At 38.4% G+C, this 72,089-nt stretch overlaps 2 protein-coding genes across 2 annotated transcripts; both read right to left on the bottom strand.

Annotated features, from left to right (window-relative positions):
- Nucleotides 1-28,027: 28,027 nt before the first annotated feature.
- On the bottom strand, nt 28,028-71,799 carry MBTPS2 (membrane bound transcription factor peptidase, site 2). The gene is made up of 11 exons (XM_028522414.2): nt 71,558-71,799; nt 62,323-62,471; nt 60,228-60,450; nt 52,289-52,392; nt 50,514-50,641; nt 42,927-43,045; nt 41,849-42,029; nt 34,956-35,050; nt 34,405-34,600; nt 32,407-32,482; nt 28,028-30,955 (listed from the first exon to the last, which is right to left on the bottom strand). The coding sequence occupies exons 1-11, from the start codon at nt 71,630-71,632 to the stop codon at nt 30,733-30,735; spliced, it is 1,569 nt and encodes a 522-aa protein (XP_028378215.1). The 5' UTR covers nt 71,633-71,799; the 3' UTR covers nt 28,028-30,732.
- Nucleotides 45,005-49,501, bottom strand: YY2 (YY2 transcription factor). The gene has a single exon (XM_036016993.1). It carries the CDS (start codon nt 48,766-48,768, stop codon nt 47,062-47,064), a length of 1,707 nt encoding a protein of 568 aa, XP_035872886.1. The 5' UTR covers nt 48,769-49,501; the 3' UTR covers nt 45,005-47,061.
- Nucleotides 71,800-72,089: the final 290 nt, after the last annotated feature.

The raw sequence follows: 72,089 nt of genomic DNA, 5'->3' as shown, positions 1-72,089 counted from the left end.
ATATAATCTCACTTATAAGAGGAATCTAATGAATAAAATAAACTAACAAGCAAAACAGAACCAGAGACATGGAAAGTTGGAACAGACTGACGGCTGCCAGAGGGGAGGGGGCAGGGGAATGGTGAAAAGAAGGGGAAGGGACTAGACAAAGGACATGTATAAATGACCCTTAGACATGGACAATGGTGTGGGGTTTGACTGTGGGAATAGGGGGTGGGCTGGGTGAAAGAGGGCAAAGAGGGAAAAATTGGGACAACTGTAATAAAATAAATAATACTAAAGTAACCTCCCTTTTCCAAGTCATTGTTTGTTTTTAAGCCCAAGCTCCCTGGGGAAATTTGGTTGCGTTTATAGATGCCAACTCCGTAGACTCCATCAATGGTTTTCTTTGAACTCATTTGACATATTTCAGATTAATGATTCTTCATGTTTAAAATAAAGAGACTGAATTAATCCAGGGATTCTCAAACTGGGGTTGAGGAGATCAGTGAACTTGAGAACATTTCCTCTTCTTTTCCACTGATCTCTAGCAGAAGTGTTTCCTTCAACTGCAAATATAAGTATCAAACCACGGTCGTGTTAGCAGGACCTGTGCCTTAACACTAATAGAAATCACAAATATTTTCACATCACATGACAGTTGTAGATATCTTGAAATGTCATTTACACTCATTGCCACTTAAAAATTATGGTAGTTATTAAACTGCTGCTAGATCTTGTTACTTAATAGATTAAATAAAGAAGTACATATATCACACATTTATAATATTTGATACCTCGATGACCATATTTTTAATGTGATTTGTTTTCTTTGCATTCCTATATATGATGTTTTATGCATTCAAAAACATTATTTTGAAAAGCCAAAATGAAATGTCTCCTGGGCCCTTAAAAAAACACATTTCAAAAAATTTAATCAGTCCTGGCTGGTGTAACTCAGTGGATTGAGTGCGGGCTGCGAACCAAAGTGTCGCAGGTTCAATTCCCAGTCAGGGCACATGCCTGGGTTGCAGGCCATGGCCCCCAGCAACTGCACATTGATGTTTCTCTCTCTCTTTCTCCCTCCCTTCCCTCTCTAAAAATAAAATAAATAAAATCTTAAAAAAAATTTAATCAGACTTCCAGCCAAGATGGAGGCATAGGTAGACACACTGTGCCTACTTGCACAATCAAAAGAAGGACAACAACAAATTTAAAAACAGAACTGACAGAAAATCAAATTGTATGGAAGTCTGACAACCAAGGAGTTAAAGAAGACACATTCATCCAGACCACTGGAGGGGTGGAGATGGGCAGCTGGGCAGAGAGGACTTGTGGCAAGGTGGCGACTGGTGGACCCAGCGAGGTGATGGATGGTGGAGTGGGCAGTCCCACATTCGTGTGCAGATAAACCATGAGGAACAACTGGGGAACGAAACACACCATGCAACCCAGGGCTCCAGCTCGGGGAAATAAAGTCTCAAACCTCTGATTGAAAACTCCTGTGGGGATTGAGGCAGCAGCGTGAGAAACTCCCAGCCTCACAGGAGAGTTCGGTGGAGAGACCCACAGGGTCCTAGAATGTACACAAGCCAACCCACCCAGGAATCAGCTCCAGAAGGGCCCAATTTGCTTGTGGGTAGCAGGGGAAGTGACTGAAAACCAGCAGAGAGCAGAGCAAGTGGCATTGTTCCTTCTCGACCCCCTCCCCCACATACAGCATCACAGCACAGCAATGTGGTTGCCCTGCCCTGGTGAACACCTAAGGCCCCGCTCCTTACTACGTAACAGGTTCGCCAAGACAAAAAAAAAATGGCCCAAATGAAAGAACAGATCAAAGCCCCAGAAAAAATACAACTAAACAATGAAGAGATAGACAACCTATCGGATACACAGTTCAAAACACTGGTAATCAGGATACTCACAGAATTGATTGAATATGGCCATAAATTAGATGAATAAATGAAGGCTATGCTAAGTGAAATAAAGGAAAATGTACAGGGAACCAACAGTGACAGGAAGGAAACCAGGACTCAAATCAATGGTGTGGACCAGAAGGAAGAAAGAAATATTCAATCAGAACGGAATGAAAAAAACAAGAATTCAAAAAAAAATGAGGAGAGACTGAGGAACCACCAGAAGATCTTTAAATGTCCCAACATCCAAATCCTAGGGGTACCAGAAGGAGAATAGGAAGAGCGAGAAATTGAAAACTTATTTGAACAAGTAATGAAGAAGAACTTCCCCAGCCTGGCAAAAAAAATAGACTTCCAGGAAGTCCAGGAAGCTCAGAGTCCCAAAGAAATTGGACCCAAGGAGGAACACACCAAGGTACATCATAATTACATTAGCCAAGATGAAAGATAAGGAGAGAATCTTAAAAGCAGCATGAGAAAAGGAGAGTTACTTACAAAGGAGTGCCCATAAGACTGTCAGCTGATTTCTCCAAAGAAATCTTGCAGGCAAGAAGGGGCTGGAAAGAAGTATTCCAAGCCTTGAAGGCAAGGACCTATATCCAAGATGACTCTATCCAGCAAAGCTCTCATTTAGAATGGAAGGGCAGATGAAGTGCTTCCCAGAGAAGGTCAAGTTCAAGGAGTTCATCATCACCAAGCCCTTATTATATGAAATGTTAAAGGGACTTATCTAAGAAAAAGAAGATAAAAAATATGAACAGTAAAATGATAACAAACTCATAATAATTAACCACACCTAAAACAAAAACGAAAACAAACTAAGCAAACAACTAGAAAAGGGACAGAATCACAGAAATGGAGATCACATGGAGGGTTAGCAACAGGGGAGTGGGAGGAGGAGAGAGGGGGAAAAGGTACAGAGAATAAGTAGCATAGATGGCAGGTAGAAAATAGACAGGGGAGGTTAAGAATAGTATAAGAAATGTAGAAGCCAAAGAACTTATATGTATGACCCATGGACAGGAACTAAAGAGGGGGGGAGGAATGTGGGTAGGAGGGGGTGTGCAGGGTGGAGGGGAATAAAGAGGGGAAATGGGACAACCGTAATAACATGATAAGTAAAATACATTTTAAAAAAGAAAATGTAATCATAAAAGAACATTTCAAGCCCTTGGACTGAACAGTCTTGGGTTTTCAAAGCCAATGATGGTATGTACACAAGATTTCTTTCCAGCCCTCTGGGAAAATAGCTCACAATTTAGATAATTATCTCTGTCACAAGGTCACACTGACATTTTGATCATTCCTCATTGGCTTCAAAGTGCTGACACCTAGTCCACAAGCTGAAATGACCAAAAAGTTAAGCTCCACCTTTCAAACAAACCTTTCTCTGAAAACTATTCTTTAAAACTTTCACAGAAAAATGTAGGACAAAGGTCCAGAAACTGAACTAGAAAACCCATGTCTTACTCCAGTTTTGCTTTCTAATCCTGGGGAAATCATTTAACTTCTCTGAACCTCATCTATAAATACATTTAGATGCTTATTAAAATCTCTGAGTTCCCTTTCCAGTTGTAAAATTCTGTGTTTCTCAAATTTTCTGCTCTTCTGCTGGGTGTGTTCTTTGGGATTCAGTTCTTAGTATATTCATTCATTCATTCATCAGATGTTGAGGTGGGAATAACTAAGCAACTATGCTAGAAGGTTCCGAGAAAATTTTCCAATAAGTCATATTGGAAAGGTTTGGAAGGCTGAGTAGAAGTTCATTAATTGAGGAGAGGACAAGGACATTCCAGGCAGAGAGGACACTGCCAAGGCTCAGTGTGCTCAGGGCTTGATACGGGCTCAAAAGGGGCCAGATCTACTGAGCCTGGGCTCTGTGGCTTATAGGAAATGGGAGGAAGTGTATAAACAGGTGAAGTGAGGTAGTCAAGTTTGTGTTTTGGAAAAAACAGCCCTGGGAAAAACTGAAATCAGAGAGATCTGTCAGAAAGTAAGATGTTGCGACATTTGAGATGACAGATAATGGAGACACGAATCAAGGCATGGGCAATGGAAATAGAAAAAATGAATGGAAACAATGGCAGGAGACAATCTTTATAAGAAATTGGGTGTGGTGGTGAAGGAGGAATCAGTGGGGACCCTAGTTTCCAGTGAGGACAATTGGATGAAGACTGATAATGAAGGGTGTACAGTTATTAATTAGAACAGGAAATACAAGAAAAGTTTTGTCCTGGTTGGTGTGGCTCAATGGCTTGAGCGCAGGCCTGCAAACCAAAGGTTGCCAGTTCGATACCCAGTCAGGGCACATGCCTGGGTTGTGGGCTTGGTCCCCAGTAAGGGGGCGCGTGAGAGGCAACCACACGGTGATGTTTCTCTCCCTGTCTTTCTCCCTCCCTTCTCCTCTGTCTATAAAAGTAAATAAAATCTTTTTTTTTTTAAAGAAAAGTTTCTCTGGTGAAGAAAACTAAGTTTTGAAGTGTTGAGTTTGAGGAGCCTGTTTGGCCTCCAGAGAGAAATCCTGGCCAGCCCTTGGAAATATGGGCATGTGACTGTGCAGAAAGATATGCCTGGAGATACAGAACTATAAACATCACGCGAGGTGACTGAAGCCATTTCATCAGCTTCCCTATCACCACCAATGACACCACCACCCATCCGCCTGCCCCCCCTGCATTGCCTCAGCTTACCAAGCCCCTCAGATCCTGACTCTTGACTTTGCTATTAAGGCTCACGACAGCTGCTTCCTCCTCACTCCCACCTTTCCAACCAACTTTTATGTTACTCCATAACACATCTGTGCATTAGTTAGGGCACAGGCAAAATTGTTGTTGCAAAGGAAGCCCAGAGTACAATAACTTATATAAGATAGGAGTTTCTTTCTTTCTTATGTAACAGCCTAGGGCCTACAGGGCAGCTCTGTTCCATGAGGACATATAGGAACCTTGGCTGATGGGCATCTCTGCCATCCTCAGCATCCCTATTAGAGTCCAAGGAATTGTTCCAATTATTGCCATTTCCCAGTGGTGCGGGGACCATCAGGGCAAGTAGCTTCATCTTTAGCGAGATAAATACACATCAATTCCATTCACATCCCATTGGTCCAAACTTGATCATATGACCACACCTACCTTCAAGGGAGGGTTACCCAGTATCTGGATTCTCTTTAAGTGTGGAGTCTCTTTGTTGTCTCCCTAGTGGTTTTTGCTCATAGTTGTCTGTCTCTTATTAAGGCTTGGTTATCTTTTATTGTATGCTGGACATTATATATGAACAATTATTTGTAGAAATAATTCAATGCCCAGGTTGATGTAATCTTCCTCCAGAGATGTTCTTTTGCTTTTTCCAGAATCACTTTAGTCCAAGTTCAAGATGTGAAACTTTCTAAAGGAGCCATTTCCAGTTCACTTTTACTCCTAATGTATGTGTGCACATGGAAAGAGGAACAGTTTACCAGGTCTCCACCCTTGTCGGGACCTGATCTCACTCTTGTCTCCATAATTCCATGACGTTGCTACAAAGACAGCCCACCCTGCCCGTTGTCTCTTCGGGATCCACTAGTGACTCTGAGGCAAAAACAGTCCAGAGTGCCAGACTCATCCCCTCTGGATTTCCACTCTCTGCTGGATCTCCCCCCAGTAATTTATCTGTATTTTGTTAGCTTTTGATGCTTTTTAAAAAGATGTTTAATACATTACATTCAGCAGGAAGGTTGCTCTGAGTTAGCTAGTGTGCAAATACTAAAATTGGAAGTGTTACTTCTTTGTAGTTCCCAGAACAATGTTTCAAAACATGAGGTTCATGGGCCACATGCATCAAAAATCACGTCATGCTTATTCAAACTTGAGATTCCAGGGTTGCCATCTCAGACTTCATTCAGAACTCAAGATACTAAAACCCAGAAATATGCACTTTTGATAGTTTCTCAGTCGATGATTATGAAGAATCAAGTTTGAGAAAATTTCCCCAAAGCCTAGCCCAGAACTCTTAAGAATAGGTATTAAAGGAATTTTGTTTTTACCTTGTGGAACATGTCATTCTTTTTTTTTTTTACTTGCTGTTCAAGTACAGTTTTCTGTACTTGTAGTTTCCTCCATCCCAGCCCTCCCCACCTCCCTCCCATCTCCATCCCCCTTGTTATTGTCCATGTGTCCTTTATACTAGTTCCTGCAAACCCTTCCCCTTTTCCCTGAAATTCCCTCCCCTCTCCCCTCTGGTCACTGTCAGCCTGTTCTCTATTTCAGTGTCTTTGGTTATATTTTGCTTGTTTGTTCATTTTGTTGATTAGGTTCCTGTTAAAGGTGAGATCATATGGTATTTGTCTTTCACTGCCTGGCTTATTTCGCTTAGCACAATGCTTTCCAGTTCCATCCATGCTGGTATTAAAGGAATTTTGATTCTTTTTTAAAGGTCAGGTAGGGCAGGAGAAAGCAGAACATACGCTTCAGTCAGAATTTTGTCACTGTTTAAATCTCTATCTCCTCTCCATTTGATAAAATATCCCCCTTAAGACAAGATGTTCTTAACAAAAAAATCTCAGGAAGCAAGCCCCTATCTAAAACCAAAGTCTAGTCCTGTTAACATCCACCTGTATCAGGAGCAGCGTTCATTTAGATCAGTCATGGATGGCAGGTGCTTCATGTGCCTGTCAGTCACTAGGGAAAGATTTGATATAGAAATTAGGTTGCCTAAAGATATGTTGACCCCAAATCCATTGGTAAATCTATGAACTACTGTAAAAAAAAAGAGAATCCGTGAAGCTGTATCCTTTATGAAATGTTGGCAAGTATAAATAGTAAGGTTCCCCCCCAATATCATTATTTGGCCAAATACAGATGTCAACAGTATGTTAGTCTTCAACATTATTTTGAAATTTTATTGGTCTAAGAAATTTGTAGATCCCAGAATCACTGACGTAACAACTACTAAAGCCCTGACTGGTGTGGCTCAGTGGATTGGGGATCATCCCGAAAACCGAATGATCACTGGTTCAATTCCCGGTCAGAGCACACGCCTGGGCTGCAGACCAGATCCCTAGATGGAAGTGTGTGAGGGGCAGCTGATTGATGTTTCTCTTGCACATCAATCTTTTCTGCCCGCTCTTTCTCCCTCCCTTCCCCTCTCTCTAAAAATAAATAAATAAAATCTTAAAAACAAACAAACAAACAAACAAACAAACTACTCAAGCCATTCTAGATTCCAGTATTCAAGAAATTCAGCCTGAGTGCTAAAGTCTGCAAATAGCCGGCTAATCTGCATTACACACTGTCAGGAGCATGACTAATTATCTGTTTGGATTAGCCAACGGAATCTATGTTCCCATGTTTCTGTGACACAGTTACTTAAATTTCTTAGCTCTGGCCATGCTTTTGAGTGACAACGCTTTCCCAGATGTTTTTCTTTATTTTCTTACAGGAAAAAAGAAAAAAAAAATCATAGCCAAGCTGTCTGTGAGCAACACCTTTACATTTCTCATTCTGCACCAGTGTGCAGTGTCTTAGATTTCTTCAACCTTTAAAGGAAAAGATTTGTGTGAGTTCTGGTGTTTCCCACAGCTGAATAACCTTAATATGGAAACATGCTCACGTTACACAGCATAGACTTCAATAGAAAGGTTCAGAAAATTTGAGCTTTTTAATCAGATGATCTTACTTTCTACACAGAAAATGAAATTCCACGGGGACAGAGCTCATCAGAGCAGGCTTTGTTCCTTCATAATATTCGTTTTCTTTTATTTCTCTCTAACCAAGAAGATACTTCAAAAACCACCTGAATGGGGAGGATGGTATTACAAGGGAGCTGTTATGAGATTTTAAAAAATCAGATCTTTTTTGGAAACTACTATCAGTTGGAGAGTGGTTTACATGTAAACTGTGCCAAATACCTTAAACGTAAGCCAACTCTGAATATGCCTTATCCATGAAATAATGTTTGTCACTTCAGTAACCTAATAGGCTAGTATACATTTCGTGGGCTATGGTAACCTATGTAACCTGCGACGATTGAAAAAAAATTATTGCATGCCTCTATGGTTTCATTTAACCAGATTCATTTGCTTTAGTAATGGAATCATTTTAGGCCTGATTAAATATATCTAGATTATGACTCTAAGGAACAGGTAATTTGTGAGTAACAAAATATCTCTAAGATCTGTATGTTTGCAACTACATCACAATTTTAGGTTTTTAAAGATACCTACTCTAAGGCAGAAACCTGGGCTTGCTTAAACCCCCTCTCTTTTAATTCCTAGGCTCTTGATAAATTTATTCATGGCTCTCATCGGTCTGGGTTTTATGTCTGTTAAGATGGGTAGGATACATGTGATGTTTGACTACGTTAAGAAAAATTAGCTAACACTTGAAAACAAGGCAAAAGGATGACAACTTGCCTTTTCAATGTTGCACTAAAGCTTTACTTAAAAGCCTTTATCTGACAGGCCCACCCCAAGGATTATTCAGTTCTCAAGGGCAACACACTGTTGTTTGATTAAGGCTCAGACATGTTGACTTGTAGATTTTTGTCCAGTGGAGATGCAAAAGAATTCTGTGCAAGGGATGTGATAACCCCAAAGGTTATGGGGTGTTTTTGGCTTGTTTTTCTTCTAATTTAGCAAACTCATTTCAGCATGTTTTTCCTTTTTGAACATAAATTTCTGACTTTTGAGTTCTCCTTTGTACCAGGTTTACCATCCTGCTGGTACCCTCACTAATGCATAAAACCTGTGACATGTATTCATTCTCTATTTGCATTAGGGTTGTGGTTTGAAAATTACACTGTATCTCTATGAAGAAAAGACAGGGATCTCACAAGATACCAAAGATAATGAATCTCATTACTTTAGTTCATCCAATTTCACTTCTCTGAGAAACACATTTTATAAGAATTAAACCAATGCATTTTGATTCTACCCTTTAAATCCTATTTCCTGGTAGCCTTCTCACAGAGTCATCAAGCTTATTGTCCCAGGAAAGAAAGGACAGGCAGGTGCTAACCAGCACAGAAGGGCCATTCATCAGTCAAAGTTGATTTTCTTGACCTTTTTAGTAAGCCAGTGTACATAAAACCCAGGCATTTTTTTTTGGAGAAAGGGATTTCTAAATAATAAAGCTTTCTTTTTAATACATAGGCCCTGTGTGCAGAATAGAAGGAGGCCCCCCAGGCTGTAAAGAAGAGAGAGGAAAATGCTCCCCCCACTTCTGTACTCAGCTGTAGGGAAAATAATGGGGGAATGGAGTCCGGGAGGGAGGGCTCAAGAGACAATTGTCCTGATCTCCTCCTTCCAGGTCAAAGTACTAGGGCAGGAAATATGTTAACTATGTGCTGGGAAAGCAGAGGAAAGTAGGGGGCAGGTCTGGATCCTGCTGTTTTTGGGGAGGATTAACATCCGCCCTTTGTTACTATGAGGTCACAAAACCACATCTCTCCCTCAAACATCCAGGTGCCATCTGGGGGAGCAGCAGAGGGAGAAGCAGGACTCTTACCTGTTGAGCACTTAACTGAGTCATACAAGTAGAAACTGTTTTAACTACAAAGATATTTTAAATTATGGGATTAAATTGAGGTTAATAAGTTGGACTGGATTTTGTCTCCTCCCCCAACTTCTACCTAGAAGATGGGAGCTTATAAGGCAGATCAGAGCAGACTTAGAGAAATATGCAAGCTACAATTTTAGTCTAGCTGAGTGTATCATGAGTAAATTTGAAAAGGTGCCACCAATGGATGTATCGCATGCTCCTCTGTCCTCTTTTTGCCATACACAATCAACAAATGCATTGTAACTTTTTGATTTCACAGAGACCATTGTCCTATTTCCTGTGATTTCTGGTCTCCACCTGACACATCTGTGTGCTTTCTGCAATACTCGTATCTCACAAGATCAAGCTGGCTACATATTCCAGTAGCAGGTACCAGAGTACAACTACTTGGATGTCTCCTCGGAGTTCTTTCAATCTTTTCTCACTGTATTTTAGATACCATTCACCAAATATAACCTTTTCTATCTACTTCCTGGTGCCCTTTGCATTGGATTAGGACCATGTGACTATTTGTGGAGCATTTTGCTGCCAATGTGTGGCTTTCCAGAGCTCTTTTTCCCTCTGATGTGGCAACTGGCAAAGCTTGAATTGGTGGCTTCTGAGTCACTATGAGGAGCAGAACTCCCAGATGACTTGCGATGGACATGTAGCATGAATGGGAAATGCACCGTGTTCTTTGGGATTGTTTGTTACAATAGAACTTTGCCTCTCCTATCTGACAGAGGTGCTTTAATGACGGGAAATGACTCACCCAAGATATTTCTTCTAAAGATGACACTTCATGGTGCTTTCTTCAAATGGCTCATCTCTTTATATGTGGATGGATTTTTTTCATAGCAAAAAAAGTAAAGACAATTAGGTGCTAACCTAAAAATAAAAGCATCAAGGTAAGAGGCAACAATTGTTCATATGAGATCCAAAATCGTAACTATTCTGGAAGCACTGATACAGACAAAACCCCAAATATGTTCCAGTTAGGAAGAAAAAGTGAGGGACACTTATGAGAAAGAGAAGGGGATTAGAAGGAAGAGATATCTATGGGTGTTAATTTAAGAAAGGAATTTCTATAAGTGCAGATAAATTAATAAGGAGGAAAATAATTTTTCTTCTTCCTACCTTCTAAGTTCTTCTGACTGGAATAATGATCCATTTACATTATATTTATATTGTTTTTTATTTTTAAATTTATTTTTATTTTTTAAAGATTTTATTTATTTATTTATTTATTTATTTATTTATTTATTTATAGAGGGGAAGAGAGGGCGGAAGAGAGGGAGAGAAATATCAATGTGTGGTTGCCTCTCATGCACCCCCTACTGGGGACCTGATTCACAACCCAGGCGTGTGCCCTGACTGGGAATTGAACTGACGACACTTTGGTTCACAGCCCATGCTCACTCCACTGAGCTATACAAGCCAGGGCTTATATTATATTTATATTGTTAAAATTTCACACACAATATTCAATACAATGCAGGAACATAAAGCACGTTCTCCATGTATGTGGCATGCTAGCTGGATGTCTTTTGGCACAGTTGTTACACATTGGCATGGATGGTGCACCGGTTGGTATCTGCAAAAAGGCCAACCAGATGGGCCTCACTTGCTCCTGCAAAGCACCAATAGCTGCATTCGGGAAGCACAGATCTGTTTTGAAGTCCTGAGCAATTGCTTGCACCAGATACTAGAAGGGAAGTTTGTGAATCAAGAGTTCAGTGGACTTCTGATAATGGCTAGTTTCACTGGGTGACACAGCACCAGGCCCGTAAAGATGAGGATTCACCACTCCAGCAGAGGGTGCGCTCTTGTCAGAGGCTTTTGTAGCCAGTTGGTTTCTTTGCAGTTTGCCACTGGTCAATTTAGGGGCAGTTGGCTTTCTAGGAGCCCTGGTATAGAGACCTCCTTATTTATCCCCTTCTCCTTCAGCAGGAGCTTGGAGAGCTAGAGGCTGCACTGGTTGGCATTAGCTAGCGAAGGTGCTGGTGGCTATGAACACCTTGAGTCTTTCATTTCTTAAAAATAAGCAACCTAAAATAATCAATATTGTTTTTTTAAAAAGGCATATTTTGGGGTTGCAGTCTCTGCTTCCCCTCACTAACATAGTGATACTAATTCTAAATGATGTCTTTAATCTTCCATGCTATTGCTATGATGTCTGCTTTCCTTTTATCTTTGCAAACAGTTGTTGGGATACAATGCTGCTTTATGCCCAGTCAAAAGGTTATTTTGCCCTAATGTTTTAACATTGCAAAGGCTCAAGGAGTAAGCTGTGCAAAGCAGTTCCTCTGGGATGGCAGTTCTGACTCCATTTTAAAAGGGGTCTGTTCCCCTGGCTGGCGTAGCTCAGTGGATTGAGAACGGGCTGGGAACCAAAGTGTCCCAGGTTTGATTCCCAGCCAGGGTACATGCCTGGGTTGCAGGCCATAACCCCCAGCAACTGCACATTGATGTTTCTTTCTCTCTCTCTCTCTCCCGTCCCTCTCTAAAAATAAGTAAATAAAATCTTTTAAAAAATAAAATAAATAAATAAAAGGTCTCTATTTATATTATTTTACACATAGGAGAAAATACAGAAAACGAAATGTAAAAAGAAAATAAGATCCATCATCCTATTCTCCAGTTATTGCTATCATTTTGATGTATTTCCTTTGTTTCTTTTTTTTTTTAATTAAGCAACAATGTGTGGTTGCCTCTAGTGCCCTCCCAACTGAGGACCCGGCCTGCAGCCCAGGCATGTGCCCTGACTGAAAATTGAACCACCAACCCTTTGGTTTGCAGGCCAGCACTCAATCCACTGAGCCACACTAGCCAAGGCCCCTTTGTTTCTTTTTAAACACGGGCAATTCATACTTACTATAGGGATATGAAAAAATACACTTAAGAAAAATGAAAAAAAAAAAACCCACCCTATAATCCTACCATTCAAGGATACATAGCTACTTTTGGGGAGAATACCCTTTCAGGCTTATATTTAGGCATGTAAACATTCTTCCCTCTTCCTATTCTTTTAAGGAATTTTTAATGTATGCACTCTTTTTAGCATGCATTTCATTTAATATACATATTGTGAACATGTTGTCAAGTCAATAAACATGTTTCTACATCATTTTATTGGCCATTCATTTTTCTATTATATAGATGTAGCATAATTAATTTCACTAATCCCCTGTATTTGAGTTGTTGGACATTTGACTTGTTCTCACTTTTTTCCTAAAAATCATTAAGGCTGTTTCTACTTTTTTGTATGGTGATTAATTTCCTTTTAGTCAATATTTCTCAAGAGTTATCTTTTAGAAGTGGGATTTCTGGGTAAACACCTTTGATTATGCCAATTTATAGCATTTTGCTCAATTTCTTTTCTTGTGCTGTTATAATCATGCAGTGAACAAAATTTCATAGTTTTATTTTATTTATTTTTTTAAAGATTTTATTTATTTACTTTTAGAGAGAGGGGAAGGGAGGGAGAAAGAGAGGGAGAGAAACATCAGTGTGTGGTTGCCTCCTGTGTACTCCGCACTGGGGACCTGGCCTGCAACCCAGGCATGTGCCCCAGCTGGGAATCGAACTGGTAACCCTTTGGTTCGCAGGCCAGCATTCAATCCATTGAGCCACTTGAGCCAGGCTCCTGTAATGCATAGTTTTATTTTTTAACAAAAAATATTTTCCCATGTTGTCATGCATACCGTAAATATAATTTTTAATATCTTTAAGTGGACATAAAGCTGATTCAAGTTAGTCAGTTTAATCTATCCATTTCATTATTTTGTTTGGTGGGCAGTAAGGTAGTTTCCAGTTAGTCTATGGAGTAATACATTTTTAGGAACACCTCTGTGTAGAAATCCTAGTATATATTTAAGATGACTACTTTAGGGTAAAGTCCCAGAAAAAGAAATTACTGCTTCAAAGACCATGACATTTTTTAGGTTAGTTGATAAATACTGCTAAACTACTTTCCAAACTAGTTATATCAGTCTCCATTATGATGTGTCATGTCTTATCATGACAAATTATAGGCTATATTAGAACAGCCTCAGGGACTGCAGAATAATCTTCCTTAGAGATCTTTAAATTTCCTTCTGTGTTCCAAGTCAGACTTTCAAAGACATAAGAAAGGTTTGCCAACTCTAAATTAAAAAGAAGATACTTAAATTACAAATAACGGAAAAGTTAACATAGACATGATGTTCTTTGCCTTCTATCGTAGATTTGAATGGTGACTTTCTTTCCAAGTGAAATGTTTTGACATTATCTCCATAAGCAAGGTAAATGTCTATTCTACAAACAGGAAAATATTGAGGCACAAAAAAGTTTCTGAAGTGACTTTCTTATAGCCATATAATTTATACTAAACTCACATCTATAGCCCAAAATAGTTCTTGGGAAGAACTATTTGCAATGTTAGTAAAGCTCAGATTTACCAGTGGGGTAGGAACAAATTTTCCTCTACCCTTTTAGTTTCTTCCAGCTGGTCTAAAAATCAAATAGACATGAAACAGATTAGCAAGGGAAAATTACCAAATTTAATTATATATGTACATAGAGGGAACCCCACATACATGAGAGATTCAGAGACAGAAAGGGAAAATGAGGTATATATGACATTTTGTGCTAAGGATGAGGTACAGTGTGTGCATGCTTCAAAGGGGAGGAAGGTTATTATCAGGATGATAAGACTAGATGTTCAGTAATTAAGTTTGCTTTACTCTACAGATAGGTTATAAAAAGTTATTTTTGATGGCAATGCTTATTATGCGTAAGGCCCCAATTTAAAATCTTTTTAAAAAAATATTTTGTTTGTTTTTAGAAAGAGGGGAAGGGAGGGGAAGAGAGAGGGAGAGAAACATCAGTCCGTTGCCTCACAGGGGACCAAACCTGCAACTCAGGCATGTGCCCTGATTGGGAATCGAACCGCTGACCTTTTGCTTTGTGAACCAACTGACCCATTGCTTCGTGGGACGGTGCTCAACCAACTGAGCTACTGGTCAAGGCCCAATTTAAATTCTTTAAGGGAGAGATAAAAGTTTGTCTTGAGCCCACAGGGTCTCAATTCCCTTCAGATCCAACTAATTCACATGTCACAGTGGTACACGTTGGAGAGCTATGTTGTGAACCCCTTCACCTCCAGACAGACTAGATAAATGACATTTTTTTTTTATAAATTAACATTCTTTTTTTTTAATATTTTATTTATTTATTTTTAGAGAGGGAAGGGAGGGAGATAGAGAGAGAGAGAGAAACATCAATGTGTGGTTGCTGGGGGCTATGGCCTGCAACCCAGGAATGTACCCTTGCTGGGAATCGAACCTGGGACACTTTGGTTCCCAGCCCGCGCTCAATCCACTGAGCTACGCCAGCCAGGGCTAAATGACATTTTTTAAAAAGAGGGAGTTCCAGGAAAGAAGGCTCCATTTAAGTTCTATCTTTGCATGAAAGAAAATATTATAACATCAAAAGAAGGAATTTCTAATGCAAAACAATACACACAACCTAGACTTCAGCCTAATATTTTGCAGTTTAGAAGAATCAGTGTTTTCCCTGAGAAACTGTTCAGATGACTTTAAAATGATAATAATGCATTATTTCCTTCTTATGAATTTTAATGAACAAAGAACCAGTTTGTGTTATATTTTAAATATTAAGATGCTTGGTGTAGACCAGTTTAACTCTGGCACTATTAACGTTTTTTATGGGATCATTCTTTGTTTTGGGGGGCTGTCCTGTGCACTGTGGGATGATTAGTAGCATTCTTGGCCTCTAGTTATTAAATGCCGGTGGCAACCCACCCTCTCCCCTGTTGTGACAGTCAAAAGTATCTCCAGACATCGCCAGATGTCCCCTGGGGACGTAATCATCCCAGTTGAGAACCACTGGTGTGGTACACATGATATGTTTAATTGTGTTTAATAAGCTCTGGTTATGGCCAAATGAGTAACAGATGGAAAATATGGAGCACTTGGACACTAACATCCTTTAACAGATACTGTCATATTAATTTCATTTTCAACAAAATTATAACATTTGGAGAAAAGTGCCTTATCTCAGCAAATAAATTGGAAAGTAAAATGGACAATTGCTAAGTGTAGTGTTCCAAATCTCTAAATCAAACGTGAGTTCCACATAAATTACAGTAAATCTAAATTTTTAATGAAGATAGTGTTTTTAGCAAAATGGATTTGTTCATTATGTAGTTTCCTATGGATAACTTCATTTTATTGCCAAATGGACTCTTCTGTTTTATTAAGTAAAACACAAGGCCAGATATCTGGGTTTTCAAAGGAATTACAGGAAGCAATTTCAAAGCTACATTGCTTATGAGTTCTACTTTCAATCTGGAAGATTCATGTGGCATTTCAAGTAGGACAATTTAAAACCCTCATTAAAATCAGAATGTCACATTTGAATAAGAATCCTTAAGGAAAACCTTAACTAATAGAGATGGGCATTCTTATCGTTGCCCTTAACATTTAAGCCAATTGTTTTTGGATTGCATTCTAATAATTGTATCAATAAATTTAGCCAATCTCCCCCCGCCCCACCAAAATCCATCTTCACTGTTGTAGCATGTCTTTCTATGTATATGGCAAATAACTCTTCCAAACCCTGCAATACCTGAGACACTGCTAGGGCAACCCTAGGGGCTCTGTCCTGGGAGCTTCTGCTTAATCCAATGTTATAAGGGTTTTCCCATATGCTTATGCTCAGTAACATGCCCGCCCAATATCGGAGGGAAATTTAGTAAGTATTTGGCATAAAATAGTTTTCTTTTGGGCTATATTTTAAAATCTCCTTAGGTCAGTTAAGAGGCTTTCAGCTGTGAAAAACAATATCCAACTGAAAACAGGGAGTTATATGGTCTTACCTAACAAAGAAGTTGAGAGGCAGGCAGTCCTGCCACGCTAACCAGTGTTATCGGTGAGCAGTGCTCTTTCCATCCTTCTGTGTTGCCAGCCTCAGCACATTCACTTTTGTCTCCTGCTGAATGGCTGCAATAAGGCCTGCACAGCTCCCACAGTCTATGAAATGACAGGAAGGAAGAGATGGGAGAGAAAGTTCTTGAATAGGTTGCTTTCACCAGGGTGGAAAATCTTTCTAGAAGAAACCTCTAGAAGGAGTGCTGCTGAAAGGCTCATTGACCAGGCCTGGGCACATAGCCAGCCTTACCTGCAAAGGAGAGTGGGAGAGAGAGTGTCTGGCATTTTCAGCCTCTCTTATGGGGAGCAGACCCTGCCAGAAAGGAAGAGAGAGGAATGGCTTTTGCGTAAGCAACCAAAAGTGTATGCCAAGTCATATTTTAGGAGAATGCTTCTCAGTCTAAAAACCTGTGATATTACCAACTTTCTAAGAGCATTCTAAATAGCTGCCTCTTCTCTATTTCCTGGTTTGATTTGAAAATTTAAAATGGGCTCAAGAAACCCAGCTCTATAAGAGAAATATTTTATACTACATAAAACAACCACAAGTAGGTTACGGTTATAAGTAGGTTGCTAAAATAAAAGCCAGCTTGATTTCCCTTTAGTAAGGGTAATCTTTTGAAATTCAGTGTGTTGCTCTATCTCCACAGGGCTTGCAATGATCAAAAAGATGTCCCAATGGTATTTTTGCAGACAAAGTGAGAGAAATCATTTAGTATGTGCAACAACTTTTCTTTTCAGGTTGCATCCAGTTATTTCATACCATCACTTTCCAAAGTGTGTTAGTGTAACTGAGCAAACCAGGGCTCGGCACCTTGACACATGACTCAACAATTAATGTTGAAGGAAACAGGTTTCTATTAACAGGGTTCCAACCTTGGGGTAGCGGGCAGGGAGCACTCCTGCTCAGAGTCCTCCTCTCCCACGAGACCCAGCACTTTCCTTGCTCCCGAAAAGTCTATAAGCCAAAACCATGCCAAGAAGTTTCCCATCTCATCTGTTCTTAAGCTGGCTGCGTAAACAGGTCTCCATGCCCTCTGGAAGGTGGTCTTGTGGGACACAGAGGTGCCATCCTCTCGCAGCAGCCCTCTCCTTCAGGGTCTGGGGTGCGCTGTTCTCAGCCTCCATGCAGTGGTTCAGGGAAACACGTGCCGAGTTACATTGGGTCATGGTGCAGTCCAGGGAGGCACGCGTCCCACAAGAGTGACTTCTCTGTATGCCCTTCAGAGAAGCAAGAGTCTGCAGATCAGCATCCCCAGTCCCAGTTCAGCTCTGAGCATGTCCCACAAATCTGTGCTTGGTGAGGCCAGGCCCCCGCACAGCTCCATCAGCTCTCACCTTACACCCTTTCAGACAGCATGGCTTCTTCTCCAAACTGCACAGCATCTCCTTACATACTAGACCCCATGGTGGACTGTGCCCTGTCCTACACCCTTCATCCCTAGTGGATACTTCTCGTGGTGGACTCTCTCCTCTCTTTCAGCCTGTCCTCATTTTAAAAGCTTGTCCCAGAACTTCCTATGTGACCTCTTATCTGGCCCCTCCAATGATGTGCTACTTTTGCCAGTTTCCCCATCTTTTACCTTCTTTAACTGCCATCGTTAGGACAAAAGTTCCCCATAATACAGGGGCATCCGACTCCCCTAGCTATGTCACAAGTCACTATATGCTCTTGAAGTCTTATACACCTTCTGCCCTGGGTGGCAGCTTTCTCCCTTCAAAAAAGGGCACAGCTATTGTTGCCATTGTTATGCAAAGTATCTTAAATGCTGTATCATCCAATTCCCCCAGCCCCCAACTAAAGGTCTGGGGATTTTCTCCTATTTTCAGGGGACCCCCCCACTCTGCATGCACTCCGTTACATTAGCAGTCCTGGCTTAAACACTTAGGTGAATTCCTCGAGTGGCATCTAGAAGAGATGCCCTTGTCTGATTGAAGTAGACTTAGGCCAGTTGAAGCATAGCCTTTCTTCTTGGGAGAGGTGACCTCTGCTTTTCAGGCACTTGTTGAATGTCCTGCTTCAGAAATGCGACCCATGGCATGTAGTGCAGCAGATCTTGCCAGATAAAGAGAGGACGACCTTTGAGTTTCCTGGGGCTGCCCCTGACCTGGCCACATTCCCTGCTGGCCTCAAAAGCCAGGTTTGCACTTGAAGCTCCCCTGCTTCATAGAGGTGGAAGGCCTGGGCATGCTAGTGAGAGTAAGTGAAAGGCTTCACCTTCTGAAGTCAAAATGGGCAGCAGAGCTAAAATCTGGACCCCAAATATTTCTTGTTCCATTTGTCCTCTTTTTATCCTTTAATGTCTACATGAATTCTGTAATAATCAAATAGAGCATGACAAGGCACATGGCCTTCTAGCGCACTCAGGCACCAAAGATTGATGGCCAACTATCTGAAAGGTTCATTACCATAATGTGATGAGTCACTTTTAATTTTCTCAGGGGAGGAAAAGAATTTCTAAACTCTCACTAAAAGACCTTTTTCTCTTACACAAAAATACTGCATACACTTTTTTTACAGTGAGTGGGGAGCCAACTCTACATGCCTAAAACTTTGCAACCTGCAGACACTTATGTCTGGCTCCCATTACAATAGTACAAAAAAAATAATGATGCTCACCCATCCCCTGGTCTCTAATAGCTGAGGAGTGAAATTGGAATGTACAAACATAAGGAGGAATCATTTTCTACTTTCGAGTGGCCCGCACCCATCCACAAAAGAGCTCATTGAGTACTGTTAGGAACTAGACACTTTTGAGAGTGGCCACACCAAGAGTAAGCACAGGGTGTGGCCCTCAAAAAGCTTCTAAACCAGGAAAGGAAACAGAGCACATGAGGTCAGAGGTGAATGTCATGGGCACAGAAGTTTTTAAAACTTGAGTAGGGCACAGGCTATAAGGATAAACCTTGAAAACACTGTGCTAAGACAGTACAAAAGGACAAAAACTGTGTGCTTGCACTTACATGAGGTCGCTAGAGTAGTAAAACTCACAGACAGAAAGTAGAATGATGGCTGCCAGAAGCTGGGGGTGTGGAGGAAAGGGGAGTTAGTGTTTAATGGGCATTAAGTTTTCAGTTTTGCAAGATGGAGTTCTGGAAATGGATGGTAGTGAAGGTAGCGCAATGTGAATGTGCTCAGCACCACTAAACCGTACATTTAAATTGGCTGAAATGGTAAATTTTCTTTTGTGTAGTTTGCTACAATTAAAAAAAAAAAACTTGGGGAAAAACAGCAAATTATGGTGTAACATAAAGAACATAAGACTTGGGCTAAAAGAACCTGAGTTCTTATCCTTGCATTTCTCTTGACTGTGATCTGAGCCAAGTCGTTTCATTTCATTAGCAATTTTCAGACCATAAGATGCACCCAGGTTTTAGAGGAAAATAGGAAAAAAATTTTTTGAAGCAAAAAAATGTGGTAAAATATTTAATAACATAAATAACATAAGCCGCCCCCCATAACGAGCCAGGTAAGCTATTGGGACTGTAAGACACAATGCCCCCCAATTTGGGGTGTGGGGTGGTGCGCCTTATAGTCTGAAAAATATGGTAAATGTCCTAACCTATAAGGCAGAGAAAATGATTAATTTTAAGGTTGAGAGAATTTAGAGGTAATGTATAAAAAAGCCAATTAGCTAAATGTATGGTGCAATACAGAACAAGCTGTTACCGTGGGAGTGACGAGAAGTGTTCATTGTAAAATAAACATGCAAACACCACATTAAGGAGTAACATTTATTGAGAGTGCCTACTGTGTGCTTATCTCAGCGTATGTAGCAAAGGTTTCAAGGTATTATCTCTGCAAAGACGAAATTGAGACAGAGAGATATAATTTGCTTAAACCCAAAACGCAGCTGTCTTTCAAATCCCTCATTCTTTTCACTCATAGGAAGCTGTCAAATAAAAAGTGTTGAAACTGAAAATAGAAAATAAAACAGTAGAGATGATTAATAAATGCAGAACCTGGTTCTTTTAAAGAATCATTTATTTTACAATTATTTTAAACAGAGGTTTCAAGAAGAGTATAAAGAAGTCCATCCAGATTCAACAACTGTTAAATTTGCCATATTTGCTTTATTTTCTCCCTCCCTCCGTCCTTCTCTCTCCCACCCCCTGTCTAAACCATCTAAGTTTCAAAGATCATGTGCCTTTGTCAGAGAGAAAACAATTTTTCCTTTGCCCTCTTGGGTTAATGATTTGGGACCTGCAAATTAAACTAGCAAAATACAGATCAGCAAGAGAAAAAGCAAATTACATACTGAGCACAGTTCAGAAAGATATGTGACTAGAGGAGTACTTTAGAATTTGGGGCTTATCTACCATCTAAATCAGGGATAGGGAGACAAACAGGGTACTTCTAGAAGAACAAATGACTTCTTAGAAGACTGGAAAGAAAGGGAACTTATGGAAAACAGGTTAACTTTTTGGAAAGTGGGTCCTTCAAATAGGCAGGTGGGAGATAGGTTTTCTTAATTTTCTGAAGCTTCCTTCTTCTTTTGTACTTTTTACCTAAATGCTGGTGTTCCTCATAACTCCTTCCTAGGACATTTTCTCTTTCCTTTTCATTCTTCTACATTCTCCCTGGACTAGCTATCCACTCCCATGGGCTCAATTACATAGTTGGGGTGCATCAGCTCATACAATACACAATATTCCCAACTAATTTCTCCTAAGTTCCAGACCTATACATCCAATGGCCCACTTGAAGTCCCCCCAGGCATTCAAAGTCAAGAGTTCCAAATTGAACTGCTCTCCCATTTTCTGATATCCCATTAACGGCACTGCCATCATTTAATTAACTGTTCAAGCAGAAACCTGAAATCTTCTTGATTCCTTCGTGAATCTAAATGACATGTAACCATCAAGAACAGTGGATTCTACTTTTGAGTTTTTCCTCTACTCTTTCCATCTCTACTGCTACTATCCTATTCGATATCACCAACACCTCTTGCCAAGAGAACTGAAACTGTCCTAACCAAGTTCATTGCCTCCAGACTTGCTTCTCTCTAATGCACACTCTACCCTCAGTCAAGATGATCTATACAAAATGCAAATCTGATTGTAGCCCTCTTTTGCTGGAAAGTTTCAATGACTTCATATTTGTGATTTGGCTAAAGTCCACACTCCCTTTAACATATTCCTAAGACTCGGCTTCTGCTAACCTTAATCTTTTGCCATCCTGGGCCTGCAACACTTAGTAGTATACAGTATATATTTATTGTTTTAAAAATAAATGCTTTAAAAAAATACAAAAAACTACCTTAACTTCTGTGTCCTCAGAGCCCAGAATATAGTAGGCATACGCCAAATATTTCTTAAATCAAAGAATGCAGTAGAGGAGTGGATAAAAGTTGTGGTACGTTTACACAATGAAATACTTACACAGCAGTAAAAAAAAAGGAATTCTTCCCTTTTGTGACAGCATGGATGGTCGTGGAGACTATTACAACTAAATAAAATAAGCCAGGCAGTGAGACGAATACCATCTGAGCTCACTTATATGTGGAATTTGATGAACAGAATAAACTAGCAAGCAAAATAGAATCAGAGGTATAAAAGCATGGAACAGACAGTTGTAAGAGGGAAGGTGAGAGGGGGGAGTAGATGTACAGGTGAAAGGATTAGAAAAGGAACCTCACTGCATGACCAATGTACATAACCTGTGATTGACAGTGGGAGTGGGGGGTGGGCTGGGTGGAGGGTGGCAAAGGGGGAAAAATTGGGGCAATTGTAATGGCATAAAAAACAAAATATTAAGAAAAGAATGAAATATATGTATCAGTTCCAGTGACTGTAGAATGGGAATGTGCAAGAAAATAGAACTTTTTAAATCTAATCAGCATCTCTTAGAGCAGCATATTTACGAAAGTCATACTCTAGAATTTGCCAAGTTTTAAAACCAACTACAATGATCTCAGAAAAAAAAAAAAAAAGCATTTTAGATGGGGGGGAAAAAGCACACTCAACCAACTTCTTTGGAACGGCTCATTTATTATGAATAGAAAAAGCTGTTAAAATTTTACAAGAAATAAAATACAAATTCATAGTATCCTCATTACCTCTTATTTTCCATCTTAAATTATGAGTAAAAATTAATGCACATATTTAAACAAGCAATCACGGAATGTAATGTTCCATACTTAATCATTATTTAACTAAAAGAGATGAAGATACTTACTTTACTTTAAAATCAGGATATCTATTCCAAAGACACCTTTTTCTAACCTTTAAAGACTAATATTAAACAATCCACAGAGAGAAGAATTAAAACTTGAAAATCTAAGAAGCAAAAAAATACTTTAATTAAGAAGTTGCTGAAAATAGTACCTATAGATAATGATATATATTAAGGATAAAATCCACATTGCTAATCTGTCTTGTTTAGGAATGAGAAAATATTATTTTGATAAAAATAGAAACACCTAAAAGAAAAAAAATAATTTAAGCACTCTATTCAATTTAAACACAAGATATATTGTCAATTCATTGTATTACTGAATTGAAAAAGTAAATAGTTGCCTCACATAAATGAGGATAATTTATCAAATGAGAGAAAGTTCATTTAATATCTATTCTCTCCAAAGGATGTAAATTTATGCCTTTTCCTGGCTGGTATGAAATACCACGACTGGGTTAATCATTTGGGGATAACAAAACACAAGGTTATATCCCTACTGTGCACTAACATCAAAATACATTGCATGTAGATTAAAGATTTGAATGTTTGAAAAAATGAAATCATAAACGTATCATAAAACTGTGAATATTTATAAAATCTTGAGAAGACTTTTAAAACATATCACCAGCTCTGATTGGCATGGCTCAGTGTGTTGGGCGTTGTCCCGCAAACCAGAAGGTCACCAGTTTGATGCCCAGTCAGGGCACATGCCTAGGTTGCAGGCCAGGTCCTCAGTTGGGGATACACGAGAGGCAACTGGTTGATATCTCTCCCTCTCTTTCTCCTCCCTTCCCTCTAAAAAAATAAATAAAATCTTTAAAAAATATATCACCAAAGGCAAAGTTTGACAGACCATGACCATGATATATAAAGACATAAAGGATTATTATTTATTTATTTATAAAGATTTTATACATATATATATATATTTAGAGAGAGAAGGGAAGGGAAGGAGATAGAGAAGGAGAGAAACATTAACATGTGGTTGCTTTTCATGTGCTCTCTACTGGGGACCTGGCCAGTAACCCAGGCATGTGCTCTGACTGGGAATCAAACCAGCAACCCTTTGGTTCATAGCCTGAGCTACACCAGCCAGAGCAAGATTATATTTAAATAAAGTTTTAATATATTCACATATAACAAACCAAATGGTAGTACTGAGCATATGGTAAAAAGCAGTAAGAAGACAATAATCACTGCTATGAAAAATGGCCAAAGGATGGGATAAACAAAAAGAAAACAATTGCCAATACATTTAAAAATGTCCAACCTTTTTTCTAATCAAAGAATGCAAATTAAATGAGATGCCATTTTTGCATGCTCAGTTAGCAGAAAAAATGGGTACAATGAGGTAATATATATACAATAAAACTTTACCATTTCAATATAGCAATTTTTCCTTTAGGATTATCAAGTGTTTCTAGAATTATCCAAAAATGTCAGATAAATAAAAAGATTTAGCTATACAAATATCCCTTATAGCTTTGTTTATAGTATTGCAAAATTTGAAATAGGGGTTGTTCAAATTTGGCAAATTTAACAGTGCAATACCATAGTCATTGGAATGTTAATAACATTGAAAAAGCCTGTAATAATTGTCAAGTTTAGAAAGCAGGTACCGGTTTATCTACAATTTGTTTTAACATGTTTTCTATAATAAAAGTATATATGTTTTCCAGTAAGAATTGTTTTCCTATAAAAGCCAAAACATCACATTATCTATAGCCTTCTGTTTCAGTTCTATATTTCCCAAGCAAACTCCTGATTACCAACCTCTTTTTCCTAGGTATTTCTGTAACAGAAAAGGAATGCCCTGAACTGGAGAAGTTAACATTCCATAAATTGCAAAGTGCTACCTCCCACTGTAGATTTCTGGTGATACACAAAGCCTAGAAAGAAAATCAGAAACTATTAGAGATGGGAACAAAATGGTTGAAAGGGAAGAAAATAACACTAGGAATAAAATGTGAAAGCCAGGGAGCTCTAAAAGAAGCTATGGTATGGACAAATATGTTTGGAAACCCTTTGTAAAATTGTGAGTCCTGGATGATGAAGAGTAGTATGAAGATGATTATTACTACAGTGGAGTATGGGCAAAGGATGCTGATAAAAAAATCTACAAAAGAACACATTAAAAAAGGTTTAGTTTCTTTTCTAACTAAAAAAATGCAAATTAAAATAAACACGTTAAAAACCTTATTTTAAGGTACGGGAAGCCAAGAAAGCATACCAAAAGGAGGCAAGATCCAACACCAGTTGGACCTGACTGACATGTCAGGGCAAATATTTGTCATAATTCTGCATTATGAAAATAAGTAACTTAAGTACATAATAACTGGAGCATTCCAGGTACCATGTGAACTTGATTACACAGAAAAATAAATCTGAAAATAAGTGACTTCAGTACATAACTAGAGCATTCCAGGCATCATATGAAGAACATGCTTACTCTACACACAAAAAATAAACCCGAATTTCCTGCCTCTTACCATATACAGGGTGGGCAAAAAGTAGGTTTATAGTTGCAAGTGTGCGTGCCAGTTTATTCTAGCATTATTAATTATTGTATTATTTTACATACAAACAAATATAAACCTACTTTTGCCCCACCTGTAGTCTACAATTAAAAATTTAATTGTGAAGGTACAATTCTAAAGCAAATAGAAAAAAGCATAGACTATTATGATTCTGGGACAGGATAGGACTTTTTTTTACTAAGACTCACAAAACACAAAGAATCAAGAAATAAATAGATCGGACTACATCAAACTAAATATCCTTGTTCAACGAAGGACCTCAATAAATACAATTTGTAGATGGGAGATGGACTTGGAAAAATGACATGCAACATTTTAAATGGACAAGAGATAGACATTTAGAATATGGGCTGTTCTGTCAACAATTAGTAAATATTTTAGGTTTTAGGCGGGCCGCATGTTCTCTGTTGCAACTGCGCGCTCTGCTGTTGTAGAATGAAAGCAGCCACAGATAACATAGATCAGGGTTAGGGTGACTTTTTTCACTCGATGTCTTTGATGATTATAGGTCAGGGGTGTCAAACTCATTTTCACTGTGGGCCACGTCAGCCTTGAGGTTGCCTTCACAGGGACAAATGTAATTTTAGGACTATATAAATGTAACTACCCCTTAGCAGTTAAATGAGAGCTTGGCGCTGCTGCCGGGCAGATAAAACAAGGTGGAGGGCCGGATTAGGCCTGTGGGCCTTGTGTTTGCCACCTGTGACATAGATGAATGGATGTGACTGTGTTCCAATAAAATCTTATTTACAAAAATAGGTGGTGAGCAGGCTTTGGCCTGCAGACTGTAGTATGTCAACCCCTAGTGTAGAATATACAAGAAAATTCCTACCAATCAATAAGAACAATTTAGAACACTCAATGGAAAACCAGGGCAAAGATATCAATGAGCAATTGGCAGAATAAAAAATCCAAATGGCTAAATAAGTATATGGATGTGCAATTTGATTAATATTCAGAGAAATGCAAATTAAAAAGAAATTCTATTTTTCACCAAATGGATCTGTCAGGACATGAAAGTCAGATAATTTAGGTAGAGGTAAGGGTGTGGGAAAACATGGCACCCTCGTGCCTTGCCAGTAAGTGTCAGTTATAGACAGCCATTCTGGAGAGCAATCTGGAAGTGCTAAGTGAAATGAAGTACGTCATTCCGTACTCCAAATACAGGAGAGCTCTTTGATAAAGGGCAGCAGGCAACCTTATAGCAAAACAGAATACTTTTTAAATTGTAATTAGAGATAAGCTACATTAGCTTAATTTTTCTCATTTCAATAATAAACAAAAACACCATCATAGACTGTCACTAGTCTATGAACCAAATGCTATACACTACTTTCTACCAATGTGTTTTAGACATGAAGAGGATCTTAATACTCTTAGCGTCTAATGCTTTTACAATTTAGAGTTTGGTATCTTTAAGAGAACTGGCTTTAAAAAGCCTGATGAATGGCATACAAAATTCACATGAAATAAAGTGAGACTTCAATTTTATGGGATGTACAGCCAATTACAGGGCTCTACTCTTAGATCCTCCTGGGTTATCCCTCCTCTACAGTGTCAGAAACCCTTTAGTAGGTAAACCTGAGAAACAGTTGATAAGCAGGGACAATTATTGACTATCCATCAATCTTTAGCTAAATAAAACTAAGATATAAGAGTGTTTTTCTGTCTCTTTAATGGGAAATTAAATCACACAAACAATATAATCTGCTTGGCAATCAGAACTGCAACTTCCTTCAGGCATTTTTTTTCTGCCTCCACACTGAATAGAATCTGTTGCAGCATTAGGTTCTGAAATAAAGGCATTCTTTTTAGAATTCATTTGTTGTGGTCTGATAAAATATACAATGGATTATTCAAATTAGTGTGGCCTAAACACAGTAACAGTAGTTTGCAAATGTATGGACTAAAAAGGCTTATTGTCTCAAAGACAGTATATCACATATTTTACCTTAAAGGTAAATTTGTTATTCCACTCTATTCCAATCCTTAAAACCACTTTAGAGTTGAAATAGCCGTGACATCACGGAAACATTTTTCTTCCCCATCTCTTATCACATGTTCATTTAAAGCTTTGATTATATGAAAACATAGGTATATTACTGCTTGATGAGTCATTAAAGGAAAAATGGTTTACAGTGAATTGCACTTTAAACAGGTGAACATTGTGGTATTTAATTATATCTTAATAAAGCTGCTAATAAAAAAAGGTGATTTAGATAGTCAGTCACCTAGTCTTGTGGCTCTTAACTGCAGTGCAATGGGATCAGTGGCAAGGCGCAGGAGTGCAATGAGGCTAGCCAACCAGGAACTGGGCTACATTTCCAGCTTATTTTATCTGGCCCTTAGTAACCTAGAAAGAATGTGTGCAGGTGTGCACATTTGCTCATGGGAGACAGGTATACTCTATGAACAAGGGAGGAAGCACTAGGGCAAAAGGTCAAGAAGATTCAAATGTTACTGTTGAAACACTTTTCTTTCACCAATTCCTATAAACAGACTTACTTAAAGATTTCTGTCCCTGGCTGGTTTGCTCAGTTGATTGAGTGCCAGCCTTCAAACCAAAGGGTCATCAGTTCGATTCCCAGTCCAGACGCATGCCTGAGTTGCAGGTCAGGTCCCCAGTGGGGAGTTCTAGAGGCAACTACACATTGATGTTTCTCCCCGCCCTCTCTAAAAATAAATAAATAAAATCTTAAAGACTTCTGTCAGACACTAATAAAAGGAAATGATAGCCCCTTCCCTTCATCCACAAACATGCCATTTCGAAAACAGGAGTAAGAACACAGGATTTCTACTTAAGATTTCTTTCCATAGCCTGCAACAACTTTGACATATGGACTGCCTGAGTGGAAACTGAAGGCTGTTTTTAGAATCAAGAATTTAAAAACAACTAAAATCATGTTATGTAAAGGGAACAATTTCATAGAAAATACAATTATTTTTTAAAAAGACAACACATAGATGATGATAAAACATAGAATGCTGGTACTCATTTATTTATTTTTATTGCTATACATAATATGCCAGCAACTCTGGTATTTTCAAGTTAAACCTTAAGAATGAATTACAGAACAGTCGAAAGATTTAGAGAAAAAAATCTCTGTGCACCATTAGTACATGGACATTCAATAAATACCATAGGACAAACTGATGACTGGGAGCCACATATCCATGACGCACATGTTTACAATTTACTGTTAGAACAGACAATGACCTACAAGACTGATTATCAAAAGGTCGAGTTCAACTGTATGTCTTTCAAAACTGAGATGCTGAAGAGAATATATACATTCTTTACAGACTGTAGGTGATTTTTAAAAATCCTCAAAAATGTAAACAATGCAGAGCAGGAACACTGAAAATAAAATTTTGTTGAACAAAGTGACAATACAGAAAGAACGCCTTCTTCAAATTCTCAAGGTAATCCATTTTTTTTCATTTTTCTAATCGTTCAACAGAAACCAAAATGGGTTATTTTCATAAAGATGATAATATACCAGGGACACACAGACCTTCTGAGTTATTTTTTATGTTAACATATATAGTAAATATTTAATAGTTTTTTATAGCTTACTTAAATAGATACATGCTTTCCTAATCCATAAATAACACTAATCATCATCCATTCAACCGCATTTATTAAGTATTTATGATGTCTCATGCACTGTGTCAGGGATGCAAAGATGAGGATGACATGGTCCTTGCTCTAGAAGTGCCCACAATCAAGCTGAAGAGATAACACGTAACATTTCCTTCTTTTCTTACATGATGAGGACATTTATACACAAATGGGGCTGATCTGTTCAATACCCTAATAGAAATGGTTCCCAAAATCTTGAACCTATGGAGCTACAAAAAAAAAAGTGTTTGGGTTTTTTTTTCCACCCAGAAAAGAAAATTAATGGGAAGGATTTTCTCTGCTAAATTTTTCTCAGTTTTTAAAAAACTGACCTGCACATATACAACATTTTCATTAATAAACTACTCAGTTCATGTCATTGAATTCATTACGCAAGTATTTCATGGTATTCCCCAAGTTCTACCTGAACAGGCCTGAACACTATCCTGCTAACACACTTTGATCCTGAATGACTGTCTGCCTACAAATAGAACAAATGCCCTTTTCCTGGGATAAACCAATTATGTGTATGGTTTTAGTAGTGGTAATAAATGACCGCCTCGAGTCATTAATTAATTAAAATCATACTCAATACATAATTTGTTTAAGAAGTCAGGCAAATGTGTAATACAATCTAAAAAGTTTGTTAATTACAAATGATTAAAAAGTTTTAGTGCCTAAATAGCAACTCACTGATCTGCAAAAGGTGAACCCCATGGAAGACTTCACTTAGTGAAGAAGTTGGCTACATGACTGTTGGTGTTCTTGTGTATGAGAAGCACACGTTTGTCATCAAAGCATGCCTATACACTTCTAAGACTACAGTGGCCTGCTGACTTTCCAGATCTCCTAGGGCTGCATCTCCCTGGGAATTATATATTGAGTTTTTCAGGCACGAGAGTTGGTTCCCAGGCTCTGGCCAATTCACGTTTGCGTTCATGTATAGCCATTCTCATTGTACTACCAAGTCTTCTGTGGACCCACTGAGGTAGCTTAGGAGAAAGGTGGAAAGCCAGGACTAGATGTTTTATTACCCAACGCAGAGAAACATGGGCAGCTGCTGGTGAGGACTGAGCACAGCTGAGCTTAAGGTAGTTGCTTCTTGAAGACAGGAACCCAGGAGCTAGGGCCCAGATAGCCCCAGCAGCATGAGAAAATATCTACCCTGGAAGGGTTCCAAACTTCAAAGCTCTGTAGACAATGGTCACCAGGATCACAGAGGTCCTGTGATGTGTCTTGTGATCCATTGGAAGACCTAGCTCAGTTCTGAGGTTAACCCCTAACTGCCTCAGCCCACAGGCTGCAAGTAGGAGACACTTCCTGCAGCTCATTATAAATGTCAAGGCTAAGTGCTACTTCAAGGGAATGGGAAACACATTCTCAAAGAGGTAACTCTTGTGGGGCATAAAAATGTCTCAAGATATTGTGGGCTCTATTTCCTACTTTGTTCCCTTATTTGGTATCATTTGACAAAGATTTTCCCTTTCCTGTAAGAGATTCTTTGATAGAGTTTTGTTAATTTAATTATAATTGAACCTCAATTATCAAGAGTACAAAACAATACACCATTAAGTTTAAGAATGCTTTTCAAACAAGACAAAGGGCAAGAGATATAGGCCAAGAAAATGCTCACCCTACCACTTGGCCAAAGTCTGGTCTCCTTCAAATCTGGATTAATGATGCTTTTTCAAGAAGTTCCCCCAATTAATTCCACCTAATTCAATTCTCCTTTAAATTATTGCGACATGATTTGTAGTCACACAAAATGGTTTAATAAGAATCTGCACTTGTTTAGAAATTGTTCCACGAGCTTCTGCAGTTGTAAGTTCATGAGCATTGTAAGTTCAGTCTTTAAAACTAAAATGTAGTCAAGAACTATACCTTGCATTTCTTCTGTTTATTCCCATCAGAGTTGGGATACTCTGGATATAGGAGGAGCTTACAAGTTGTTGGCTAAAATGTAATTTTAAGGGAATATTCTATATTTCATACCAAATAATGGTTTTCAATATTGCATGTTGTAACTCGGAGATTCTGTCAGATGAGCACAAATATTACCGTGCTGTAACCATCCAGAGTCCCAGGGTCACGTTGGCAGCCAAAAGTACACTGCCACCCAGCAAGATGAAAAATCCTATCAGGTCTTTCACATCATTGTCTCCAATCACTGAGGTCAGGGTAGCATCAAGGAAAGAGTTTAAAATCCACTGTCCGTCCAAAGCAAAGCAGGGCACTGCATTAACAATAGCCAGAGCTCCTGAGAGAGAAATTAGGTACCTGGTTAAAATCAATTAAGGAGCCAACAGCGAGGTCTGAGTGGAAACCACATTTCCAGGAGTCAGATGATATCTATGCCCACCAGTATAGGCCATTCCTCCTTAGATATCTACTATTTAAAACAAATGACATATTATTTCAAAGTTCAAAACCCCTGACTAGAAAAAAAAAGGCCAACCATTTGTAAACTAAGGTAATCTATAATGGACTCTTAGAGAGACTGTCTTTTTAATTCTTTTTTTTTTTACATTTCATTTATTTATTTTTAGAGAGAGGGGAACGGAAGGAGAAAGAGAGGGAGAGAAACATCAATATGTGGTTGCCTCTAGCACGCCCCCAACCAGGGACCTGGCCCGCAACCCAGGCATGTGCCCTGACTGGGAATCAAACCGGTGACCCTTTGGTTCACAGGCTGTCACTCAATCCACTGAGCGACACCAGCCAGGGCAGTCTTTTTAAGTCTTTAATGATACAACAAGGAAAGGAATGTGGAAGGAATAAAAAATAAAAGAGCCCTGATCAGTATGGCTCAGTTGGTTGAGTGGCATCCCACAAAGTGACAGGTCATCAGTTCGATTCCTATTCAGAGCACATGCCCAGTTGGGGCATGTGTGAGAGGCAACCGATTCATGGTTCTCTCCTTCCTTTCCCCTCTATCTAAAAATAAATAAATAAAATCTTTTAAAAAAGAAATAAAAGAGAATTACTTTTTGATCCTTATATAAGGCATTTTGGCCCCATGACCTCTTTTTTACCATCATTTATAAAGTTACAGTGTAAACATAACTTTACTATCATCTGTAAGGTTATAATGCAAATCTCTGAGACGTAGCTACAATCTACAAGATACAATACTGATTGTACATATTTTTTGGTAACTGCTCATTTGTTTTCCATTTCTTTCTTTTTTTGCAAATCACTGCGGAAATTAAAAAGATTTAAAAGTGGCAAAAAGAAACTCTCCAAACTGTTCAGTTTATTCAAATTCTACATAATTATCAGTTTTTAAAAAAATTTCATCTTGTATATGCAAACATATAATATACTAAAGGAACACGAGAGATTTTGTCCTCTGAATTGTTATTTTAGTAGTAGAAACCAGTCTGCTCTCCCGTATGCATTCTTCCATTTGCTCGGCGCTTAAGGCTCAGAAGAGGCAGAATTCATCACCTCACTAGAAACTGGAGTTTTTATCCTTTATAATTCAATTCTTAATTCGTATTCTGTGTTCCTTCCCTTCCATACCCTTAACCTTTCTCCCTCCCTGATGAATCTCTTTCCTCTGACTTCCTCCCTCCTAGGTACAATCTGATCTTTTTCAACTTTAAAGTGCATCTTTTGGTTGTTAGTAATTAATTGATACTTGCAAGGTATATATATGCTCTATTCAAGGTAAGACCGATCAAATTCCAAATAAAACTTTTAAAACAGTTTCACACCAGAAAGGATACTTGACAAATGTCTCCACAACCACAGGTAGATCTATGCTTAGAAAGTTAAAACGTGGAATGAAACTGGTGATGCTCACTAAAAAAGAAAAGGAATAGTGTATATTATTCATAAACAATAATAGCATTATGAATTTTACCATACAGTCAAAAATTGGGCTAGCCTATTAAATTGGTTGAGAAAGTCCTTCCCAAACATATGCGGCAGGTTATGCCCCGCATATAAAAACAATCAATTTTTCTAACAACATCTAATAAAAGCAGTGGAATACAGAAATTCATGTCCTAGGGTGTACTTATATTTCGAGGTAAGGATAAGATAAAAATCGACTATATGCCACATACTAATACCAAATACAGAGACTGACTTAATAAATATAGAATTTACATCAAGAGTCCTTAACCTTCCAAAGAGGTATAAACCTAAAAATCACATTCACTACAACTATTATGCCACTTAACCTTTCTGGTTTCATTTTTTTCTTCATTGCTAAAACAAGGATTAAGACTAGAGAATTTTTAAGGCCTCTTCCACTCTGTGGATTCCATAATCCTGTGTTGTTCAAAATATTCAAAAACATACTTGTAATTAAGTAGAACCCACAGTACACTCTTTTGAATTACCCTAAAAGGGGACCTTTTCTCATTTGTTCAGGATGTATTTAATATTTATATTCTAGAGTCACTTAGTATAAAACTCATCCAATAAGCATGACCCAGGCTGTAACTCAGGATATGACTATGAAGCAATGCGAGTCCTTCAAAGAGTAACATAAAACCAACTGACAATAAAGAAAATGTGCTTTGCCCATACAATGCAATATTATTCACCCATAAAAATGATGTACCAGAACAGGCTACAACACAAACGTTGAAAACATTATGCTAAGTGAAAGAAGCTGGTCACAAAATATTCCATTTATGTGAAATGTGACAAACAGGCAAATTTATAGAAACAGAGTAGACTAGTGGTTGTCAAAGGCTGGGGGTTGTCATGGAGAAATGAGGAATGATTGCTTAATAGGAATGGGGTTTCTTTTTGAGGTGAAAATATTCTAGAACTAGATTTTGCTGATGGCTGTACAACTCTGAAATATTAAAAACTATTGAACTGTATACTTTAAAAGCATGAATTATGTGGTAGCTGAATTATATTTCAGTACGTTATTTAAAGAAGAACATAAAAATCTTATACAAGCCCTGGCTGGTATGGCTCAGTGGACTGAGAGCCAGGGGGTCGCTGGTTTGATTCCCAGTCAGGGCACGTGCCTGGGTTGTGGGGCAGGTCCCCAGTGGGGAGTGCATGGGAGACAACTACACACTGATGTTTCTTTCTCCCTCTTTTCCCTCTCTGTAAAAATTAATAAATAAAATCTTTAAAAAAAATCTTACACAAAATGAGTTAAGACTGTATGATCTTCAGCCACATGGAAAAGCTGCATATTTAGCCCAATCATGTTGCTACTTGTTCAAATACTTATGCTGGCCCAGTTTTGAAATTACGTTTACATAAAATTCATGTGTCACACACAAATTACTTTATTGTCATATCCCTATGATTCCTAGCATTCTCTGGGGTATGCTGCTTTTGTCACGGATTTGGGAGCTTGGATAAATTTAATAAAATTGCACAGAATATCAGAGAGATCAGCTCTGTGATTTGGGCATAAATGGTGGAGAATGAAAAATATATTGTTCTTCAAAGGCAGACAGGGGATTCAACTCCATCTTGTTTTATAAATCCAGATTATTTTTCTACTGCCTAAATTTTATTTAATGCTTAAGAATAAATTAGGAACACCCAAAACTAATATACTATTGTACATCAACTGTAACTGAAAAGTCAAAAAAATTAAAAAAGTACAAATTAACAGGGCTTTGAAAACTGATCAAATTTATAATCAATAAAACTAATGCAAAACTAATTTGTACTGAGCTTCTACCTCTGAGAATTTATGACATCTTAATGATTTTCTGAGGGTCTACCACCAAAATACTCACCTGTGTAGTGCAGGTGCAGTGGATGTCCTACGTATAACATATCAATTTGAGGAGGGTGTTTCACTTTTATTAAGCGAGTGTGAGTTTCCAAAGAAGGTATTATGCAGAAACTTGAACTTGAGCTTTTTTTGCAATCTTTATTGGTTCTACAAACTTGGGTGGCTTCAACTGCTTTCCGGGCAGGTAGGCATGTATGCTATGAACAAATATTAATTAGTCAGTACTAAAAATGATTGATTAAAAACACCAAATTACAGTCCTTCCATATCATTCATGTCACCCAGCGTATTAGGAAAGAAGTTCATGTAAAATAAATGCCATTTATATGCATGTACTATAAATTTAGATTCAAGTATTCTACTTTGTCCAAATAAGATATTACCACTATAAAATTTTAAAGAATCTCAGATGAAAAGTGACAATGTGAAATGTAGAGATTTTAGTAAAATGATACAAAGCAAAAGGAAGAAGTTTTTATATATTCCATTTTAGCTCTTTCTGCTCATTTATAATTATATCAGACAAGCAAGACAGCTTTAAGGACAACTTACCAAACGCTTATTAAAATTATTTCTGTAGGAAAAGCACACATCTGTGAGGCTTTGATTGTTACAGCATTCTGTTGAACCATCTAGCCGTTTGTATGCTGAAGAGAAAGTTTATGAGAATCTGTTACATAGAAGTATATTGTAAGAAAATTTTGCTTTCCAGAGAAAAACAGTAAGTAAAATGCATACGAATTTAGAAACTGGATAACTCAGAGTTCAGCTTAATGGCTACTCACTGTAGTTTGATTTTGCATTACAAAAAGATATATGTTCAATTTGAAATCAAGAAGCAGCACTTACCCTAGGTTAGCCGTCTTCAGATAAACTTACCCACTCATAAAGCTGGAGCTCCAGGGTCTCAGTGGGTTTTGTAATAATTCCAGCTGGTCAAGCACAAGTATTTAATGAGCCACTATTAGCTGCCCTAATGCCACCGATCCAATATCACTACTGAACTCCTGTGCTGTGGTGTTAGCAAACAGAGTAGGCCAAAGGATACCCGAGAGACTCTCATTCCTAAGGAAATACTTATCATATCGAACACCTATCTCAACTCCAATCTTACCTTGGAGCTTTCCTCTCCAAACCAGGGCAGCCCAATTTGACCCCAGATATGTGTATACATTTGCCTGCATACCAATAACCCAGTTACCATTTTTTGGAAGACAACAGAAACAACTGTTTATTCTTAGTATTAATTTATTTTTTACAAGTTCGTTGGCAGACTGCTTCACTGATACCTGGGACAGAATAAGGAAGCTAAATCACTGATGCAGATGGCAAAAAAATGATTTCCATGTCTTTAGTTTGGAAGACTTCCTGCTTTTAGCACATCAAACTTGTAAAGCATAAATTGATATATGGAAAGGACTGGTTAAATTTAAAATCTTATATCCATACTACCATACTCAGATGTGCTGAGGAAGACAGGCTCAAGAACAAAGTTGCCACAGCATTACAAAAAAGAAGTACAAAAAAAAAAAAGTACATTTTTCAGTAAAAAAAAAAAAAAGGCTTCCCTATTACAAGAGTGTCTTCAGAAACACTAGCATGAAAATGTTAGTTGATATGCAATGTGATTTTATAAGCACTTTTTGTTTGTTTGTAAAGTTTTTTTTTTAAACTAGGTTATTCAAGGAAGACACCTTGTATTGGCTGCACTGGATGCTGCCTCACCACCACTGCTCTCCCTCCCTGGCCAACATGAAGTGGAAAACTAAACAGGTAAAGCAAACTAACCAATGCATCTATTTCTCCTGTGCAATAGTTGGCTGTATGGGTAGTTTTGTTTTCTTAGCGTAACTGAAGATACTTAAATTTTGGGGTGACAAATCATTTTTAAAATGCAAAAGCAAACTGGAATACCTAGTGTCAGTGACAAACCTGTGCCCACGGTCACTCATCAGCTGAATGATAAAGCGTAAGGTAAAAAGCTGTTTAGAATTTATTTTATTTCTTCCAAGATTTTATTTATTTTTAGAGAAGGGAAGGAGAAACATCAATGTGTGGTTGGTTGCCTCTTGCGCACCACCAGTTGGCGACTTGGCCCGCAATCCAGGCATGTGCCCTGACTGGGAATTGAACTGGCGACCTTTTGGTCCACAGGCCGGCACTCAATCCAATGAGCTGCACCAGCCAGGGCTGTTTAGAATTTTTTTCAAAAATCAATCCCAGCTAAACCCCTCAGTGTTCTCTTTGGTCAGTTGCCAATTCCCACCAATATTTACCTCCTCCTCATTTTTCTCCTTATCTGTTTCCACTTGAGTACAGACTCCAACTCCTCACCTGAACCATCTGCAAAAAGCCCTAATGAGTCTTGTTTACTCACCACCAAGCTGGCACATGCAAACCTGTCCTACATACTGAATGCTGGAAATTAACCAGCCAATGTAGAACTATAAGAACGTAACTCCTCTAATCTAACATTTCTGAAGACTCTGCACTGCTCCCAAATAAAGTCTAAATTTCATAGCCTAAAACTTAAAGACTTTCATTTTTTATCATCTTATCTCATACTATTCTGTTGCTGAACCAAATTACTAGCAGGTCTTTGAACATCTTCTAGTCATGGTGCCGAGGTTCATTTCTATCTTGGCCTCCTGAAATTAAATTCACTGTTAGGATCAACTCAAAGGGTGACTGCTATGAATTTTGCCCCCATTTTCTCAGTTAAGACTGATTGCCATTGCTCCCACCACTCCCAGTGTTTCTAGTCATTACTTTACATCTAACCTTGTGCTATAATAATGTAGCCATGGTCTGTTTCTTTGACTAGAAGCTCCTTGAAGGTTTCTCAGCATCTTATACAGGGTAGATAATTCGATATGCATTGAACACTTAAATGACATTCTGTATTACTTGCCTTTGTATTAGTAATTATTTTTTAAAAATTACATCATGCTCTGGCTGGTGTAGCTCAGTGGAATGAGAATGGGCTGGGAACCAAAGTGTCCCAGGTTCGATTCCCAGCCAGGGTACATGCCTGGGTTGCAGGCCATAACCCCCAGCAACCGCACACTGATGTCTCTCTCTCTCTCTCTATCTCCCTCCCTTCCCTCTCTAAAAATAAATAAATAAAAAAATTACATCATGCCCTGGCTGGTGTGCCTCAGTTCGTTGAGTGTTGTCCTGCAAACCAAAAGATCACCTGTTCCATTCCTAGTCAGGGTGCATACATAAGGCAACCAGTCAATGCTTCTCTCTCATGTTGGTATCTCCCTCTCTTTCTCTCCCCCTACTCCTCTCTAAACAAACAATCAAACAAACAAAATTATACCTGATGCTTGATCACTAATGTTTCTTGGAGGATTGTATACAATATAGAATGAAAGTCAAGAATTTGCGATTACTGTTAATACAGCATATGGTAACACAAATGCTTAAAAGGGTCAAGCAAATACCAACAAAATAAATGAAGTGGATAGTGTGTGGAAAAGCAGAAAGTGGTAGAGACTGTAATGAATTAAAAAACATATACCGTATTCTAAGGAGTTAGCATCCAGGCCACTCAACTTGGGGCCCAGATCTGACAGTTCATACATTTTATTTCAAGAGAAATCAGAAAGCTAGACTTTCATTTGAACCCTCTTGAATTTTAAATATTAGCAGCCACTTAAAAATTTTAAAAATACAGTGCAAGCCAAACCAAGTACATCTGCCAAGACTGGATTTGGCCTCTAGGCTTCCACAGATTTTCTACCTCCGGGTAATGGCTTCTTCCTATGGTGACTTTTTCCAACCCAAACATAAAGCCATGGCTGTGAATGTCCTGACAAGATTAAGTATCTAATGACACACAGAATTTTCAAAAAAAGTTAAATACCTTGTTATTGTGTGAGAAATAAACTTGATATTTCTGTTTATCAATTTAAGAAAAGTTAGGTCTAAAAATATTTTATTTTAGAACTCTACTGAGTCACATTAAAAAGTATGAAATAATAAAATATTTCTCTTAGAGAAGAGCACAGTGTAGGTTACATACCAACCTTCTGCCAACTGAAAAGTTTTGGAAGATGGTAAGTGGCTCTGGAGAAGAGGAAAAATTTTACAAGTATTTCAACCTTAAAAAAAATCAGGTTAGCCCACTTAATCAATGTCACCATGAAGGAGACAATTGGACACTGCCTTCTAACATGATGTGATAGGAAGTACTGAGTGCTACCCAGGTGTATTTTTGCCACCCCCCTCAAATGGATCCTGAGTATAATAAAGCCTATAGACCTAATCACTGTTTATAAGAAATTTGGGGGACATCTGAACATATTAATGACATCACAAGGATAAGATATAATTAGACAAATCCAGAATATGGGAAATACAACAAAACAAATAAATGATTCCGTTTTCTTCAACAAACAAATGATATCTCAAAAAAAAAAAAAAAAAAGGCCAAGAATTGTTACAAATTAAAAGACACTTAAAAGACATACCATCCAAGTGACATAAACCAAGGAGAAAAACATAACAGGGAAAACCAATGGGATATTAGGAATTATTGTTACTTTTGTTAGGTTTGATAACAGTACTGTGGTCATGTTTAAAAAGTCACCATCTGTTAAAGACATGCTGAAATTTATGGATGAAATGATAGGATACCTGGGATGTACTTTAAATACCACCCCCCCCAAAGTGAAGTGATTGGATGAAAAAAATTGGAAACATGTTGATAATTGCTGAAGTTGGAAGAAGGATGCATGAATTCACTTACACTATTCTCTTGACTTTTACATAAATTTGAAAAATTTTAATAATACAAAGTTCTAAAAAATGGTTATACATGCAAAATTATGTTTAAAAAAACTTTAAAAATCAGTTCTTACTACTTTATCATTGCTGCACACAGCACTTCAGTAAGGTTATTTTTGATTGTTAATAATATTTCCTAACCCCCGTAAGTGTGGACAAGTATCCAGGGCATTTCTTGACTTAAAGATACAGTTTATGAGCATAATTTGTGTTTTCCAACACTTCTAACAATTTGGTATCCCATCATTTTATATAAAGAGTTGGGAGACTGGTCTTTCAGAGCTGAAAGAACTCAAATCTGGCAGCTTCTGAGGATAAACTTGCTTCACCCTGCCACCTGCTACATGGAACAACAGACCTGACTTCAGGGGCTATTTCTGGAAGACAAGATTAACTCCACTGAATGTCTGCCACATAAAATAACGACCCCAAATAGCTTTGGACATGCCATCATCCATATAGCACAAGGGCATTTAATTATTGGAATTTAATTGGTTATGATTGAGCTTAAATGCTGACTTAACACAATTTTTAAAAAAGTTTATTTAGAAAGTATCAAAGTTTAAACAAATTGATGGCAAAGAACATACATGTACCTATCTTAGGGGAGCCTAGTCCTATGGTTGCTTATGTCCAAGGGTGATAGTAAAAATGTTTAATTTTTAACATTTTTAACAGGATGGCACTGATGGTAGCACAGTCTATATCAGCTCTGACTCAGCCCTGCCTACTTCATTCTTTGGTTTCTAGGTCAAGTTAATCCCACTCTTCATATAGCAGAGGTTCAACCTCTGCAAAGGCAGAGGGTGTACAACGAGTCTCTAAAAGGACTAACTAGAAGCAGAACTGGAACTGCTATCAGTTAGGGCTCTGTAGCGAAGCTACAAAGTTCCCTTGGCCCCCAATGCCTGGACCCAGAAAAGCTCATCTAGTCCTCTTGCCCCAGGTGGCAGATATAGCCAGAATCTTTCTATGAGTTAATAGAACAGTCAGGAAAAGCCTTGTGGAACTTTCCATGCCCACGTTTTCCATGGGAGACATCAAATCTTAAATATGGACTCAAACACAGATTTTGAATCTTAAAGATCTTTTACATGGACTCTGACTTAATATTAACATAACTAATGAAGCCTTTCACCCGTGAGAAACAGACAGAAGTATCCCTTGAACAATAATAACTGATTCGACAAATATCAACACACACCTGAGATTATGGCATAAATGTTATCTTATGCAGGCACATGTCAAAGTGCCACTGCTTGCATCACGGTAACCCTCTTGCAATGAGAGAAGTATTAACAGAAACAAAATCCAGGAGTGGCCATGAAGGTAACCTCCAGAGGTGTGGGGGTTTTGTTTTTAAATCTGCTCCAAGTTACAGACCAATAACATTATTAGTAAGTCAATTGTGACCTTCAGATCAGAGGAACATCAATACTGCCACATGGCCACTTTCCATAAGTTGTGGACAGCTCAAAAACCATGCTTTGGATGATGCTTTCACTAATAAAACTCAGGAGCCAAAAATAATCCAGCAATTTGATTTTCCTCAGCTCTATTTTCGTCTCAAAGGAAACCATTCAGATTTCATCAATAAAAGCTTGAAGGGGACGACAGATTGCCACTGAAAATGGTTTGCAAAGGGATCATGAGTTACATGTATACTTAAAGAAACTTAATAAAAAATCTGTACAGTATGTTGGCTTAAAACACACACACACACACACACACGATTCTACAAGCTTAGTACATTCACCTTTCTGAATAACCACCACTGAAACTCAGCAACATCCACGTGATTTAGCTCCTTGACACTGGGTCCAGAAGGCCAGGCAGGAGAGGCAACTTGCACCTGCATTTTCACAGTTTTTCCATTCACCTGGCACATAACAAAGTGGTGCAACAATTCAAGGTCTTTGCTTCCACTATGTAAAGGTGCTTGGCATGCGGGTCCTGACTTACCCTGCTTTAGGCCTGTTTGTTGCCACAACCGCTGCTATGGCCAAACAAACAGCAGCAGCAGCTGTGCACCTGGGGTCAAAGGCCAGGGCAGCATTAGGAGGAAGCACGTAGGGGAGGGGTGCAGGGCATGGAGGCATGGCTGGAGCGTTCTCACAGTGGCAGTAGGTCTCTATGGTGCCCACCCCCTGCCCCACAGAGTACACAAGTTGTTGTTGTCTTTTATTAAATTCATAAGTAATTAGATACAAGAGTCCTAAAACTCAAATATGATGTTATAAAATTAGGAGTTCCACAATAGTGTATAATAAAGGTAACATACATACTAGTACCTGATTTACCAAGAATATTTACTAGTTTGGGCCCACTGTTACTTTTCTGATTTATTTTACTTTTAAAAAAGATTTTATCTATTTATTTTTAGAGAAGGGGGAAGGGAGGGAGAAAGAGAGGGAGAGAAACATCAATGTGTGGTTGCCCCTCGAACATGTCCTGACTGGGAGTTGAACCGGTGACTCCCTGATTTGCAGGCCAGTGCTCAACCTGCTGAGCCACACCAGCCAGGGACACTTTTCTCATTTGTTTTAAAGAAATTAGAATAAAATAAATCTGTACACATAATCTAAGATTGGTGAATGACAAAGTTCACCAAATTGCTGCTTGAAGTATTACACTGAGGGAAATATACATACCTCTAACTGGGAAGCTTAACTGCTGTAAAGTTGATGCACTTATGCAGTAGCCAATTTGGGGTTCATAGGCAATGGTATCTAGACATTCATTCCAATCTTGAACATTAGTAACAGGACAATCCTGTAGATGGGTAACAAGGTCTCCCACAAAAAGACCTCTGGGTCCAATTGCAGGTGAGTCCTTGGAAAGAGGGCAAAAACAAATCAGATAATGTGTGTAAGCACGCAATGATTAATTTCAGCAAATAATTAAAGACACTGAGTTAAGTAAATATTTTGAGTAATACAGAAAATAATCTAGCTTTGAATCCAAGATATATAATCTCATAAAATTAAAACAAAACCCAACAATTAGTTACTTTTACTACTTCTCCAAGATCTTGAATGTTTTCGCAACTGAGAAAACAAAAACCCACTTGCCAGCTGATAAGACTGAAATGATAGCTTTTTAAAATAAACTGCTATTAAATTTTTTGTGAAAGTAGTTATCAGAAGGCCTTCATTTTCCTGTATCTTCAGTGGATAAAACTGTAAGGCAAGGCCTTATTTAGATACAGTCCCAAATATGCAGGTGATACTGTCGGCATATGAATATGTGAGCCACTTGCTCACAAAGTTAATTTTTCTCTTCCCCAAATCTGAATAGAAAACTTGATGCCATCGGAGTAGTTATTGACTAAGGGAGTGAAATACAGAGTTGAAAACATAAGCTCCCATGAAATGTCCTGGCTGGCTAGCTTAGGTTTCATCTTTCTTGCTTCTTATGAGTAAAGATATCTGACTCAAAAGCAGAGTTATAAAAAATAAACAGTAATAGTAAATGATGCATTTTATCAACAAACTACAGGTAGAAAATGTTGATACTAGTTTTGTAACTAAGAACAGAAACACTTTTTAGTCTTTTTAAAAAGACAGTGTATTTCACCAAACTATTTCATTTGAAAGGGCTGCCAATAATTTCTTCAGGAGAAACTGAGCATTCTATCTATGAGAACTTGAATAAAAGTCCCTCACATAAAATGCTACGTGTTACATCACAAAATCTGATAAAAGAATGCCTAAGTAATCCATCATTTACCTCAGCAACTTCAGTGATAAGCACCCCAACTCCAGTGTAGTAAAAGGGGAGGAGAATCACAGGGAGGAGGACAAGAGCTAAAATACCCAGGAGTGCAAGGACAAAATTATGCCAGATACCTGAAAAGAGAAAAAAAAAGAATAAGCTCAACCAGGGGTAGGAATGACATAGGTATTTGGATCTCATAACACCTGGGCATTCTTATAAATTAGGAAAGTAACCAGAAGAAGCTGTGAGGCACATAGATTTACTCATTAGTACAGCAGACAGATGTTCAGTTAGAGGCCTCTTTCATTTCAGATATTAAAATGTAAAATAAGCATGTTAATACCTTGTGGTAATATAACAATAATAAAATCTATATTCTATCATATATACCTGATATATGTATATATCACAAATAGAATTAATGTCTTCTATTTACTATATCCTCTTTTCAGAAAATGTATACATAATTAATATAAACATACCTGTGATCTTTGAAAGGAATATCAGAGCTATTCAAATAAAAGCTAAGATGAAATAAACATTCTTGCTGAACTGGGGCATGGAAATCCAAATGGTGTTTGAAAAAAGAAATCGTTTTAAGAATTAAACTATTATGGAGAATACTATTGGTGGGCTGAATAGAGTATGTATCTAACATCATGTCACAGACTACAACTACCTCCATCGTACATAGAGTGGTGTGCTGGAGCCTGCTTCTACCAGCATGCCATAGCCAACTGTGTGCATCCCTTCCCAGTTCTTTCAGGGACTCCAAGCTTGCACCTTGAAATTGGCCATGGTGGGACCACATATTTACAAGACAGAAACCAGCAAATGCTACATATCAGAGCTACCTACCCCCCCACCTTCAGGGCCAGGTGTTAAAACATATACCAGCATACCACTATATAACCCCTCCCTGCATACCTAGCCTTCCCTTCTTATATTAGTTTTTGCTACGGGGAAGGGTGGGGGCACTACTAATACCATGAGCAGTGCAATTCTTAGTTGTGTAAGTCTGTCCCTTACATTACAGGATACTTAGCATTCCTGGCTCCATCCATTAAATATCATTAGTGCTCTCCTGTCAGACAACCAAAGAATAGCTCCCACTCCCCACATTCCATACACTCCCAGGAGGGTGAGAGCATCAGTGGTTGAGAGCCAATGTTCTATAGTGAGAGAAATGTAACCTAAAGACATTTCCCAGACTCTCAGGAAGAGTCATATGACTGGTTTTTTTTAAAGATTTTATTTATTAATTTTTTTAGAGAGGGAAGGGAGGGAGAAAGAGAGAGAGAGAAACATCAACGTGCGGTTGCTGGGGGTCATGGCCTGCAACCCAGACATGTACCCTGACTGGGAATCGAACCTGCGACACTTTGGTTCACAGCCCGCGCTCAATCCACTGAGCTATGCCAGCCAGGGCCATACGACTGTTTTGAACAAAAGAATGTGAGTGGAAGTGGTGGGAATATTCCTGTCCTACTGGCTAGAATGCGGGAACTAAACCTGAGTCCACAACATAGAAGCTGCATGTTGGGAATGGCAGAGCTAACTAGACAGAAAAGGCCCGAGTCCCCAAATCATAGAATTATCATATAGCACTGAGCTACTTACATTTATGAGAGTTTAAGCATGTTATTTTTAGCTATTACAATAGCCAGATACTTAGCTAATAGATGTTCCACATACCATATTCACATTGTAAGGATGTAACCCTTCCCCTTTTTGGGTGTTTTAAGTTGTTAAATTCCAAAAATATCCAGAGCAAATCTAGTCCAGGACATATAGGTAAATCATCTTTTCTGTTCTCTAAGTTATTTTTTAAAAACACCAAATGTATCAAGCCATCAGAAAGTATATTTTGCTTTTTCATCCCATTTCTTATATCCACAACAGAGTAACCCATTTTTAAAAAATATATTGACTTAAAATTCATTTCCCTACTAATGACTGTTTAGGCTGTGTTAACTTTGTTGTAGCACACAATGCTACAAGAAATAGCTTTGTTCATATTATTATGCATCTAATTAAATATGCATCTGTAAGGGTATGAAAAATTACATAGAAAAGGAATTGGTATATAAAAAAATATTTGTATTAAAACTGACCTCCAATGAGTTTGTATTAATTTATGTTCTCATAATTGGCATATTTTCCCACCTTCTTTCTAAACCAACACTGGATGGATGCTCCCTTAATTTCATACTTTGACATCTGCTATGTGAAAAGTAAAATGTCTTAATTTCTATTTCTTTAATTATGAGTGAACTTGTACAATTTTCATGTATATTTCTATTAAAAGGCTATTTCTATTTCCTAGAGAACTATTTCTATCCCTTCTCTATTTACATTTTTGACTGGGTTGATTTTGTTTTGTTTTACTACTTTGCAAATATTGTTATTTGCAATATATACATTGAGGAATTTGGTCTTTTGTAAGAGTTATTTAATCATTTCCTCCAGTGTGTTGTTTGCCTTGGTTTATAGTCTTGTCTATTCAGACATTTTAAATTTTGGTGTGTTCAAAGTGTTCCTTTGTATCAAGTCTTTTCCAGTTCAAGATTATAGAAAATAAGCTGTTTTCTTATACTGCTTTCATAGCTTCATTTAAAAAACAAAATTAAAACAAAACACTCACACAAAAAACCACACTAATTCTTTGGCACACTGGAATTTATGCTAATGACACTAATTTTGGAATATGGGTATAACCCTGCCACTCCCCACCCCCCCCACCAAGTTGCTAGTCCCAACACAATTCCACAAAATAATCCATCCTCACTGATTAGATCTGTCACCATTACCATGTTCTAAATTCAGCTCCCCCCATCCCTACCAGGATGAAACAGTCCACCAGGACTGCCTAGATGCTTGCATCCTCACTAACTCTCTCATCAAAACAAGAGTCAGGGTAGCACACAGCAGCAGTGATTCCTGGACTCTCTGGTCAAACTTCTATGTCTTGACAGGGACGCAGCTGGTACCAGACCTACTAGACCACCCCCTGTAGATTCCCAATTTCCCCATGATGGCTAAGAAGCAACCAGAGTGGTTGAAAACAAACATTTCCTTTATTTAAACAACTTCTATCCACTAATGTTTATAAGTACATCAAAGAAATCCACTACAACTTTCACATTACTCACAGCAGGGTTTCTCTCTATTGGCATTTTGGGGCAGATAATTCCTTGTTGTAGATGACGGACTCATGCATTGCAGGATGTTTAGCAGCATCTTTGGCTTCTACTCCCCAGATGCCAGTGGCAACCTCCCCCTTTTTCTCTATTTTGTAGCTACAGTATTTTTACAGGCAATTTTTTTTTATTTTTTTGAACAGGTATTTTATGTTTGCCTTTTCTATTATATAAAGTGTACACATCAAGTGTTAAAAAAGTCAGTATATAAACAATACAACTATAAATGAGCACCACTCTCTAAACAAAGGGGCAAAAAAATTACATTAAATAACACTACTTGGCAGTGTTTGGGGGAATAAAATAACTAAAATAGGTTTAAATTTACTAACACTATTAAATCACACCTAATATTCACTACTACATATATAACTCAATGCAGCTAAAAGACATTTATGCAAAATGTGTTAATATCAAAGAATACAACCAAAATTAAGATATCAAAAACTTATTTAACCTTTTCTAAAGTGTAAGCATATAACTTCATTCTCTTAAAATCTACAGCAAAGTTATAAACCTCCAAAACCCCCCCACACATAGAATTAATTATTAAACATAATTCTAAAAATATAAACATAACTATTTGGAAAACACAGAACTTTAAACATGTATAAACAGGTAAAATTGAATCTGAAAAGTCCCATTTTTAGTACAGTTAGTCGTATTAAAAAGTCTTTTGATGTGAGGTTCATGAATTATCCTCCTGTTAGGATCAAACTTTACCAAAAAACCATATTTTTCAAATAATTATTACAGAACAAGATAAAGCATCTTAACAATGTACTCATATATACATTTTTAAACCTTTTTTACTACTCTATCAAAACATAACATTTTAACAATGTAATCTTATGTATTTTTAACCTTTTAAAGAACCTTTAAAATTATTTTTTACTGATTTACCAAAACATGACCCTTAGGAATCATAAAAGGGTTTTCTCTCCTTTTTACTGACTATCTTTGTTCTTAGCATGCGTGAAGATATGAGATTTCAGGTTAGTTGACTGAGCAAACTTCTTATCACAACCTTCAAAGGGGCACACATAAGGCTTGTCGCCGGTATGGATTCGTACATGTGTACGCAAATTGAAATCCAGGGAAAAGCGTTTTCCGCAGCCTTCAAATGTGCACTGAAAGGGCTTCTCTCCAGAATGCACCAGGTGATGCCGTTTCAGTTTTGAACTCTCAACAAAACCTTTGCCACATTCTGCACATATGTGGGCTTTTGGGCCGTGGGTGTTCAGATGCTTTCTCATAGATGCAATATCTTTGAACATCTTTCCGCAGCCTGTATAAAGGCAAGCTACTGTTCTCGGAACATCATCTTTGGGTTTTTTTGGCCTCGTTTTAGTAAATTCTGCCAGCTGTTTGGGATCTGACAGGTCTATGCCAGGTATTCCTTCAGGAGGAAGTTTCTTTCCCGTCAGGTACTCTGAATAATCAGGTGGTGAGTTCTCCACAACGGGTCCTTCAGTTTCCTGTTCTCCTTCATTGCGTGGGGACCACATGGTGACGGAAAACTCGCCCTCCAGGGTTTTGATAAACACCTCCTTCTGCTCCCACTTCCTGCAGCCTCCCGCCGCCGCCGCCGCCGCGGTCCCTGACCCTGCCACTGTCCCAGCCGCAGGCGCCGCCCCAGCCGCGGTCCTCGCAGCCATCGCGGCCATCCCGGCTGCCGCTGCTGTCCCTGCCGCGGCCGCGCTGCTGCAGGAGCTCTGCTTACCGATGCTGGGCTTGATGCTGGGCTTTTTGCTGCGGTTGCGCTTCTTAGTGTGGCTCTGGGTCGATGACGACGCGGAGGCTTCCAGGGAGGCCAGGACCTGCTGGAAGTAGATGTCTTCCTCCCTCGAGGCGACCATTTGCTGCTCCTGGAAGTTGTGACCGGGCAGGCTGCCTGACTCGCAGTAGCCCACCACCTCCTCCTGGGTCTGTACCATCACCATTTCTTCATTGTGGTCCCCTTGGCTTTGGCTAATGAAGAGCGGGTGCAGCGCAATCAGAGACGAACTGTGGTCGACACCCTGCACCCAACTGCCACCAATATCCTCGTATGCAAAGGTTTCCATCGTCACCGGCTCCATGGGGGTGGTCTGCAGAGGGATATGCTCCACAGGAACAGTCCCCATAGCGAAAGTCTCCAAAGGGATGTCCTCCACAGGAACAGTCCCCATAGCGAAAGTCTCCACAGGGATGTCCTCCACCGGAACATTCCCCACAGCGAAAGTCTCCACTGGGATGTCCTCCACAGGAACAGTCCCCATAGCGAAAGTCTCCACCGGCATGTCCTCCACCGGGATATCCTCCATAGGAACAGTCCCCACAGGGACAGATTCCAGAGGGATGGTCTCCAGGTGGATCCCCTGCAGTTCCACAAACTCGGTAGGCACCTCCGAGTTTTCTGTGGCGATGTAGATAATGTTGTTTGAGGCCATGGCTGAAGGCTCGGAAGAGGACTCCGCTACTGGGCAGCGCGTAGAATCGCAAGGCTGCGGAACAGAAAAGCTGAGGATACGAGCGCAAGCTCCAGAAGCAAGCTCGAGCTCCGAAGATTGGCGCGAATGCCAGAGAACCGCGCGCGCGTAAGTAATTGAGGCGTTAGACGCGGGGGATTCTGGGCATCCTGGTACCCAACGCATGCGCATATCCAAGCTCATACCCACGGACAGCCCCTTCAAGTTTTGAGCGCCACCCTTCCCGCCAGCCTCGTTGCTCTGCCCACCCGCCAAAATGTTGCCTTTTGAACAGTGATTCGGTAACCGGGCTCTTTACTTATTTTTGCTTCTGTTTATATTTCATTTCTGCTTATTTTATACACCACTACCCTCCCTCCCCCGCAAGGTACGTAACAGTATGGGGGGGGGGATACCTTTCTAATATTTATACTTTTTATTTTCCCTCTTATTTAATTGAACTGACCCACATTTACAGACTATTTAATAGTACCAGCGTTAGGAGATAGTAGGATTGCTTGTCTTGTCCTTTAATAGGAATGCTTCTAAGTGTTATACTGTTAGGAAGTAACCAGCTATTTCTACTTTTACTAAGGATTTTTATTTTTTAGCCATTAATAGATGGTGAATTTTGTTAAGTGTCTGTTTAAAAACCTGCTGAGATGAGGATTTTGCTCCCTAACGGTTAATTATGTTTACCACATTCAGAAAAACTACCTAATGTTAAACCTTGCTTTGTTTAGATACACCATGTGTCTGTAGAGTTTTTGGTGCTTTAAAAGATGTATCTGTGATATTGGCTTAAAAAACTTAGTTTCCTTCTCTATACAATCTGGAGAGTTTATACTAAATTGGAATTAAAAAGAAAAATCTCTTCCTTCAAGATTTGAAAGAATCCCACCTATGAAACTTTCAGGGGCATTCTTCTTCAACTTTCTTAATTTCTTATATTGTAATTAGCCCATGTATACATATATTTTTCTATCTCCTCTAGGATTTATTTAGGCTGTTTATTTTTTAATAATCATCCAGGGCTTTAAAATATTTTTTTCAGAGATGAACAAAGAACAGTTTTATAATTTTTAAAATTTTCTCTTTATCACTTGTAATTCCCCATTCTGACGTCTTATTCTGTCTATAAAAGCTTTCACCCATTAATACTTTTTTCTACAAATAACTAACTCTTAGAATTAGTAGCTGTATTTTTCTTTTTTCCAATTTCTTATTTTCTGTCTATATATCCTTACTAATTACATCATTTCTCAACTATTTTATAGTTTTTTTCTCACTCCTTCAGTTGAATGTTCAACAGATACTTTCATTTCTTTTCATAAAAACTTCCTAAGGCAGTGAATTTTCCTTGTAGCCAAACTTGACACATTATTTCATCATCATCTTTAAATATACTGCAATTATGATTTTGAATGAAATTGGACAATTTTTGTTTCATGAGAACTTGAAATTGTGGTGTAGTTTGACATATCTATTTTTATCTTATTAAGAGCTTCAGTGATCTGACTTTTTCATACCTATATGCTATGTGTTGAGAGATGAGTCTCTTTTATGACACCTGTTGTTTTCTTTGTGCTTTTTCCATTTGTTTTGATGGTTTGTTACTTGATACAGTAAGATTCACAGTGATTACATTTTCATCACAGATAATATTCCATATGATTAAGTGCCCCTTTGTCTCATTTAATGATTTAGTCATGTTTTCTATTAACATGGTATGTTTTGCTCGTTTTACTTTAATCTTTTAAAAATGTTGGTTTTAGTTGTTTTTCATAAAGAAACTGGAATGTACATTAATTTGCTCTACTACTTTTGACTGAGATTCTTATAAACTGACTTTATCAACCATAATATGAGATGTTTTCATTGGTGATACAAGTACTTTGCATAAAACTACTAATAACACATAGATGAATAAAATAATTTAAGTCTGTTACCTGCACAAAATATCCTTAGCTGCTGGACTGGTGATATAAGTTGCAAATGAGTGGTGAACAGATCAACAAATGCTCCAGGATAAATAATGAAGAGAAAAATCCCAAAGCCATTAAATCGAACTTGTTCCCTAAGAAATCACATAAGAAAAAGGAATTTAATACTAGTATTGCATTTATCAAATAATGTATATAATCTTAAAACTTCCCACTGTGCTTCAAGTTCTTGCTTAAAAAGCAAGTCTCTCTGGACAGACAAAAAGTTTATGTATCTATATATCTCTATCATAATTTTACTATACAGATTTGGTCATCTATGAAATTGCATTTTATAAAACAGGGCATTCTGAAATAGATGTACAACTTCAAAGTTTTAAAAAACTAGTATGCTGAATAAATAACTTGAAATTAGCCACACATATAAAGAAAAGTTTACTATTTCTATGAGAAACTAAATGAAAAGCCTATTTATGGTTTACTGTATATTATTTTCAAAGGACACAGTAGAAATATAATTCAAGTAAATTATCTAAATACTTATATTTGTCCTTCCTAGCTATTATAAATAAAGGTGGAGGTTTATCTAAGTATGTTCCTGTCGAATTAATGTTAAACTAAGTACAATAAAAAATGCATAATGTTCAGACTGTCCTTAGGAGAACTATTTATTAATTCAGTCTCTAAAAATGGATTTATACTTAATAGCCTTATAAGACTGAATAGTTACTCTAAAATAAATTAACATCTTAATATATTGTGCTATCACTTAGTACTAAGTATATGACTTGTAAAATTCACTTTTTCTTGGCAGTTGTGATTTTATTAACAAATTACCCACAGCATACTATGAGTCATTAAACTGTTAATAATAATGCTTTTATATGTAAAACCCTAAGGGCTGCAATACAAAAAATGCGGATGCAAAGGTGAGAGAGATTTTTTTTAAAAAGTAGCTACTCACTTAAACCACTACACTGTACACCAGTCAAGATGAAGGTTTATTGCTAGTCTATATAGACTCTTGTTCGTAAGTAACTGAAAAGTAGTAAGTGATTAGATCTTCTCATCTAAAACCTTTAATCTGGTCCACATACTGACAAGATAGAATATTCCCATCAGTATGTGTTCCTTATGGCAGTAATTACCAGTGGGAGTGATGGGGAGTTGTGACTCATCTCCCTCATCATGATATTACAGGTTTAGGAGCCTTTAAAATGGTCAGGTATAATTATGATACATTCAGGTAGTTACAACAAGAGGGCATGATACTTGAAGAGTCCCAGGTCTCACCCTCCCTTACCTTCTTCCACTTGGGTGTCTAAACAGGCTATATTTGTTAACAAACCCAGAGCTTTCAGTGTTCTTACTCTAGCTAGCAGAGGCAATAAGCAGAAGCAGGAAAGTATTTCAGCTGATAAGCCAAAGAAAGGACTAAGAAACAGTGCAGAGGTTATCATTCTGACCCAATGATGAATAGAAAGATTAAGTTTCAGGAATGGATGAAAATCATGAAGCACCATAAGGATATAACCATGCTGGCAGAGGGCAAAAGATAGAAAGATCCACATTATAAGTACAGTATGTACATGGTTCATTGAACATATTTATCAATATGTAAATTTCCTCAGCAAAACAGAAGGTGCCTAAAATAATAACAAAGGATAAGCACTGGGTAGTATGCACAGGAAAAAGAACAAATGTAGAAGATTTTAGTAATAACATCTCCTAAATGAAAGCTTCTTTGCATGTAGTAGGGAAAAAAAGGTAAATATCATTACCTAATAGCTGCTATCCCATGTCCAATTTCATGTACAACACCACTAATGAGGACTGCAGCGAAGAAATAGGTCAGTTGGTTGACGGGTAAATTTATACCAGGAACCTGTTCATAGACACAATGACAAATACACACTTGGGTACCAAGAGACCATGATGTTCACTCTGTATTAAAGCTTAAACTTCCAAGCTGAAAGTTCTATAAACTAAAAGTTATGTGAATATTGATGGTTCACTTTTTCATATCTGTCATAATAAAAGTAAAAACACTGGTCAATTTTTTTAGGCAGCTTTTGAACTAAGCACAACACCAATCTAAAGAGAACAGGAAACACCAGGTTAAAAAGTTGAAATTTTAGCTTCCTGAAATCTTCACCACGGGAAAGAATTAGAGGGCCTAGCCAAGCACCAAGGACCAGGGAATGTGAAGTGACACTGAAGGAGTCAGCTGGAAGCCTGATTTGGGAATTCTTGTTACAAGTCCTAGTCCTTCCTCCCTATTGTTATTGCAAGGTTCCAAGTACTTATGTGAGTAATACAGAATATCCCGAACCCCATCAATGAATTTCCCTTTAGTATTCTCAAGTTATATAACAATTAATTAAAAGTAGTGTAACAAAGCACCTTGTTAGTGTGGGAACACCATGCCCTCCATTTCTTTGATTTTATTAGTTTGCCTCGTACATTGGTAGTAGCAAAATGATAAATATTGTATTAAAACTGAAATTTAATGCAGAAGGTACATTTGGAACATACATACATATTAAGAACCTGTGAAGAATGAAGAGTTGTCTTATAATCACGTGTTCCTAAGATGTTGTTTGTATGTGTACATCATTGCATACACAAGGGAAGTATGCTATTTAAGGATTGTGTGATAAATTGTTTTTAGATACCTAAGAATCTGCTTGTAATCCCTTCAAGTTATGTCATCTGTTAAGGAAAGAGTCTATAAATTAGGCTAAGTGGGGCACCCCAGGCATCAGTACTATTTAAATACTGAGCATCTACAGTGATCCCTCACCTATTGCAGGAATTATGTTCCAGAGACCCCCGAGATAGGTGAAAATCCACAAAGTAGCAGCATTATATTTATTATTTATATATATTTTAAGGCTTTATAAACCCTTTCCACGCTCCTATCAACCTTTCCCACTTCTCTTATTAACCTTTTCCACATTCTTTTTTTTATTTTTAAAAGATTTTATTTATTTTTTTATTTTTTTAGAGAGGGAAGGGAGGGAGAAAGAGAGAGAGAAACATCAATGTGCGGTTGCTGGGGGCTGTGGCCTGCAACCCAGGCATGTGCCCTGACTGGGAATCGAACCTGTGATGCTTGGTTCGCAGCCCGAGCTCAATCCACTGAGCTATGCCAGCCAGGGCCCTTTTCCACATTCTTATAAACACTTCATATGCTCTTAAACACTTTATACACGCTTAAACCTATGTAATTTTAACATATAAAATTCTATATGGGTACTCACCAGCGAAGTATACAGTCATCCCTCGCTATATGGCGACTTTAAAAACCACGTGATACAGTAAAGCCACAATAAATGAACTCCCATATAGTGAGGGACGACTGTATTTCTCACAGTCTAAAAGTTGGGACCCTAAAGGTATCCTTCTGCAGAAAATCCCTTTTTTTCTGTTATAAAAAAACCATTCTCAATGTTTTAATGCATGTCCTTCTAGTCTTTTCATGTAGACATTAAAAAAATTATGCTTTTATTATGAATATGGGTTTGAAATCTGACCCTTTAGCTTAGTACTTTCACAAACATTTCCCCACGAATGTTTTCTGATTCATCGTTTTTAATGGCTGTATTGTACTCTATGGAATCAATTGATGGGCATTTAATTATTTGAAAGGTTTCTGTTCTTATAACTACTGTAATAAACATATTTGGACTCATATACTCAAAATATTTTAGGGGGATAAATTTTTAGACAAGCATGGTTGGTTCAGGCTCCAGCTCGAGTTTGACAGTCTGGTTACATAACTAACTTGAGTTAAGTGACTTGGAGGAAGTTCGATTATTCTCCCAATACTTCAATTTCCTCATCATTAAAATGGAAACAACCACAGTCATATAAAAGGGTAATTTTTAAGATTACATATGATAATCCTTGCCCATTGTTTAATATTATGCCTTACAGAGAGAGTAACAAAATTTAAAGGACTTTGACACACATCAAACTGCTCTCTCACAGCACACACTCCCATAACCTTAGGAAAGCTCATTTTACTCAAATCTGCAATTTGAGAGAAATAAAAAGAACCCCATTATTTGATTTATATTTCTTTGATCACTATTAAAGCTGAACTTTCTCCATACTTTTGACCACTGATAGGTCCTTTAAGAGTAGCCTACTCATGACTTGTCTATTTTTTCCTCCTAGCGTGTTCATATTTTCCTTATTGATCTGTAAGATCACTTCAAATATCAATGATCAGTCCTCTGTAATACACATCACAGATGTATTTCCAAGTTTTGTTGCCTTTTAATTTTGTTAGTTTTTTTGATACTTAAAATTTTATGTAGTCAAATATATCAATATTCATGGTTTCTGCCATTAGTTTTATGCTTATGCCTTCCTTTAAAAAAAAAAAAAGATTTTATTTATTTTTAGAGAGAGGGGAAGGCAGGGAAAAAGAGAGGAAGAAACATCAATGTGTGGTTGCCTCTCGTGCACCCCCTATTGGGGACCTGGCCTGCAACCCCGCATGTGCCCTGACTGGGAATCAAACTGGGGACCCTTTGGTTCAAAGGCTAGTGGCTCAATCCACTGAGCAACACCAGCCAAGGCTTATGTCGTCCTCATTCTGTGTTCATATAAACAGAAGCCTGGTTTTTTTTTCTTTTGAAGTCTATTATGATTACATGTTTTAACTTTAATTCAACTGGAATTTATTTTTATACACAACAGAGGAATTTCACTTTTAAGCCCTCTTTAGTAACTGGAGAGGAGATTCAAATCATGCTGCTTGGACAGCTTTCTAAATTCATTAGTAATTCCAAGTGTCCTTTCCCTAGTTTTCATAATCATCATTTTTAATTTAGACATATTATTTCATTGAATGACAATCCCATAATTTAGCCACTTATAAATTGCCTATTGTGATTGTTTCTAATTCTTTATAACAATAATGTTAGGGAAAAGAGCTTGATTAATACCATTTCTTTCCTATATTTGAGACACTTTTATGATGCTCATTATGTGAAATTCTCTTTACCCACACTCAACTAAGCAACTCTTTTAAGTATGTTATTGATTAAGCTATTACAGTCTTCCCAATTTCTTCCTCTTTTATCCCCCTTCCACCCTGTAACCCTCAACCCTCCAGCATTCCCCCACTTAGTTCATGTCCATGGATTGTACATGTAAATTCTTTGACTTCTCTGTTTCCTATACCATTCTTAACAGCTCTCCATCTATTTTATGCCTACCAATTATGCTTCTTATTCCCTGTACTTCCTTCCCACTATTCTTCCCCTTCCCCTCTCCTCACTGAAAACCCTCCATGTGCTGTCCATTTCTCTGGTTCTGTTCCTGTTCTCGTTGTTTGCTTAGTTTTTGTAGGTTCAGTTGTTCATAGTTGTGAGTTTGTTGTCATTTTACTCTTCATATTTTCGACCATCTTTTTCTTAGATAAGTTCCTTTAACATTTCATATAATAAGGGCTTGGTAATGATGAACTCCTTGAACTTGACCTTATCTGGGAAGCACTTTATCTGCCCTTCCATTCTAAATGATAGCTTTGCTGGGTAGAGTAACCTTGGATGTAGGTCCTTGCCTTTCATGACTTGGAATACTTCTTTTCAGCCCTTTCTTGCCTGCAAGGTTTCTTTTGAGAAATCAGCTGATGGCCTTATGGGCATTTCCTTTGTAAGTAACTCTCTCCTTTCCTCTTGCTGCTTTTAAGATGCTCTCTTTAATCTTGGGTAACTTAATAATGATGTGCCTTGGTGTGTTCCTCTTTGGGACTCTTTGGGCTTCCTAGAAGTCTATTTCCTTTGTCAGATTGGGGAAGTTTTCCTTCATTATTTGTTCAAATAAGTTTTCAACTTCTTGCTCTTGTTCTTCTCCTTCTGGCACCCCTATGATTCTGATGTTAGAGCATTTAAAGTTGTCCCCGAGTTTCCTACGCCTCTCATTTTTTTGAATTCTCGTTTCTTCATTCTGTTCTGGTTGGGTGTTTATTTTTTTCCCCTTTTGTTCCAAATTGTTGATTTGAGTCCCGGTTTCCTTCCCGTCACTGCTGGTTCCCTGTGTATTTTGTTTTATTTCACTTTGGGTAGCCTTCATTTGTTCCTTCACTTTGCGGCCGAGCTCAATCAGTTCTGTGAGCATCCTGATTACCAGTGTTTTGAACTCTGCATCAGATAGGCTGGCTATCTCCTTGTCACTTAGCTCCTTTCCTGGAGTTTTGATCTGTTCTTTCATTTGGGCCATATTTCTTTGTCTTGGTACACTGGTCTGGGTGAATATTTCTTTAATTCCTTGGTTGTTGGAATTCCACGCAGTTTGATTTTCCGGCACTTCTGGTTGTTTATTGATTTTAGATTAGCTGTTATCCTTTTTGGTTGTGCAAGGAAGCTAAGTGTTTCTACCTATGCCTCCATCTTGGCCGGAACTCTCTAAACAACTCTTTTCAAGAACATCAGTATATCTTTTTCACCATACTCCATTCCCAAGTGGCAAGGCATCTTTCTGTTCAGATTAGGAGTTTCCTTTTCTCTGACCCCTCTCTAAATTTACATACTCAAGATTAATTCTCATACATTCATTCTGTGTCACAAAGTATCCTGGTTACTTTACTTTTATGTCAATAAATCAACAGGCTCGATACAACAGGACAGTAGTTTTCAACTGGTGTGCCATGAGAAATTTTAAAACATGCAATACCTGATATTTAGTCAGGGGTACTGACATATTTCCCCTCAGACTGTCAAAGGAAAAATGACAACAGCCAACACAACAATAGCCATCTGGTGTGAATGCCCTGTCTTGAACCATAAATATATAGGTCACAACACAGAGTTGCTTTTTATCAGTCATGTTGCATAATAAAGTTGAGTCTGATTGGTTAATTCTTGGAACCAGAAATCCTTATCTATAAGCCCCCTACCAGGGACCTGGCCTGCAACCCAGGCATGTGCCCTGACTAGGAATTGAACTGGAGACCCTTTGGTTCACAGTTCAGAGCTCAATCCACTGAGCCACACCAGCTGGGACAGCATCTGATTTTTTTAAAGTCACTTTGGAGCAAAAAGGGTAGGTAATTACTATTACCTCTAGGGAATTATAGAGTAAATAAAAAGTACGTTTTCCAAGCTACCAGAGCTCATATCAAGGTCAGGAGATAGTAACAGTCCTTTTTTTTAAATTCTCACCTGAGGACATTTTTTTCATTGCTTTGAGAAATAGAGGGAGGGAGAGAGGGAGGGACAGGAAAGTGGGAGAAAGAAAAAAACATTGATTGGATGCCTTCTCGTACATACCCTGAACAGGGACTGTACTTGCAACCTGGGTATGTGCATTGACTGGGAATCAAACCATGACCCTTCTGTCTATGGGACGATGTTCCAAGCCACTGTGCCACATTGGCCAGGGCAATAATATTTTTAAACATATACATAAATATACACAGTGGACTACAGAGGGCAGTTGACTACTTGATGGTTCTAAAACATGACTCTCTCTCCTAAGAGAGTCAGTATTTTTGTGAGTTCTATGAATAAAGTGAGAAGCAAAAAGAAGAAATAATTTCTTCATGGCACAACATTTTGCCATTCGAATCCCAGCAGGCATAAAGGACATTGATCATATTTCCTCCACATATGCTCCTGTCTCTACTGTACTTTTTCTTAGCAAACAATAACTAATTGAATAGCCTGAAAGTTATCCTAAACTTTTCCTTCTTCCTCCAGCCTCACATTCAATTAATTTTCAGGGCCTGAGAACTCCAATCCAAAAAATCCCTTGAATTTACCCTCTTTATTCTTCTTACCACTAATTTAGTTTAGATCTTTTATCACTTATAAAATAAATTATTACAACCGCCCTCTTAAATGGTCTCCCCATCTTACATGTAACCCTACTCTGGTTCATTTTGTGTACACAGACCTGTCACCAGCGGGTAAAACCAGAACTACTTAGAATGGCCCTTCATAACCCAGATCCTACCTATATCTACCATCTTATCTCTTGTACCATACACTTCCTAGACATGGGCCAAAGTTATAACACTTTATAGCTGAAGAATTATTGGTCTTTCTTAAGGGAGTAGAGCATAATGGCTCTGAGGTCAATGGTGGATGAATGATGGACCTCCTCCCCCACCCTATTTACTAGCTGTGACCACAGGCAAATGACTTAACATTTCTGTGCCTTGGTTTCCCCATTTGTCAATCTTATCTCCAGATTGTTGTAAGAATAAAAATGGGCACAAAAACCTCACAGAGCACTGTATATTAACTAGGTTTTATTACATTATTATTATTTCCTTTGCCTTTCCATTTTACATGGTCCCCTCTGTGAGACGGATGCTCAGTTGCCATTTTCCTTTCCCAGGCTATGCAGATTCTCCTCCCCCTCCCTTGAAGCGCCACTCTACTTTCTCCCCAATGCCAGGCTCATCTCAGCACACCTTGTCTCCCTGTTCCCACAGCACCTTATGTTCTCTCCACCTGTAGTACTATCATAGCAGCTCTCCCTCTAGACTAAAAGCTCTGTGATTGCTAGAATTGGATTTCATTGTATAGGGCCTTAACACAGGGCCAATATGCAGAATACATTCATTAAATGTTTGCTGAAGAAACAAATCAACTCTTCTGAGGCCTCACCTGGAGAATCCCTTTAACCTCTAAGAAAGAACTATTACCATTCTCTCCAAATGATTTCTAAATTTTTCCTTAGTGACCCATCCTATAGTAAAAGCCACAAACAGATGAGTTAAGAAAGATCTGTCACTAATTTTTTTTAGTTTTTATCTTTTTTAATCCTCACCCAAGAGCATGCTTATTGATTTTAGAGAGAGGGGAAGGGAGAGAAAGAGAGAGGGAGAGAAACATCGATCAGTTGCCTCTCGCATGCAGCCTGGACTGGGGACTGAACCTGCAACATAGGCATGTGCCCCTATCAGAAATAGAATCCATGACCTTTTGGTTTACAGGATGACACTCTAACCAAGTGAGCCACACTGGCCAGGCTTGTCACTAACTCTTAAATAATCTACTCCATTAATAAGAATATGATTAAAAACATAACATCCACGATTCATAGAAATGAAAACTATAAATTGTAAAAAATAAGAAATAAAAGCCAACAGTAAAGTCCCCTTCCAAACCCTGGAGACATGATTTGATAAGGTATGGGTCTACACATGTGCCTTAAAGTAAGAATTATTATAAATAGCTCACAGTCAAAAGAGTACAACTCAGTATATTACTCTTCACACCAAAAAATCACAGGGACCATTCAAAAAGGTCTTACGTCTTTAGTAAAAAGGATATTATTGGTTAGAGGAGGAAAGCCATGAAGAGGGAAGGGGAAGGGAACACTTTGCACAGGATAAAAACAAAATTTAAACATTATAAAGATCTTAAATCATGCTTATTCTTTTATAGTAACAACCATTTAACCTCTTAAGATGACAACAGATATTAAATCAAAATCCATTCAATTGTCAACAGTCTTAATTACGATCCATTTCTTCTATTACCACTATTATTGCTACTGCTACTACTAGTACATATTGCAACAATTCCTTGCTATATTCTTACTAATATTTTTGTTTAAGCAGGTAATTTGAAAAATCATGTGACCTTTCATATATTTTCATATTTATATTATAGATAGGAGTTATGCTATCCAAAAGAAATATTTTATATCTATTGTTCAATAGTTACTTAAAAGCAAAAAGAAGCCACTTACCACAACTTGTAGCACCTGTTCGTTGTGAAGTGAGGAGGAGGAAGAAGAAGAGGAGGAAGAAGAGGAAGAGGAAGAGGAGGAAGAAGAAGAGGAAGAAGAGGAGGAAGAATAAGAAGCAGAAGAATCAGCCATCATTTGTGCTAAAGTCTGCATCAGTGTTTTCCCCAGGAGAAAAAAAGAGCTAAACATGGCAATTACGCCAAACACCATTCCAAAATTGAACCTGTTAAGAGAAAAAAATTGCACAAATGTACAATTCCTTGCAATTCATGGACTAAAAAAATTCATCAACCAGCCACATTTCATAGCTTTAAAATGTATAAAACTTCTAATAACCCTCTGTTTTTTCTCCTACCTGAACTTCGGATCTGTGACTGAAGCACACGGCACTAGTCTCTTTAAGCCGTTCTAATAACTTACAATTCTCTCATAACTGGCGGCTGAATATGCTTCCCAATAAAAAAGTTTGCTTCCTCTGCTTTTTTCTCATTTATGTAGCATTGTTTTGATCTTGTTCTCATACAGTTAGTTACCAAAGTTCTTTTGACATTACAGTCATCCACTCTTTTTCACCTACCAATTCTATTTGTATCTTATTTTAGCTGTATTTTGAGTTTAAATACTAACATGGTAAAAATTTTTTTAAAGATTTATTTATTTTTAGAGAGAGAAGAAGGGAGGGACACAGAGAGGGAGAGAAACATCAACTGGTTGCCTCTCACACACACCCAACCTGGGCCCCGGCCCACAACCCAGGCATGTGCCCTGACCAGGAATTGAACCAGCAACCTTTTGCTTTGTGGAATGATGCCCAACCCACTGAGCCACGCCAGTCAGGGCTAACATGGTAGAATGTAATGAGTTTTTTTTCTTTAACTGTTTTAATAATTAGAAGGTATCCTCCTATTACATTTCCTAACTTTTTGATAAGTTGTTTTCCAAGGAACTTGTCCATTTCATCTAAATTATTGAATTTACAGGCACAGAACTGTTCAAATAGTTTAATTTTTTAAAATGCCTGTGGAATCTGTATTAATGTTACCTTTTTCAATTCTGATCTTTAGGTATGTGTATTTTCTTTTTTCTCGATCAAAGTAGGGGTTTATCAATTTATTAATACTGTCAAAGAACCAACTTTGGGCTTTGCTGATTTTATCTACTATGTACTTTCTATTTCACTGTTTTCTGCTCTTTATTATTTTCTTTGCTTTAAAAAAATTTTTTTAAAGATTTTATTTATTTATTTTTAGAGAGGGAAGGGAGGGAGAAAGAGAGGGAGAGAAACATCAATGTGCAGTTGCTGGGCGGGTGTGGCCTGCAACCCAGGCATGTGCCCTGACTGGGAATCGAACCTGTGATGCTTTGGTTCGCAGCCCGCGATCAATTCACTGAGCTATGCCAGCCAGGGCTTGTTTGCTTTGCTTTGCTTTGCAGGTGTATTTACTACTTTTTGATGAGCTGACTCCTTACATTTAGCTCTACTTCATTTGGAGCTAAATTTTTGACCAAAAGGAGCTCCCTACTTCCACATTAGAAATTCTCTCAACTATACAACCTCCAGGACCCTGGCACTGCAATCTGGCTGCCATTTTCCCACTTGGTTTGCACATATGCCTGACTGGTTGTTAAATATTTAAAAAATCCTTCCCCTGGAGGTGTATCCAAAAAGAAATACAGGGAAAATCCTGCAGATTTGAGGGCATCCTTTGACTCCCAGAACCTTGTTCCTATGTGTGATGATGGAGGAGAGAATTCTCTAGGGCTATTTTCTTGATGAAAATATTCCACATTTGTTTTGCTTTTCTATTAGTATATAACATACAGAATAAAGTGCACATGTCTGAAGTGTATAGCTCACTGAATTTCTACAAATGTGCACCCATGTGTCTATCACCCAGATCAAGATACAGAACCTTGATTTTTAATGTGTGCAAAAGCACAATGACACAGTCCCATAAGCTTATATAAATCCAGAAAGTTTTTATACTGTCAACATTTTAAAACTCAGTACATTGGAAAATGATGGAAACAGTTAACGAGCATTTCTCATGATCACAATGACTAATTTAAACCAAAAACAGAAAATGAAGCATACCATTGATAAAGCATCCTTGCCTTCCGCCGTCCCCAACTGTAAAAGGCACGATTGAAAACAGCAGTTTGCCATCTTATGTGGAAAGGGGAGATGCTCAATCCATTGTTTTCTAGCCAGTCTTCATAAGAGTGCTTAAAATACACAGATGACTACAAGAGAAAGGAAAGTTTCATACCATTCAATTTTGAACAATTTATAATGTTTAAGAAAATGAAAAAATAGTCTTTTCTGTAGGAAAGCAAGATACTGACTGCCCAAGTGCTCATGATTTTAAAGCTTTATGCCAGGGGTGTCAAATTCATTTTCACTGGGGGCCATGCAGCCTCGCAGCTGCCTTCAAAGGGCCAAATGTAATTTCAACTCCTTAATAGTTAAGGAGCAGTTACATTTATACATTCCTAAAATTGTTTCGGCCCTTTGAAGGCAACCATGAGGCTGATGTGGCCTGCAGTGAAAATGAGTTTGACACCCTGCTTTACGTTCATTCCTCAGTATATTCAAGTCAAGGCCTCAGACTAGCCAGTCTGCTGAAGTTAGGGTCCGGCAAACAATGGCCCATGGGCCAAATTCAGCCTACAGCTTATTTTTGTACTGCTTATGAACTAAGGATGGTTTTTATTTTTAAGAGACTGCAGAAAGACAATAGAAAAACAAGAATATGTGCCAGACGCTGTGTGGCCCACAAAGCCTAAAATATCTCACCCTTTACAGAAAAGTTTGCTGACCTCTGCTTAGAATGGCATTGTCCAATAGAAATATGAGCCACAAATGCCAGCCACATATATAATTTTAAATTTTTAGGTAGTTAAATTTTACAAAGTAAACAGAAACAGATTAATTTAAATATATTTTCAATTCAAATCAATATAAAAATATTGTAGTAGGTGACATCAGAGGAACTGGGGCATGAAGAGATCCCCTTGGTCTCTCCCCTTGAAGTTTCAACAATTTAACAAAAAACTACCTGCTCAATGCACCAAAATGTCTGAGATCTACAAATTCCAACATGTAAAGGCGGGCAAGTGGGATCAAACCAGGGAGGCAAAAGGGTGAAAAGCTAAGATGAGCCACAGATGCATCCCTGCAGCCGTGAGCTCAGTGCGATTTTCAGCCAGAGAGAGAAGGAATCAGGCTGTGACTGGCACTCCCTTCAGCCAGGAGGAGCAAAGAGATTTAATGAGCATTTCTACAGGAGTGGGCAGTAGGAGCTGCAGCAGAGCCCAGTAACCCGGGCAGAGACAAAGCACAAAGGTGTGGCCTCAGTTATCTGGCAATCAGCGTTCCACAGAGAAACAAAGCCATGGAGCTAGGCTTCCCCTTAACCTGCCAGAGCTCGCTTCCCCTCACCCTTTGTGTGGGTTTGCAGAGCACATTATCTGCAAACCCAAGAACTGCTATTAAGAATCACATTTTCCCTGAGTGACAGGCTCATTCTGTGACTAATCTCAGGTTCAAATGGAGGCACATGGGGGACACCACAAAGGTCCACTGGTTGCCATTGCCAGGAAGGCAAAGCAGCAAAAGAGAAGGCTGGGTTCCCCCAGCTCACCTCACCCCCATGCATCACAGATATACTGCCAGCTGCATCTGGCTGCAGGGACAGCACTGGGTTCTCACACATTTGGAGTCACATTGCCCACTGAGTTCTCCTGCAGGGCTGGTCCCCTGGGACCGGGGTGACCAATCACAGGGGAGGCACCTGCCTTTCCAGGGAACACAGGTCATTTCCCACCTCCCTGCAGAGATCTGAAAAGCCAAAGAAGTGCAAAAAGCAGGTGTAGCCATACTCATATCTGACAAAATAGATTTCAAAATAATAAAGGTAACAAGAGACAAAGCTGGACATGTTATAATGATAAAAAGGACACTACATCAAGAAGACAATACTTCTCAATATATATACACACTCAATCTGGGAACACCGAAATATATATAAAGCAACTACTAACAGAAGTAAAGGGAGAAACTGACAAAAACACAATCATAGTAGGGGATGTAAATACCCCATTGACAATTACAGAAGATCATCCAAACAGAAAATTAATAAAGAAATATCAGCCTTAAATGACATATTAGACCAAATGAACAAAATTGCCACTTACAGAACCTTTCATCCCAATCAAATTATACATTCTTATGCAGTGCACACAGCACATTATCAACAATAGACTGAATGCTGAAACACAAAACCAGCCTGAACAAATTTAAGATTGAAATCATACCAACCATATTCTTTGACCACAATGCTTTCAAATTAGAGATCAACTGCAAAAAGGAAGTAAAGAGACCTACAAATATGTGGAGTTTAAACAATGTATTGCTAAAAACTGACTGGGTCAAAGAAATAGAAGGTGAGATTGATGGACATATAGCGACAAGTGAGAATGACAATACGACATATCAAAACTTCTGGGATGCAGCAAAAGCAGTAATAAGAGGGACATTTATATCATTGGAGGCCTGTCTCAAGAAACAATAGGAGTTTCAAGTAAACAATCTAATATTACAGCTTAAAGAACTAAAAAAAAAAAAAAAAAAAAAAAAAAAAAAAAGAAAAAAAGCAACCCAAACTCAGCAGAAGAAAGGAAATAATAAAAATTAAAGCAGAATTGAATGAAATGGAGATTAATACAATGAAGAGTTGGTTCTTTGAAAAGATTAATAAAGTTGACAAAGACCCTGGCCAGGTAGTTCAGTTGGTTAGAGCATTGTCCTGATATGCCAAGGTTGCAGGTTCCTTCTCAGGTCATGGCACATAGAAGAAGCAACTAATGAATGCATAAGTTAGTAGAACAACAAATCAATGTTTCTATATCAAATTTTTTAAAATTAGAAACATAAAATCGACAAACCCCTGACTAGACTTGCTAAGGAAAAAAGAGAAAAGACTCATAAAAACAAAACTGGAAATGAAAGAAGTTACTACAGACTGCACAAGTATACAAAGAATTATATTAGAATATCACGAAAGACTATATGCCATTAAATTCAGTAAGTTAGAAGAAATGGATATGTTCCTAGAAATACATAACCTTCCTAAACCGAATCATGAACAATTGGAAGATCTAAATAGGCCAATGAACAGTAAGGAAATTGACACAACTATCAAAAACCTCCCCCAAAATAAAAGTGCAGGGGCAGATGGCTTTGGTAGTGAAGTCTACCACTCATAGGTTTGACACCTATCCTTCTTAAACTCTTCCAAAAAACTGAAGAAGGGGCAATGTACCCTAACACATTTTATGATGTCAACATAACCCTCATAGCAAAACCTGGCAAGGATAACACACAAAAAGAAAACTACAAACAAGTGTCTCTGATGAATATGGATGCAAAAGTCCTAAACAAAATACTAGCAAATCGAATACAACAATACATTAAAAAAATAATACATTACGATCAAGTGGGGTTCATTCTGGGGGCACAAGGGTAGTTCAATATATGCAAATCAATCAATGTATACATCATTAACAAAAGAGTTGGAAGACCTTATCAACAGACGTAGAAAAAGCATTTGATAAAATACAACATGCATTTATGATAAAAAACTCAATAAAATGGGTATAGAAGGAAAGTACCTCAATATAATAAAGTCCATATATGACAAACCCTCAGCTAATATACTCAATGGTGAAAAACTAAAAGGTTTTCCCCCAAATTGGAAAAATACAAGAATGTCCACACTCACTACTCTTATTCAATATAGTACTAGAAGTCCTAGCCAGAGCAATCAGTCAAGAAACAGAAATAAAAGGTATCCAAATTGGGAATGAAGAAGTAATAAAAGCATCACTTTTTGCAGATGACATGATTCTATATATATATATATATATATTCTATAGAATATCCTAAAGCTTCCATCTAAAAACTACTAGAAACAATAAACAAATACACTAAAGTTGCAAGATACAAAAATCAATGTACAAAAATCCACTGAATTCCTATACTAACAAATAACTTTCAGAAAAAGAAATTAAAAACAATTCCTTTGTAATTACAACAAAAAGAATAAAATAATAATAAAGTTAACAAAGAATGTGAAGAACCTATATACTGAAAACTATAAAGCATTACCTAAAAAGATTGAAAAAGACTCAATGAAATGGAATGATACTCTGTGTTCATAGATTGGAACAAATAACATAGTTAAAATGGCTATAGTACCCAAAGCAATGTACAGATTTAATGCAATCCCCATCAAAATCCCAATGTCATTTTTTAAAGAAATAAAACAAAAAATCATCAGATGTTTATGGAATGACAAAAGAATAGCCAAAGCAATCCTGAGAAAAAAAAAGAACAAAGCTGAAGGTGTACTACCTGACTTCAAATTATACTATAGAGCAGTCATAATCAAAACAGCATGGCATTGGCAGAAAAACAGACACACAGACCAATGGAACAGAATTGAGAGCCCAGAAACAAAACCACTTATATGGGCAAATTAAGTTTTGACAAAGGAGCTAAAAACACACAATGGAGAGAAGAAAGCCTCTTCAAAAAATGGTGCTGGGAAAATTGGAGAGTCACATGCAAAATAATGAAACTAGACTACAGTTTGTACTCATGTACAAAAATAATTCACAATGGATCAAAGACCTAAATATAAGATCTGAAACAATAAATTACATATAAGAAAACATAAGATACTAAACTCATGGACCTTGGTCTTAGAGAAGATTTTATAAATTTGACACCAAAGGCAAGGGAAGTAAAGGCAAAAATAAATGAATGGGATTATATCAAACTGAAAAGTTTCTGCACAGCAAAAGAAACTGCCAACAAAACAAAAAGGCAACCAAATGAATGGAAGATAGTATTTGCAAACAACAGCTCTGGTTCATATCCAAAATACATAAAGAAGTCATACAACTCAACACCAAACAAAACATCCAATTAAAAAATGAGCAGAGAGCCCTGGCTGGCGTAGCTCAGTGGATTGAGCACGGGCTGGGAACCAAAGTGTCCCAGGTTCGATTCCCAGCCAGGGTACATGCCTGGGTTGCAGGCCATGATCCCCAGCAACCGCATATTGATGTTTCTCTCTCTCTCTCTATCTCCCTCCCTTCCCTCTCTAAAAATAAATAAATACAATATTAAAAAAAAAAAAGAATTACAAAATTTGCTAAAAAAAAAAACACACACACAAAAAAAACAGAGGACTTGAACAGACCCTTCACCCTAGAAGATGTACAAATGGCCAATAGATATATTAAAAGATGCTCAACTTCACTAGCTATTAGGGAAATGCAAATCAAAGCTACAATGAGATACCACCTTACACCTATTAGAATGGCCATTACCAACAAGATAAATAATAAGTGTTGCAGAAGTTGTAGAGAAAAAGAAACCCTCATTCACTGCTGGTAGGAATGTAAACTGGTACAGGCACTATGGAAAACAGTATGGAGATTCCTCCAAAAATTAAGGATAGCATTACCATATGACCAACAATCCCTCTTCTTGGTATCTACCTGAAAAATTTGAAAACATTTATTTGCAAAGATATTTTCACCCGTGTTCATTGCAGCACTATTCGCAGTGGCCAAGATATTGAAACAACCAAAATGTTCTTCAGTAGATGAATAGATAAAGATGTGGTAACATATGAGGCCTGTCCATAAGGTATCCAGCCATGTGATAAGAAAAATAGAGACATTTATCGAAGAAGATACAAGATACAAGAAATACTGTACATAGGATGATGTTTCAATCCCCTTCTAAGCAGTCCACCTTGGGACCTCACACAGTTCTCCCATTGCCATCAGCTGCCCCATTGTCTTTTCCTGAATCTCGTCGAAGGTCTGAAATCTATTTCCTTTCAAAAGTGATTTTAGTTTTGGGAAAAGCCAGAAGTCGCAGGGCACCAAATCTGGGCCGTAGAGGGGGTGACTCACCCAGGGAATTTGATGTTTCACCAAAACACTCTGCACGAAATGTGATGAATGAGTTTGCTCACTGTTGTGATAAAGCTGCCAATCGCCAGTTACCCATAGCTGTGGCCTTTCACACATGTGGCCATGTATGATTCAAATCATATGAATAGTTTCCACAGAGGAATGTTAAAGCTTCGTGCAACATTTGATGCAGATTCATTGCTCTGCTCGCTCAGTCATTTTGAATGTGATGGTTACACAGTGCACATGCTCACTCAACAGCGTCTACAGCCCCCACTGACTAGTACAGTGAAGTTGTCATTGTTCACACATGAACATTCTAGCCTGCTCTCCTTGGCTATCAGCTAACATGGATGTCGTGCACTGTTCTAACTACATTAACAATGGCTAGACTTTTCCCAGACAGACCTCGTATACTATGAGATATTACTCAGCCATAAGATGAAATACTGCCTTTTGCAATAACATGGATGGATCTTGAGAATATTATGCTAAGTAGAGTAAGTCAGGCAGAGAAAGCTAAGAACCGTATTATTTCACTTGTAAGTGGGATAAAACTGAAACTCACAGACACAGACAACAGTATGGTGGTTAGTGGAGGGAAAGGGGTGGGGGAGCAGTAAACTGTAAGGGACCAAATATACAGTGACGGAAGATGATGTGACTTTGAGTGGTGGGCACACAACGCAATATACAGATCATGTATCAGAAATCTATGCTTGAAACCTATATAGTCTTATTAACCAATGTCAGCCCAATAAATTTAATAAAAATAAAATTTACAATTCTATTGATTTATTTATGTACTAAGTCTTTGAAATTCAGTATGAACTTTATACTTACAGCCCATCTCAATTCAGACTAGCCCTATTTCAAATACTTGACGGCCACATGAAGTTAGTGGATACCACATCGGAGAGAGAGGTCTAGAAGCCTTGTTACCACAGAAAGGTTTTGTGTTATAATTTTAAAAGACCCAAATCAATCCAACAGAGGGGACAGGTTAGTTGGAATCAGTGCTTTCTATTCTTTTCTGAGCAACAACCCTAAGAAATTAGGCCGACTTAAATCATGTAAAAGTACAAGACTTATCTAAAGCCATCTTGGTCTCAGTAACTTCTCTTACCTTCTTCAGGGTTGGAGGGATAGTACTTATATACAGCCTCACAAGAGTTTTATCTTTAGGGAAGTTTGAAGTCCTTGAGTAAAAATTACAAATAACGTAAGGTTGTTTAATATACACTGACACTGACCCCTATTACCTCAGTTACAGAAAGTACAATAAGTATTTTGTCATATCAATGTCCATCCGTTTGAGAAACTTATCTCTAGAAGAATATTTCACCCGTATCACAGTCCTAAAAAATGACTTGAGTCAATATAGGTATCCGTTTGCCTGTAATGCTCTCTGCTCTCAAACTTCAGGAGAAGTTTTTGAAACCTGCTTGGTTTCTAAGACTTGGAAAATGAGAGTGATAAACCCACTCAGCAGATGTCTACTGAGGAAATCCTAAAACAGGGGTGTCAAACTCATTTTCACCGGGGGCCACATCAGCCTTGTGGTTGCCTTCAAAGGGCCGAAATAATTTTAGGACTGTATAAATGTAACTACTCCTTAACTGTTAAGGAGTTGAAATTACATTTGGCCTTTTGAAAGCAACCCCCAGGCTGATGTGGCCCCCGGTGAGAATGAGTTTGACACCCCTGGCATATAAGAATCAAGAATAGGACAGCAGACCATGTAGGAAACAGAGGAGGTGAAGGCTCTGAAAACTCTGCATTCCCCAGGCAGACTGAATGAGAGTTAGGTTTTTCACTCAAGTAACACTGCTATCTTAGGGAGCCAGGGGCTGTTACTGAAACTAAAGTGCCGTCCTGATCATCTCACACACTTGACTAGAGACTACAGAGGTTTTAGAAAAACTCTCTTTATCCTGGACTTTTGTCACACATGCAAAATGAAGAAATCATGTGGCTTTGTGTTTTCTAAACAAAATCACTGTTTAAAGCAGTGGCCTGTATTGCTTATGACAGGCTAAGCACTATGCCAAGTGTGGAGGAAGCACGTGGGGAATCATATGAAGATCCAAGATTCTGATTCTGTAGTCCAGGAGTGAGGACTGAGATGCTACATTTTTGAGAAGCTTCCAGATGATTCAAGTGCTGCTAGTCCTTGAACCTGAGGTTGAATAGCAAGGCTTTATATGGATGAACTAATGTAATCTTCTCTACAATATCAGGAAGTCCTTGCTATTATTATCCCTATATTAAAGACGAAGAAACTGAGGCACAAGAGAGTAATTTGCCCAAGGTCACAACCACTAGGAAGTGGGAAGAGGCCAGCCCTTGCTTTCCAAGTTCAAATGTAACAAGGAAGCACAAAGATCATTTCATTTTACTATTAAGCCTAAAACACACAATTTAAAGTATTTAAAGCAGTACTCACAACATGGTTCTACTACTCATAATTGAAATTTTTATTAAACATTTGAGAATGTGTATGACTTTATTCCACAGTTACCCTCACCCTTCAATATTCAATTCCAAAACTGCATGAAGCATGTGGTCAAACGTTCATAGTTTTTTTCTACTCTTCTCAAATAACTGGAGAGTTTATCGTGCACCCAGAGAGTGTGTGTGGGTGGGGGGAGTTCATGTGAAAAAGGAGCGTAGGGTGCAAGTTAGAATTCGAGAAGTCAGAAACAAGTTATTCAGACCTTTGCTACTAAGTATTTACTGTTTTTAAGTACGGGCTGTACACTAGAGAACAGCATTGGGAGCACTTAGGAACCGGTTAGGAACATAGTATCTTAGGCTCCGCCCTGACCCGATGTATCAGAGAAGGTGCATTTTAACCGGAACCCCATATAGTCATGTGTACTTTAAAGTTTGAGACCACCGATCTAAATTACAACTCGATTTAGGTTCATCCCAATGCCAGAGTCTCTACAGGGTCGTGGCTTTAGAGACAATGAAGGGGAAACAATGCCCTTCCTAGGCGGACATTTTATTTTCCTCCCTGGGGCACCGTCGCGGATTATGGCAGGACCCAGTCCCTCCCAAGACCACTACCGTAGCCTCTCCGGCCAGACCCGAAGGCTACGGAGCGTGCACCGCCCCGCAGTGCGACGGCGGCTCCGGCACAGACCGCCACACCCCTCCCGCGGCCTGCCAAAATTACTCCAAGGGCCCGCGCGCCACGCGGACGGCCGCACGTGGGCTCCGGCCGCACGGCTCCCAGCCCGGAAGGCGCGAGGTAGGAGAAGAGAAATGGCCTCCGGCCTTGAGCCCCGGCCCTGGGTACCGCGGGGCTTTGGCCGTCGACTTTTCGCCCTCACCTTCAGCACCAAGTCGGTCAGGTAGACCGCAGTCCAGCCGCCCACCACCACTACTACCAGCGACACCGGAATCATGGTAGCAGCGGAGGAGCGGAAGAAAGGCGAGCCACGGCGTCCTCCTCCCGGCGAGCCGTGCAACAAGCCGACCGCCCGGTGCCTACAATCACACCATCTGCGCAGGAACAAAGCTGTTATAGGCTCCTTTCTCGAGGTGGTGCCGTTTCCCACCGGACGTTTCCGGTTAAACACAGACGGACGTGTACGCGCCGGAACGGGAGGCGGGGGCTTATTTTTGTGGGGCACTGATTCGTCGTCGTTCCAGCACCGGGCTTCAGCTGAAGCTGCCAGCCCTCTAGCGATTTCTTAGGCTTTGTCCCTCCCTGCTGTCTGCTCTCCATTCTCGTCGGTTCTGGTTGGGGGTTTGCTGTTGTTTTTATAATCTACTGAAGATAAATGTCTGCACCTCCCATACATTGTAATAGGTATCCTGGCTTAATTTCTTTTATTCTTTTTATTGAAGTGTAGTTTACAT

This window comes from Phyllostomus discolor, chromosome X (assembly GCF_004126475.2).
Source record: "Phyllostomus discolor isolate MPI-MPIP mPhyDis1 chromosome X, mPhyDis1.pri.v3, whole genome shotgun sequence".
Taxonomy (NCBI): domain Eukaryota; kingdom Metazoa; phylum Chordata; class Mammalia; order Chiroptera; family Phyllostomidae; genus Phyllostomus; species Phyllostomus discolor.
This window is presented reverse-complemented; position numbering and strand designations above follow the sequence as displayed.

Coding starts and splice junctions, on each gene's coding strand:
- YY2 (XM_036016993.1), bottom strand. CDS start 48,768: ATGAGCTTGGATATGCGCATGCGTTGGGTACCAGGATGCCCAGAATCC.
- MBTPS2 (XM_028522414.2), bottom strand. CDS start 71,632: ATGATTCCGGTGTCGCTGGTAGTAGTGGTGGTGGGCGGCTGGACTGCG. Junction 50,642..52,288: donor CATGGGATAGCAGCTATTAG/GTAATGATATTT, acceptor GTGATTTCTTAG/GGAACAAGTTCGATTTAATG. Junction 30,956..32,406: donor GTTGTGGAGACATTTGTCAA/GTATCCTTTCTG, acceptor GATTTTAACCAG/GTACCTAATTTCTCTCTCAG.